The 72,089-nt window shown below is 40.2% G+C and overlaps 5 protein-coding genes across 16 annotated transcripts in view; 2 read left to right on the top strand and 3 right to left on the bottom strand.

Annotated features, from left to right (window-relative positions):
* The window catches only part of nSMase (neutral sphingomyelinase), a 22,593-nt gene extending 14,972 nt beyond the window's left edge, over positions 1–7,621 (bottom strand). Inside the window, exons 1-2 of one of the 2 annotated variants that reach the window (XM_070103810.1) lie at positions 7,416–7,621; positions 4,568–4,655 (exon numbers count right to left, since the gene is read on the bottom strand). In XM_070103810.1, the coding sequence (XP_069959911.1) occupies positions 4,568–4,641 (74 nt within the window). In that variant the 5' untranslated portion in view covers positions 4,642–4,655; positions 7,416–7,621. The remainder of the gene's footprint in view (positions 1–4,567; positions 4,656–7,415) is intronic. The other variant, XM_070103808.1, reaches the window with a different exon arrangement.
* Positions 7,622–14,181: 6,560 nt separating this feature from the next.
* LOC128698653 (mannose-P-dolichol utilization defect 1 protein homolog) lies at positions 14,182–24,637 on the top strand. The gene is made up of 4 exons (XM_070103807.1): positions 14,182–14,340; positions 15,142–15,340; positions 15,884–16,088; positions 21,218–24,637. Exons 1-4 carry the CDS (start codon positions 14,253–14,255, stop codon positions 21,443–21,445), a joined length of 720 nt encoding a protein of 239 aa, XP_069959908.1. The 5' UTR covers positions 14,182–14,252; the 3' UTR covers positions 21,446–24,637.
* Positions 24,638–26,704: 2,067 nt separating this feature from the next.
* PIG-Z (phosphatidylinositol glycan anchor biosynthesis class Z) lies at positions 26,705–37,875 on the bottom strand. Of its 3 annotated transcripts, none has more exons than XM_053790844.2 (3): positions 37,768–37,875; positions 35,956–36,074; positions 26,705–34,818 (listed from the first exon to the last, which is right to left on the bottom strand). In XM_053790844.2, the coding sequence occupies exons 1-3, from the start codon at positions 37,842–37,844 to the stop codon at positions 32,894–32,896; spliced, it is 2,121 nt and encodes a 706-aa protein (XP_053646819.2). In that variant the 5' UTR covers positions 37,845–37,875; the 3' UTR covers positions 26,705–32,893. The 3 variants fall into 3 exon arrangements, with proteins under 3 accessions (XP_053646819.2, XP_069959906.1, XP_069959907.1); XM_070103805.1 differs by having other exon boundaries at positions 37,679–37,814; XM_070103806.1 differs by lacking the exon at positions 37,768–37,875 and having other exon boundaries at positions 35,966–36,073.
* Positions 37,876–39,699: 1,824 nt separating this feature from the next.
* On the bottom strand, positions 39,700–61,059 carry LOC128698566 (queuine tRNA-ribosyltransferase accessory subunit 2). Of its 9 annotated transcripts, none has more exons than XM_053790849.2 (12): positions 60,800–61,023; positions 60,297–60,362; positions 59,748–59,923; positions 58,679–58,801; positions 57,551–57,669; positions 55,567–55,723; positions 54,129–54,332; positions 48,537–48,700; positions 46,673–46,858; positions 45,067–45,192; positions 43,934–44,048; positions 42,381–43,800 (listed from the first exon to the last, which is right to left on the bottom strand). In XM_053790849.2, the coding sequence occupies exons 3-12, from the start codon at positions 59,889–59,891 to the stop codon at positions 43,756–43,758; spliced, it is 1,383 nt and encodes a 460-aa protein (XP_053646824.1). In that variant the 5' UTR covers positions 59,892–59,923; positions 60,297–60,362; positions 60,800–61,023; the 3' UTR covers positions 42,381–43,755. The 9 variants fall into 9 exon arrangements, with proteins under 9 accessions (XP_053646830.1, XP_053646824.1, XP_053646827.1 ...); XM_053790852.2 differs by having other exon boundaries at positions 60,939–61,014; XM_053790855.2 differs by lacking the exons at positions 42,381–43,800; positions 60,297–60,362 and adding an exon at positions 39,700–39,818 and having other exon boundaries at positions 60,800–61,022.
* A 5,553-nt stretch (positions 61,060–66,612) lies between these two features.
* LOC128698562 (serine protease filzig-like) overlaps positions 66,613–72,089 on the top strand; it is a 59,874-nt gene continuing 54,397 nt past the window's right edge. Inside the window, exon 1 of the mRNA XM_053790843.2 lies at positions 66,613–67,183. Coding sequence (XP_053646818.2) covers positions 67,145–67,183 — 39 coding nt within the window. The 5' untranslated portion in view covers positions 66,613–67,144. The remainder of the gene's footprint in view (positions 67,184–72,089) is intronic.

Raw genomic sequence — 72,089 nt, 5'->3', positions numbered from 1 at the left:
GCATATGCTGCAATAAGATCACAATAAACAGGTGACAGCTCTAGGCCTTTCGTGTTACAATCAATATATCAGGAGCTTATAATGTTGCAGAAATGAGTAGAAAATCCAGGAAGATTCATTCAGGGAAACGACTCTCTTTAGATTCTGGAAAGTCGTTCCCAAAAAACAAATCTGCCTGGAGTTCCTACTATATTTCTGCATCACTGCAAGCTCCTGATGATCTGTTGATTGCAAAACAAAAGGCCTAGAGCTATCATTCAACTCCTCCTGTGGTTATTTTGTACATATTACTAAATGTTAAAAGAAGGTAAACTTTATAATTTTCTTTTTATCGGCTCACTCTGCCTTGGTGGGAGACAGTTGGTATATTAAAAAAAAAAAATATACACATATACATACTTTATGTAACTGCTGAAGAAAGTATCTGAAAGCTTTTGCTGTTTGGAAGTTGGCACATGTGCTCGATTATTTTCATGGAGAAATGCCAAATCCATGGTTTAGCGACTAAGAATGAAAGGTAATCAGCTATAAGCAGAGGAAGTGGAGGGTAGCTCCAATTTCCTGACTCAAGAGCCCTTCACTAGCATCATGGCACTCCTTGAAGGGTAAACATTCTTAAGAAAATATTCCCGCTTCATTTCACAATGGTGGGGGAAAGAGGGAGTTACACATATAACCCGCACATAAAAGAGAGAAGCTTACGACGACGTTTCGGTCCAAGTCGGACCGAAACGTCGTCGTAAGCTTCTCTCTTTTATGTGCGGGTTATTTGTGTATCGTTCCAGTCACGGTATTGTGCCTTTTTGTTATTTAAAGAGGGAGTTTTCCGCTGGGTATTTGAGATGGCAAATTATTAAAATAAATCCATCCCAACCGCTTGGTGGACGTTGCACTGACTCGCCTTCGAGTTGGGCACTCGCGACTGGCAGCTCATCTATATTGCCTTCGGATGACGGACTCTCCGTACTGCCCATGGTGTCCCTCACAGCCTGAGACGGTGGAACACTTCCTGCTGTGGTGCCCATGTTATCACTCTGCACGAACTACTCTCCATGCGACCTTGTGCACACTTGGGGAGGGGTTTCGCCCTCTGGACCGTCAGGAGATATTGGCCTGTACCTGCTCCTTCCTGCTGGCTTCAGGGCATATCAGAGACATATGATACATAGTTATTAGTCAAGACATTCTTCCACTTTGGTCGATATTCCCTCTCCTAGCACTGGACGGCCGGGCTCGATACGGCGTATGCTGTCAGTGGCCCTGAAACCCAACAGAAGAAGAAGAAGAAGAATCTAATATAGGAAGGGTCTGGGATATTGGCAGTTTGGAGGGGTATGTTGTGTTTATCTGGAGTTTATCTGGAGAGAGTTCCGGGGGTCAACGCCCCCGCTTCTAAACTGTTGTATTCTGAGCACCTCTGCAAAAACAGTGATTATGTGTGTGTGAGGTGAAAGTGTTAAATGATGATGAAAGTATTTTCTTTTTGGGGATTTTCTTTCTTTTTGGGTCACCCTGCCTCGGTGGGAGACAGCCGACTTATTGGAAAAAAAACAATTATTATCTAGTAGTGCATCAGCACGGTCTCCAACCACCATGTGTAGATAACAGTTTTAACCCTTAAACGGTCCAAACGTATATATACATTAACTCGCGTAGCGCCCCAAATTTTTTGAGGAAAAAAGAAATCTTTTCTTTTAAAAGGAAAAAAGAGCATATGGTACCCAGGCATCCCCAATTATTTTAATATGGAACACAGTGAGTGTGCACACCCATTCTCTCATGTCTAGGTGACTCAGGCTTATTGTGGCAATGTTGAATGAATGAAAAAGAAAACATATATATACGTTTGGAGCGCTACGCGCGTGAACGTATATATACGTTTGGACCGTTTAAGGGTTAAAGTGTTCTGGCTGAATGAGAAAATTACTAACACACAAAGAAACTAATAAGTATGTGCCTTTGTTCTAACCTCTAAAACCTTTGACCTATGACATACTAATCAAAGTGAGATCTTTTAATAGCAAACCCTCGGCTTAATGTATTTCCATAAGACACCTGCTGTCCATGTTCACTCATTAGTAAAATAGGTACCCGAGTGTTAGTTGACTAGTGTGGGTCACATCCTGGGACAAAATTGACCTAATCTGCCCGAAATGCCCTGCATAACAAGGGACTTTCCATATATGTAGAAGTATGTCATTGATGTCAGCTAGGCCTGTATACTTTGTACATGTACTTGTAGAGATAAAGATATTATTATAATGGGGTGAGCATGGATGGCCAATGATGGATGACTGTGGTGGCTCAAGGTTGCTTTACCGTGGCTGTAACATTAACCCAAGAGAGATATGCTTCTAGAAACAGCTTTCATCTGTTATACCCACACACAATGTACCCAGTGAGGACAAATATTAAAATATACATTCTAATCAGAATTTATTGTTAAAAACTGCAAAACATGTGAAGCATGTGTGAGGCTTATCACAGTTCTATTTCATGACCCACACCTGTGAACACCACATTAAGGTTAATGAACAATTCTCTAAATAATAGACTTGGTCTGCTCTTTACAAATTAACTAACATTCATATCATCCCATACTTCTAAAGGCTTTTAATACAAGGGTTTACTTTTTTATAAAACAAACACATCACTGGGGCACATAAGCACACACACTGCCCGACCTTTCCTCAGTACCATGATTTCTTGATACAGGCAGGCCCTGTTTTACAGTGCTTCACTTTACAGCGTTTGGGTAATGCTGTGGTTTTCAATTATACCCATTCTTCATTTATTCAGACTTCCTACAATACATTATATATATTCACCACTAGGAATTTTTATTGACCTAAGAAAAGCTTTTGACACAGTAGACCACGACATCCTACTCCACAAACTTGATCATTACGGTATAAGAGGCCATGCGCTTGCTTATTTCAAATCTTACATTACTAATAGGTATCAGTATGTCACCATTAAAGACACAGCATCAGCAACACGGCCACTTGATACTGGAGTTCCGCAGGGAAGTGTCCTTGGTCCCCTGCTCTTCCTCATATACATCAATGACCTTCCAAACGTATCCCAACACCTGAAACCCATTCTTTTTGCTGACGACACGACTTATGTCATCTCTCACCCTAATCTTGCCACCCTCAACACCACTGTGAATGAGGAGCTGATCAAAATATCGACTTGGATGACAGCCAATAAACTTACGCTTAACACTGACAAAACCTACTATATTATGTTTGGTAGCAGAGCAGGAGATGCACAAATTAACATTAAGATTGACAACACTCTAATTACCAGAAATAATGGGGGCAAATTCCTAGGCTTATACCTTGACAACAACCTGAATTTCAGCACCCATATCCAGCATATAACCAAAAAAGTATCTAAAACGGTTGGGATCCTCTCCAAGATACGTTACTACGTGCCGCAAAGTGCCCTTCTCACACTATACCACTCACTTATTTATCCATACCTCACCTATGCTATTTGTGCTTGGGGATCAACTGCAGCAACACACCTAAAGCCAATAATAACCCAACAAAAAGCTGCAGTAAGAATAATCACTAAATCCCATCCCTGGCAACACACCCCCCCACTCTTCATAGACCTAAACTTACTCCCTGTTCAGTACATCCACACTTACTACTGTGCAATCTACATCTACAGGGCCTTAAACTCTAATATCAACCTTGACCTAAAATGCTTTCTTGATAGTTGTGACAGAACCCACAGGCATAACACCAGACACAAACATCTCTACGACATTCCCCGTGTCCGACTAAACCTTTACAAAAATTCAATGTATGTCAAAGGCCCTAAAATCTGGAATACCCTACCTGAGAACTCTAGAACTGCAGACACATTCATCACCTTCAAAACTACCATTAGAAAACATCTTATCTCCCTGATACACCCTGTCTACTAACTATACGAATACCACCTGGTGGTTCACACTTACACTCACTGACTCATTTGACCATAAACAGAAATATTAATCTCAATCTTAAAATAATGAATCCTGTGATACTCCAATACTGAAACTATGTACTGTGCCAAAACAATAGCATTTACATTGCTAAACTCACAAACTAGTATTTAGTCACTTAGCCATAATACCAACTTACCTCATAATTTGTAATATTTTACAATTAAGAATAAAACTAAATCTGCCCGAAATGCCTAGCCATGCTAAGCGTTCTAGTGGTACACTCTGTAATCATTATTTTACTACATGTAAACCACACAATAACCAAATTTCTGTAAACTCAGCATTGTAATCCTTATAGAGAATAAACTTACTATAAGCTAAGAACGAAAACATTTTAAAGTAAGTAATGTGTGTACTATATATGCATTTTTTATGCCTAGTTCTATTGTTCACTTAATAAAAGATAGTGTAAATATGTTATCAGACTTTTATACACATTTGACAGTGAAAGAAAGGTTACGTTTCACATTACAGCGATTTTTGATAACAACAGTAGCTCGGAACCTAACCTGCTATGGAAGCGGGGCCTGCCTGTACAATGAAAATATTTGAATGACAACTCACCAAACATTTAAGGTCAAAACCTTGATATCCACTGCCATCGTGTTATCCTTTTGAGCATGTTCTGGCACAGTCATCTGTTCCTCTCACTCTGGAAACATTTATTTTATTAATAAATTGCGCTAATTTGGTTATCATATAACTGCGAGACTTTTAAGTTTGTGCAAAGCAATCAATAAATAAAAAAATAGATATGGAAAGATTTCTAGAAAAATCCAATGTTACGATACTATTGAAAGATCATCGAGTCACTGTATAAGAATTCCAAAATTCCTGCTTATAGAAAAAGCTATACTTTCAAAATTTTCCCTGACCTGCAATGCCTTACTTTAAGGCATAGAATGTTGAGCTCTAGCTCCTGTATACCAGACAAGCAACCCTAAATTATTATTAGCCAAGACTAAATAAAATGTTTTTCAAGAATTATATTCATGTTAGACTAACATGTGTGTTATTTTTTGGCATAACAGTTGCAGCACTGTTTGTCCCACATGGGTTTAGCACTTAATTATAATATTAATAAGAACTCTATTTGAGGGAGTTATCCTAGGTAATATACACTAAGTATGATAATTGTACTTATGTGTACCTGTGCCTAAATAAACCTACTTCATAAACACACTTAACCTCAGGTTAGGTCTAACTGGTCTGTTAGGCAGTTATATGTGTGTGTGTGTGTGTGTGTGGTGTGTGTGTGACTCAACAATCAATATTTGCACCAATAACTCATTACAGTTGTGACCAGGTGTGGAAGTGTGAATTGCTCATTACACTATAATTTGTTCATGATTGTAGCCATGTATAAACGTAAGTAACCATTCTACAGAATTCATTACCTTTGTAACTTGTGAGCTCATTACCTTTGTACCTAGTTCAGCTATCAAAACTTTGGGGGCCCAGTCCCTGGACCCATTACGTACCTCTGTAATCTGTTTACCTGGAGTTTACCTGGTGAGAGTTCCGGGGGACAACGCCCCAGCGGCCCGGTCTGTGACCAGGCCTCCTGGTGGATCAGAGCCTGATCAACCAGGCTGTTGCTGCTGGCTGCAAGGAAATACCTTTGTAACTTGTCATGATTGTGACCAGACCTACCTGGAGTTCATTACCTTTGTAAATTGTGAGTTCATTACCTTTGTAAATTGTGAGTTCATTACCTTTGTAAATTGTGAGTTCATTACCTCTGTAACTTGCTCAGCTATCAAAACTTTGGAGTCCAGTCCCTGGACCAATTATGTACCTCTGTAATCTTTTGACTACCACCCACAGGATGGGTATGGGGTGCATAATAAACATATTAAACTAACTAACTTGTGAGACAAGAGCCAACTCTTATTTCCACTGGTACTATCATCCATTTATAAAAACAATTGGTTATCAATGGATGTGTGTCCTTACACGTATTGTCCTATTCGCCTAGCAGCAAGTAGGTACCTGAGTGTTAGTTGACTCATGTGGGTTGCATCCTGGGGGACAAGATTAAGAACCCCAGTGGAAATAAGACAGTCAGTCCCTCCATGATACACTACCCGTCTTGGGTTATCCAGTAACACTTTAGGTATTACTGAATAAGAACCCCAATGGGAATAAATCACTGTCCGACCTTTTTGGGTTATCCTGGATTCTCTACACATATACTGCTACCCTGGGGGAGGTGCTGGAGGCCAAGGACGACCCTGGGGAAGTGCTGGAGGTTAAGGACAACCCTGGGGAGGTGCTGGAGGTTAAGGACAACCCTGGGGGAGGTGCTGGAGGTTAAAGACAACCCTGGGGTAGGTACTGGAGGTTAAGGACAACCCTGGAGGAGGTACTGGAGGTTAAGGACAACCCTGGGGGAGGTGCTGGAGGTTAAGGACAACCCTGGGGGAGGTGCTGGAGGTTAAGGACAACCCTGGAGGTACTGGAGGTTAAGGACAACCCTGGGGGAGGTGCTGGAGGTTAAGGACAACCCTGGGGGAGGTGCTGGAGGTTAAGGACAACCCTGGGAGAGGTACTAGAGGTTAAGGACAACCCTGGGGGAGGTGCTGGAGGTTAAGGACAACCCTGGGGGAGGTGCTGGAGGTTAAGGACAACCCTGGGAGAGGTACTGGAGGTTAAGGACAACCCTGGGAGAGGTACTGGAGGTTAAGGACAACCCTGGGGGAGGTGCTGGAGGTTAAGGACAACCCTGGGGGAGGTGCTGGAGGTTAAGGACAACCCTGGGAGAGGTACTGGAGGTTAAGGACAACCCTGGGAGAGGTACTGGAGGTTAAGGACAACCCTGGGGGAGGTGCTGGAGGTTAAGGACAACCCTGGGGGAAGTGCTGGAGGTTAAGGACAACCCTGGGGGAGGTGCTGGAGGTTAAGGACAACCCTGGGGGAGGTGCTGGAGGTTAAGGACAACCCTGGGGGAGGTACTGGAGGTTAAGGACAACCCTGGGAGAGGTACTGGAGGTTAAGGACAACCCTGGGAGAGGTACTGGAGGTTAAGGACAACCCTGGGGGAGGTACTGGAGGTTAAGGACAACCTTGGGGGAGGTGCTGGAGGTTAAGGACAACCCTGGGGGAGGTGCTGGAGGTTAAAGACAACCCTGGGGGAGGTACTGGAGGTTAAATACAACCCTGGGGGAGGTGCTGGAGGTTAAGGACGTCCCTGGGGGAGGGGCTGGAGGTTAAATACAACCCTGGGGGAGGTGCTGGAGGTTAAGGACGTCCCTGGGGGAGGGGCTGGAGGTTAAGGACGACCCTGGGGGAGGTGCTGGAGGTTAAAGACAACCCTGGGGAAGGTGCTGGAGGTTAAGGACGACCCTGGGGGAGGTGCTGGAGGTTAAGGACGACCCTGGGAGAGCTCTCAGGTGGAACCTCAAGTGACTACCTCAGTGTAATTACATGTGTGCAGCTGATGGTTGTAGAGCAGCTGGTGCTTCCTGGCCAGCTGGATAAGTGTAGCTGGTGTTCCCTAGCCAGCTGGAGTGTAGCTGGTGTTCCCTGGCCAGCTGGAGTGTAGCCGGTGCTCCCTGGCCAGCTGGACAGCGTAGCTGGTGCTCCCTGGCCAGCTAGAAGAGTGTAGCTGGTGTTCCCTGGCCAGCTAGACGAGTGTAGTTGGTGCTTCCTAGCCAGCTAGATGAGCGTAGCTGGTGCTCCCTAGCCAGCTGGACAGCGTAGCTGGTGCTCCCTGGCCAGCTAGATGAGTGTAGCTGGTGTTCCCTGGCCAGCTAGATGAGTGTAGCTGGTGTTCCCTGGCCAGCTAGATGAGTGTAGCTGGTGCTCCCTGACCAGCTAGATGAGTGTAGCTGGTGCTCCCTAGCCAGCTGGATGACACCTGCTGCCATCAGCCTCCTCCCACCACTCAGGATATCACATATCCTCCCTCTCCTGTCCAATGTACCTGTTTGCTTCCAATTTCCCCAGGCTCTGAGTGACCTCTTAAGGGTTTAGAGCTCTCCACCATTAACGTAGTAATAAAAATAACGAGAATAATAATAATAATCCATCATCTTCTATGATGGTCTTCACACAGAGAGAATGGTATTGGGTGATGCTGTGTCTGCTGGACTCTGCAAATATCTTTTTTTTAGGTTCATTTGCAATTTTGAGTTATTGCAATTGTCTTATATGGTGTAATGGGTGTGTAAATTACTTAGGGTAACCCTTAAAAAGAAGTTAAAGTGATTTCAATGGAAATAAGTCACTTTGTCTGACTTTTTGGGGTACCCGGGGTAATTTACACTATGATAATTGTAGTTATGTGACTAAATAAGCTTATTTACGATAATTTTACCTATGTGTACCTAGTAAGTAAGTTTTTAGGTACAGGTACACATAAGTACAATTATTATACATAGTGTAAATTACCCAGGATAACCCAAAAAAGTCAGTGACTTATTTCCATTGGGGTCCTTTGTAAGACCCCAAATCCTTATTGAATTCAAGTACATCAAGGTATCTGCCTTGATGTTCCTCCTGAAGGGCTCTTTTTCAGAGGAATTGGAGCTACCCTTCCTTTCCTCAGACCAAACCTAGGTACCTCCAATGCCCCAGGTGCTGTTTGAATAGTCACCCAAAATTAGATAATGAGGACCATGCTGGGCCTGGGTCTATAATATTTAGATCAGAATGAATTACGAAAGGTGCGTTACATTGGGTAATTTACACATATGTTATTATGTAAAACAGCTACTGGGGGGTTGAATGATAGCTCTAGGCCTTTCGTGTTGTTATCAACACATCATCAGGAGCTTGCAATGTTGCTGAAAGAGGAGGAAGTACAAGCAAATACGTTCAGAGGAAGTGTCTTTGCTCCATCAAAGAAGAGGGATACCATTAAGGTCATTATCTTCTTGGGATACCATGAGGACCATTAGCTTCTAGGGATATCATAAGGGCCATTATCATCTATGGACATTATGAGGAAGCCATAACTAGGGATACCATAAGGGTCATTATCATCTATGGATACCATGAGGGGCCATATCTAGGGATACCATACTAACAAAACACCACTACCAGTGTATAATCCTGAACCATCATCAGGACCATGTAACAACAAGGTCACCCAGACAGGAATCCCTTGGATTAATATCCCAATATCAGTACGTGATGGAGTATCCCCCAGACCGGTATCATGTTGATCACCTGGGCAGGAATCCCCCAGAGAGAGCTACTGCTGCCTCAGCCATTACAGTGATATTCATTTAGGGGTAATTAACAAGGGGACGGACGGTGGATCGAGCCTCCAACACTCTCTAGTACTCATAATTTGCCCTTATGGGGGAGCTCTAAACCAGTAGGGGCAGTGCACCATTTCCCCCCTCCCCCCGGGAAAGGAGGTAATCAAATCTAAATGGAAAAAATATACATACCTGGAGTTTACCTGGAAAGAGTTCCGGGGGTCAACGCCCCCGCGGCCCGGTCTGTGACCAGGCCTCCTGGTGGACCAGAGCCTGATCGACCAGGCTGTTACTGCTGGCTGCACGCAAACCAACGTACGAGCCACAGCCCGGCTGGTCAGGAACCGACTTTAGGTGCTTGTCCAGTGCCTGCTTGAAGACTGCCAGGGGTCTGTTGGTAATCCCCCTTATGTATGCTGGGAGGCAGTTGAACAGTCTCGGGCCCCTGACACTTATTGTATGGTCTCTTAACGTGCTAGTGACACCCCTGCTTTTCATTGGGGGGATGTTGCATCGTCTGCCAAGTCTTTTGCTTTCGTAGTGAGTGGTTTTCGTGTGCAAGTTCGGTACTAGTCCCTCTAGGATTTTCCAGCTGTATATAATCATGTATCTCTCCCGCCTGCATTCCAGGGAATACAGGTTTAGGAACCTCAAGCATACCCAAACAAAAACAGTGGCACACAGCTGTTATTGTAGCGCTCTTAAGTGGTGATATCCAAATTAATCCAGGACCTCAAACTATTGTGCAGAGGCAAAACAGACAGATAAATGACGGCGATAATGACGGTCTAGTAGCTAGGAATGATAACCTTAACTCCATATGTAATGCATACATAGGTCAATGTGAGACAATACAGCCATTATTATCTCAAACACTACCAAACAGGTGCATACACTGTATTAAAGTAAGCATTAAAAACAGAAAAGGCACCTTATGTAAAATGTGTAAGGGGTGGGTGCATGATGGATGTATGTACAATTATAGCAACGGTGCCAGAATTCATTTTGTGTGTAACAAATGCACTTTGGCACAGTTACCCTTTAGCAGTGATGACATTAGTAAGTAAGTAAGTAAGTTTATTCAGGTATACACAAATACAGTTACATAGAATTATCATACATAGCAGCATATGTGTAGAGAACCTGGGATAACACAAAAAAGTCAGAGTGACTTATTTCCAAATGACCCATTGCCATATATTGATGATTATGATTGTTTTATGAAAACAGGCCTTCACTTTATTCATGTCAATGCAAGATCACTTCTTCCTAAATTGGCAGAGATTAGGATTCTAGCTAACAAAATTAGGGCGGCAGTTATAACCATCTCTGAATCTTGGTTGGATGATACGGTGACTGACGACGAGGTCAAAATAGAAGGTTACAATATAAAACGCTTAGATAGGAACAGAAAGGGTGGTGGAGTATGTGCCTACATTAGAAATGACTTAGCTTACAACCCAAGACCTGATTTAAATAACAATAAACTGGAGATTCTATGGTTTGAAGTGCTGCTTCCTAAGACCAAACCCATCTTAGTAGGAACTAGTTACCGCCCTCCTACCCAGGACCAGTTCTTAGAAGACCTTAGAAGACTGGGAGCGCTTGAGGTTCCTAAACCTGTATTCCCTGGAACGCAGGAGGGAGAGATATATGATTATATACACCTGGAAAATCCTAGAGGGACTAGTACCGAACTTGCACACGAAAATCACTCACTACGAAAGCAAAAGACTTGGCAGACGATGCACCATCCCCCCAATGAAAAGCAGGGGTGTCACTAGCACGTTAAGAGACCATACAATAAGTGTCAGGGGCCCGAGACTGTTCAACTGCCTCCCAGCACACATAAGGGGGATTACCAACAGACCCCTGGCAGTCTTCAAGCTGGCACTGGACAAGCACCTAAAGTCAGTTCCTGATCAGCCGGGCTGTGGCTCGTACGTTGGCTTGCGTGCAGCCAGCAGCAACAGCCTGATTGATCAGGCTCTGATCCACCAGGAGGCCTGGTCACAGACCGGGCCGCGGGGGCGTTGACCCCCGGAACTCTCTCCAGGTAAACTCCAGTCTTGTCCGGAGTTGAAAACAATTGCGTGACAATAATACTGGGCGACTTCAATATCTGTTTTCAGCAGCAAAATAACGGGCTATGCAAAAGGTATAAGCAAATTCTAGGATTAAATAGTTACACTCAACTAATTAATACTCCAACCCGGATCACACAGTTCTCAGCCACCCTAATTGACCACATACTTTGTAACCTCTCTGAGAACATTAGTCAGTCAGGCGTCATTACCACAGGTCTTAGTGATCATTTCATCATTTACTGCACCAGGAAAATCACTAGGGATAGGATAGGCCTACACAGGACAATAAAAATGAGGTCAACTAGAAACTTCAGTAAAGAAACACTGGTAAATAGGCTACACAATTGTGACTGGACAGAGATAACAAGTTGCACGGACGTAAACGATGCCTGGGAAAAATTCAAAACAATGTTCACTACCATCCTTGATAATATTGCACCAGTTAAAGAGGTTAGGATTAAACGAAGAACTGAACCCTGGATGACTACTGAGATATTAGATAATATGAAATTCAGAGACCAGCTGCTAAAAAGATTTAAAGCAAACAGACAGGATAATGCAGCACTAAATGAATTCCAAAGGGTGAGGAACAGAGTACAGAGACTTATAAAAGGAGCAAAGGCAAAGCACTACTGCTCAAAAATTGAAGAGTACAAGCATAACCCCAGAAAGCTCTGGCAACAACTAAAACAGTTGGGGTATAGCCATAAGCCAGTAGATAGGTCTAACATAGTACTCACTATCGATAATGAGGTATGCCACGAAACATCTAAGGTGGCAAATTGATTTAATTCATACTACACATCTGTTGCATCAACACTAGTAAGTAAACTACCAGCTGCATCAAATACCTTTAACACAGACTCTGATAAGTTTCAAACATACTATACCAATAAAGGGGCAACCCCAAACAGTTGTCAACTAGTAAGTGTATCTCATGACTTTATTTAAAAAGAACTAAGCAGGTTAAACCCAACTAAGAGCACAGGCCCTGATAACATCCCGTCTAAGTTCCTAAAACATGGTGCTTCTGAACTGTCAATCCCTATTGCTCACATAATAAATCTATCAATCACCACTAATACCGTACCGGAGGGGTTCAAGGAGGCCAGAGTTACTCCTATCTTCAAGAAAAATAGTAGGTCTGATGTAAGCAACTATAGGCTTGTTAGTATACTCAGTATAATATCTAAAATTCTAGAAAGGGCGGTGTATTCTCAAGTAGTTAAGTACCTTAATGACAACAGGAGGCCTGGTCACAGACCGGGCCGCGGGGGCGTTGACCCCCGGAACTCTCTCCAGGTAAACTCCAGGTAATAGCTATCAATCGGGCTTTAGAAGATCCTACTCAACCGACACCTCCCTTATTAATCTGATGGATTACCTGAGAACTGAAATGTCAAAGAGGAACCTCATAGGTATGGTAACCTTAGACCTGCAAAAGGCCTTCGATACTGTCAACCACAATATATTATGTATTAAACTTCAAGCTATAGGTATAGGTTCTGTAGACTGGTTTAAGTCCTACCTTAGCAACAGGAGACAAATAGTCAAAATCAACAAAACAGAATCAGAACCCCTGCCGATAACATGTGGAGTTCCCCAAGGTAGTATTCTGGGTCCCTTATTATTCTTATGTTATGTCAATGATATGCCTATCAGTGTCAAGTGCAAACTCCTACTGTATGCAGATGACAGTGCTCTGTTAGTGTCAGGTAAAGACCCACAAGATATTGCTAATGTTTTAACACTGGAACTGGAGTCCTGCAGCAAATGGTTAGTAGATAACAAACTATCATTACACCTAGGGAAAACTGAAGCCATTCTCTTTGGCACGAAACATAAACTGAGAAGGGTAAATAATTTTAATGTTCAATGTAATGGGGAGCCCATCACTTTGGTTTCATCAGTAAAATATTTGGGAATCCCCTTTGATCCATGCATGTCAGGAGAATTGATAGGGAACAGTGTAGTAAAGAAAGCGAATGCCAGACTGAAGTTCCTGTATAGACAAGCACAGTGTCTACCTACTGAGGCTCGCAGGACCCTATGTCTAGCCCTTATACAATGCCATATGGATTACGCTTGCTCTTCATGGTACTCTGCCTTGACAAAAAAACTGAAAGATAGACTGCAAATCACCCAGAACAAAATCGTAAGATTCATCCTGGGGCTGGGACCAAGAGAACATGTAGGCCAGGATGAATTACAGCAGTTGGATATGCTGAATGTTGAAGACAGAGTAAAACAACTGAAGCTAAATCATGTTTATAAAATTGCTCACAAACAGTGTCCAGAATATCTTGCTGTCAATTTTGTCAAGGTTGGGAACCAAAGCAATCATAGTACTAGGGGGAGAGAGCACAACTTTGTAGTACCCACAGTCAGTGGCCAGGCTTCAAACACCTTTTATTGTACAGCAATAAAGGAATGGAACAGACTACCCACAAATGTCAAGGCCAGTCATAGCTTGAACCAGTTCAAGAAGACTGCCAAAAAGTGTCTGATGAATGAAGCAACAGAAAGGGAGGGGAATGATTTTCTATTTTTTAGCTAAAATACGTGTAAATTTTACCTTATCCCTAGTAATGACCCTCGTATTGTAGATAGTCTTAATGACCCTCGTGTAGTAGATAGTCTTTTTAGTATGATAATAAGATGTTATCTTCATTATAGAATAATAAGAAAATATTATAACCTTTATATTATAATAATAAGGTAAAAGGACCCCAATGGAAATAAGTCACTCTGTCTGACTTTTTTGGGTTATCCCAGGTTCTCTACACATATGCTGCCATGTATGATAATTCTATGTAACTGTATTGTGTATACCTGAATAAATTTACTTACTTACTTACTTACTAATCATCATCACACGTCTGGCAGGTGTGGGTGGGTTAATTGTTCGTACGTCTGGCAGGGTGGTGTTGGTGCCGGCAACCTCAGAGATAAACAATGGCAGCCATCTTCAAGCAGCTGTGTCTCTTGGTCCTCACTCACGACTGTTTTGACCAATTCTTCGTCGAATTTAACTTCCTCCATGGTTGGTACCTGGTGTTAAATACCACCTCTGTTGTACCTGGATGATCGGCTTGTTGAAATATCTGGTTGTTGAGGTGTTATGAAGGAGTTTTTAACCCCGGTGGGTTATCCCATCAGGTGGACTCCCGTCTTATCTTATCTTAACCTCCGGAATATTATTTGTTTTTTTTCCGGTTTCGTTATTAATAGATTGTATTTTGTGTCAGCTCCCTCAAGGGGGATTTCCTTGATGGTTAAGGGGGTTAAATATTCTGTGTCAGCTCCCTCAAGGGGGGATTTCTTTGATGATGGTTAATTAAGGGGTTAATTGTATTTTGTGTCATCTAATAAACCATCATTCTCCTTACTACCTCTGGCAGCGGCATTTTCTTGACTATAAAGCAAATTTGAATTTTCTGTCATTCTTCGCATATATCTCTGTCATCTGTACGTTCTGGATATACTTAAAAGGACCTCAGTGGAAATAATTATTTATTATTATTATAATCAAGGGGAAGCGCTAAACCCGGAGGATTATACAGCGCCTGGGGGGGGATGTGGAAGGCATTCAGGCTTAATTCGGGGAACTGGAGCACAGATCCAATTCCCTAAATCAAGAGCCCCTCACTAACATCAAGGAACCTTCCTTGAGGGGTTAGTGGAAATAAGTCACTTCGACTTTTTTTGTGGGTTATCCTAGATTTCTACACATATGTTGCTATGTATGATAATCTATGTAACTGTATTTCTGTATACCTGAATAAACTTTTGTTTCAATTTCATTGAAATTCTCCCCCAGATTTTAACATATTCTGTCTTCCAGTCCCGTGCTTAAAAGCTGCCATCAGCAAGTGTCTAGGCCTCGCCATCGTTGGAGGGGCGTTTCTGGTGAAAGTGCCACAGATCGTCAAGATCATAGCAGCGAAGAGTGGCGAAGGGATCAGCATCACTGGCACTGTTCTTGAACTTACTGCAATACTCGTTAATGTAGCTTATAACTTCGTTAATGGATACCCTTTCAGGTGAGGGCTTTAATATACTGTACGTACTGTAGTAATTTTTAATTCAAAAGACAATACTCTTAAATCGTTGTAGACTGAAATTATGTGCATGCAATATATGTAGTTAAGTACAATTAAAGTTACTGTATCTTATATTGAAAAGTTAAAATTAAGTTATTGGTTAGCTAATTAATCCTTATGCTATTGTACTTTTAGATATAACTTAATTATTTTGGGTTCAACTGTATACTCTCAGAGAAGAATAAGTAGCAATACGATTGCTTTAACAATTTATTAGTAACTAACAATTTGGAGAGGAAATTTGCGACAATGTTTCTGCCTGTTTTGGGTCAGTGATGGCTTGACAGTGATTCTAAACACTTTGGTCTATTGTGGACTAATCATAGCTTAACAGTGACTCATGATGGAGTGAAAGATTAAGTTTTCTTTCTGAATTGTAGGATAATATTGAAATGTAAACTCGTAAAAGTTTCCAAATTCACATTTGTTGTTCTTATTTGTTTTAGACGCTTTTGTTAATTTTACGTTTACATGTCTATGCAGTTCCTATGGAGATGGAGTCTTCCTACTGATACAGACTGCTATAATTGGAGCTCTGGTGTACCACTATGGAGGATCAACAGGAAGTGCCATAGCCTTCTTTGCTACTGTAACAATTTTGACTGGTCTATTGTCATCTGGTTTTGTTGCATTGAAAATTCTATGGATTCTGCAAGCATGCAATATTCCTGTTGTATTTGCAGGAAAGGTGAGATTTCGTCTAGTACATACTGTACAGGATTGATTTTATTGTTTATGTTTAGAATATCCTTTTTAAATTTGTGCATTAACTCCTGTCAAATCTTTATACAGAATGCAAATACAGTGGACCCCCAGTTAACGATATTTTTTCATTCCAGAAGTATGTTCAGGTGCCAGTACTGACCGAATTTGTTCCCATAAGGAATATTGTGAAGTAGATTAGTCCATTCCAGACCCCCAAACATACACATACAAACGCACTTACATAAATACACTTGCATAATTGGTCGCATTGGGAGGTGATCGTTAAGCGGGGGTCCACTGTATATAGTTACTATATAATTATGAGATAATGAGGCTCATGATAGGGTATGTAGGAGAGAGGAAGATTATTTTCCAGTAAAGTAGGCCTTGGACAAGGATGTGTGATTTCACCATGTGTTTAACATATTTTTAGATGGGGATATAGAGAAGTGAATGCTAGGGTGTAGGGGAGAGGTATCGGACTGAAATATACAGAATCTAATACAACAAGGGAATTGTCACAGTTGCTTTTTGCTGGTGACACTCTTCTTCAGTCAGATTCCAAAGAGAAGTTGCAAAGGTTGGTGGAGGGTATGTAAAAGAAGGAAATTAAGAGTGAACATAGGAAAGAGCAAAGTGATGAGGGGTAACAATCTAAATAATGAAAGCTTGGATATGAGATTGGTAGGAGGGAGTATGGAGGAAGCGAATACATTCAGATATTTGGGAGTGGACCAGTAAGTATTGTTGAGAGAGCAAGTGTCATCCCAGCACCTGCAGATGTTCCCACTGAAAAATGTGTTATACATTGCTAAATATGAAGCAATTATATGTAAAATCTTTTTGGGTTTAGCTCTTAAATTGATTATAATAGTGACAATATTTTTGTCTTTGGGTCACCCTACCTTGGCCAGACACGGCTGGTGTGTACAAAGAAGATAACATTGACTCAGACTATAATCCTGTTACTGTCTTTATTATTGCTCATTATACATCATTGCTGTAAACTAGACTAAGTTAGATCATGTATTTGTAGAAATAAAGATTATCATTATTATTATTTTTTTAACAAACTGGCCATATCCCACCAAGGCAGGGTGACCTAAAAAGAAAGAAGTTTTTCTTTTTAACCCTTAAACGGTCCAAACAGATCGACGTTAAAATTCGTATTGCTACAAAAGTAGATCTACTTTTTTTTACATATTTTCAAATATAACAAAAAAAATGTAGATAAAAGTTTTTTTTACACGTTTTCAAATGTAAAACAAAAAAGAAGATCGACATTTTTTTTTACATACTTTCAGATGTTGGAAAAACGTATATATACGTTTGGACCATTTAAGGGTTAAATTTATTTGCATCTTACAACATGCATGGTTTACAGAGGAAGAATTCTTTTCCACTTCCCCATGGAGAATTACTATCATTATTATTATGTTCATTCTAGGATAGCTCTTTAAAGTTTTTTTATTTTTTTTATTATCACACCGGCCGATTCCCACCAAGGCAGGGTGGCCCGAAAAAGAAAAACTTTCACCATCATTCACTCCATCACTGTCTTGCCAGAAGGGTGCTTTACACTACAGTTTTTAAACTGCAACATTAACACCCCTCCTTCAGAGTGCAGGCACTGTACTTCCCATCTCCAGGACTCAAGTCCGGCCTGCCGGTTTCCCTGAATCCCTTCATAAATGTTACTTTGCTCACACTCCAACAGCACGTCAAGTATTAAAAACCATTTGTCTCCATTCACTCCTATCAGACACGCTCACGCATGCCTGCTGGAAGTCCAAGCCCCTCGCACACAAAACCTCCTTTACCCCCTCCCTCCAACCCTTCCTAGGCCGACCCCTACCCCGCCTTCCTTCCACTACAGACTGATACACTCTTGAAGTCATTCTGTTTCGCTCCATTCTCTCTACATGTCCGAACCACCTCAACAACCCTTCCTCAGCCCTCTGGACAACAGTTTTGGTAATCCCGCACCTCCTCCTAACTTCCAAACTACGAATTCTCTGCATTATATTCACACCACACATTGCCCTCAGACATGACATCTCCACTGCCTCCAGCCTTCTCCTCGCTGCAACATTCATCACCCACGCTTCACACCCATATAAGAGCGTTGGTAAAACTATACTCTCATACATTCCCCTCTTTGCCTCCAAGGACAAAGTTCTTTGCCTCCACAGACTCCTAAGTGCACCACTCACTCTTTTTCCCTCATCAATTCTATGATTCACCTCATCTTTCATAGACCCATCCGCTGACACATCCACTCCCAAATATCTGAATACGTTCACCTCCTCCATACTCTCTCCCTCCAATCTGATATTCAATCTTTCATCACCTAATCTTTTTGTTATCCTCATAACCTTACTCTTTCCTGTATTCACCTTTAATTTTCTTCTTTTGCACACCCTACCAAATTCATCCACCAATCTCTGCAACTTCTCTTCAGAATCTCCCAAGAGCACAGTGTCATCAGCAAAGAGCAGCTGTGACAACTCCCACTTTGTGTGTGATTCTTTATCTTTTAACTCCACACCTCTTGCCAAGACCCTCGCATTTACTTCTCTTACAACCCCATCTATAAATATATTAAACAACCACGGTGACATCACACATCCTTGTCTAAGGCCTACTTTTACTGGGAAAAAATTTCCCTCTTTCCTACATACTCTAACTTGAGCCTCACTATCCTCGTAAAAACTCTTCACTGCTTTCAGTAACCTACCTCCTACACCATACACTTGCAACATCTGCCACATTGCCCCCCTATCCACCCTGTCATACGCCTTTTCCAAATCCATAAATGCCACAAAGACCTCTTTAGCCTTATCTAAATACTGTTCACTTATATGTTTCACTGTAAACACCTGGTCCACACACCCCCTACCTTTCCTAAAGCCTCCTTGTTCATCTGCTATCCTATTCTCCGTCTTACTCTTAATTCTTTCAATTATAACTCTACCATACACTTTACCAGGTACACTCAACAGACTTATCCCCCTATAATTTTTGCACTCTCTTTTATCCCCTTTGCCTTTATACAAAGGAACTATGCATGCTCTCTGCCAATCCCTAGGTACCTTACCCTCTTCCATACATTTATTAAATAATTGCACCAACCACTCCAAAACTATATCCCCACCTGCTTTTAACATTTCTATCTTTATCCCATCAATCCCGGCTGCCTTACCCCCTTTCATTTTACCTACTGCCTCACGAACTTCCCCCACACTCACAACTGGCTCTTCCTCACTCCTACAAGATGTTATTCCTCCTTGCCCTATACACGAAATCACAGCTTCCCTATCTTCATCAACATTTAACAATTCCTCAAAATATTCCTTCCATCTTCCCAATACCTCTAACTCTCCATTTAATAACTCTCCTCTCCTATCTTTAACTGACAAATCCATTTGTTCTCTAGGCTTTCTTAACTTGTTAATCTCACTCCAAAACTTTTTCTTATTTTCAACAAAATTTGTTGATAACATCTCACCCACTCTCTCATTTGCTCTCTTTTTACATTGCTTCACCACTCTCTTAACTTCTCTCTTTTTCTCCATATACTCTTCCCTCCTTGCATCACTTCTACTTTGTAAAAACTTCTCATATGCTAACTTTTTCTCCCTTACTACTCTCTTTACATCATCATTCCACCAATCGCTCCTCTTCCCTCCTGCACCGACTTTCCTGTAACCACAAACTTCTGCTGAACACTCTAACACTACATTTTTAAACCTACCCCATACCTCTTCGACCCCATTGCCTATGCTCTCATTAGCCCATCTATCCTCCAATAGCTGTTTATATCTTACCCTAACTGCCTCCTCTTTTAGTTTATAAACCTTCACCTCTCTCTTCCCTGATGCTTCTATTCTCCTTGTATCCCATCTACCTTTTACTCTCAGTGTAGCTACAACTAGAAAGTGATCTGATATATCTGTGGCCCCTCTATAAACATGTACATCCTGAAGTCTACTCAACAGTCTTTTATCCACCAATACATAATCCAACAAACTACTGTCATTTCGCCCTACATCATATCGTGTATACTTATTTATCCTCTTTTTCTTAAAATATGTATTACCTATAACTAAACCCCTTTCTATACAAAGTTCAATCAAAGGGCTCCCATTATCATTTACACCTGGCACCCCAAACTTACCTACCCACCCTCTCTAAAAGTTTCTCCTACTTTAGCATTCAAGTCCCCTACCACAATTACTCTCTCACTTGGTTCAAAGGCTCCTATACATTCACTTAACCTCTCCCAAAATCTCTCTCTCTCCTCTGCATTCCTCTCTTCTCCAGGTGCATACACGCTTATTATGACCCACTTCTCGCATCCAACCTTTACTTTAATCCACATAATTCTTGAATTTACACATTCATATTCTCTTTTCTCCTTCCATAACTGATCATTTAACATTACTGCTACCCCTTCCTTTGCTCTAACTCTCTCAGATACTCCAGATTTAATCCCATTTATTTCCCCCCACTGAAACTCTCCTACCCCCTTCAGCTTTGTTTCGCTTAGGGCCAGGACATCCAACTTCTTTTCATTCATAACATCAGCAATCATCTGTTTCTTGTCATCCGCACTACATCCACGCACATTTAAGCAACCCAGTTTTATAAAGTTTTTCTTCTTCTCTTTTTTAGTAATTGTATACAGGAGAAGGGGTTACTAGCCCATTGCTCCCGGCATTTTAGTCGCCTCATACGACACGCATGGCTTACGGAGGAAAGATTCTTTTCCACTTCCCCATGGACAATAGAAGAAATAAAAAAGAACAAGAGCTATTTAGAAAAAGGAGAAAAACCTAGATGTATGTATATATATATATATGCATGTGCGTGTCTGTGAAGTGTGACCAAAGTGTAAGTAGGAGTAGCAAGATATCCCTGTTATCTTAGCGTGTTTATGAGACAGAAAAAGAAACCAGCAATCCTACCATCCTGCAAAACAGTTACAGGTTTTTGTTTCACAGTCATCTGGCAGGACGGTAGTACTTCCCTGGGTGGTTGCTGTCTACCAACCTACTACCTATAAAGTTTTATTGTGCAGAATTATGCTAATGAAGATTTATCTACTTTCAGATGATACAGGCCCTTGCCAACTACAGGAACAGCAGTACAGGACAACTGTCAGCAATCACTGTAGCAATGCTCTTCTTAGGCTCCATGGCCCGTATCTTCACCTCGATTCAGGAAACTGGTGACCAAATCATCATTCTCACATACTGTGTTGCAACCTTTGCCAATGGTGTCATCATGGCACAGCTGCTGTACTACTGGAATGTGCCAGTTAAAACAAAGAAAGCATAATACAGTATTTTAATAGGATTTATTCAGTAGTAACATACTCTAGTGTAGGTTTTATCTTAAAGAACAAAAAGGCACAATACTGTGACTGAAACAATACACAAATAAATCTTATGACGACGTTTCGGTCTTACATGGACCATTTACAAGTCGGACCGAAACTCTCGTAAGTCTCTCCTGTGTGTGGGTTATTTGTGCATTGGTTTTATCCCTTGTATAGTCTGATCCATGACTTTTTGCCAACCAATCCTTAATTTGCCTTATGTCTTGTGTATAAGTCAACTCTAGTGTTTGAGAGACAGAACAACATTCTTTTTTTACTTGTTCCCTTTTGCTGTGTAGTGTCAAATAACCTACATGAATTTAGCACTTTAAACGAATAAAAGTAAAATACTCTCCATGGCTTCCTCTCTTATAAGCTGCAGTAATTTGTGCTAACAGTATCTACACTCAGACTGTTAGAGAGAAGAATCAGTCTCCTACCAAGCAGTACTGCAGAGGAAAATCAGTCTCCTACCAAGCAGTACTGCAGAGGAAAATCAGTCTCCTACCAAGCAGTACTGCAGAGGAGAATCAGTCTCCTACCAAGCAGTACTGCAGAGGAGAATCAGTCTCCTACCTGGCAGTGCTGCAGAGGAAAATCAGTCTCCTACCAAGCAGTACTGCAGAGGAGAATCAGTCTCCTACCAAGCAGTACTGCAGAGGAGAATCAGTCTCCTATCTAGCAGTGATCAACTAACATAGTACTGCTAATAAGTAACATAGGGGGGGAGGGCCTCATGACAACTTATAGTATTTTGAAGTGTAAAATCAAATTTATTTTTATATTTTTGGTGGAATGTGGGTGTTCAATGTGGTTTTTACCTTTGATGCTTCTAAACAAATTAGTATGGTAGTCCCAACAAGCATGAATTTTGACCCAAAAATACTCAAGTATACCTGGGGGGGTTTTCCAGGTGGTCCATGGTTAGGCCTCGTGGTGGATTAGGGCCTGATCAGTCAGGCTGTTACTGCTGGCCGTACTCGAACCAACGTGTGAACTAAATAAATCGCTCTACTACCATTCTACCTGAAGCACTGGTCTTAAAATCTGAACTTAAACCCATTTTGAGTATATACAGTAAAATTATTTTAGGATAAATTAATATTGTTATTGTTATCGGTGGGAGACGGCCGACTTGTTGAAAAAAAATATATATATATATATATATTTACCTGGGGAACCATCTATGCCATCCCTTTAGCTCAACTCTTGACTAGAGCATAAAAGTTAATACCTAATGCATGCTAAACTCAAAAAGTTATAAACTTTCCCATTGTCAAGTGAGGTTGTGATATAATAGAAGCATTCCAAGTACAATTTACACAGTTGCTGAAATGCATCCAGATTCCATTGTTTTATAACTTTTAGGGTATTTTTAAATGTTCTACAGTTTGAAAAAATACTTAGCAGTATGCCACCAGCAGAAATTTATTATTGTATAAAGAACAATGAGGCACAATACCAGGACTGAAACAATACACAAATAAATTGCACAAATGAGAAAGAAACTTGGGGCAACTTTTCAGTCCAACTTGGATCATTTAGAGTGATTAGTTAATTGTCCAAGCTGGTCCGAAAGATCGTCATAAGTTTATTCCTTGAGTGTGCAGGTGGGAGACGGCCGACTTGTTGAAAAAAAAAAAAAAAAAAAAAAAAAAAACTGAGTCCCCTCAAAAAAAATTAGTTTGTTAGCTATCAGCTTGTGGCCCATTCTGAGTTGGGGGTTCCATTTTTTTTTTTTTTTTTTTTTTTTTTAAGTAAATTTCGTAGCAATGCTAAATCCTTTGACATTTCCTGAGATTATGAAGGTGAATTTTAAGTTTGGGAATAAGCCTAAAAATGTAAAAAAAAAAAATTCAAGAAATACTGTACTTAGACATATGCATTTTTTAGATATAAGTGAACAGTATTATTGTATATTGCCTACTCTCAGGTGTACTTTTTGTAGACTTCCAGATGCCCAAATTTCACGCACACTGAAATATGAACATACGTATATCCTTTTATCACCAGGGTATTGTTAGCTACTGTAACACTGGCTATAATTCTGTAAAAAAAATTCTAATCTGCTGTTCAGTAGTAAAACAAATATATAATTTAAATCAAAATCTTGTTACCATTTTTACAAATAGAAACAGTTGAATAATTTTGTATAAAGTTATAAAATATAAAAATAATTCATGAGAAGGTGTGACTTTTGGTCACCAGTCTGTTGGTGGTGACTGAGAACTCGTGGACACTGTTGACTGCTGGAATATTGATTGTTTTAGTAATGTCTCGTATGTAAAGACTACTTGCACACCAGAGGTTTGATGCATTTTATGAATGTAATAATAATGATAAGCTCACACCCATGCAACTGTTATCTTTGTCATGTAGCAGTGTGACTGGCACTTGTTTGACCTGACAGTTATCTTTGTCATGTAGCAGTGTGACTGGCACTTGTTTGACCTGACAGTTATCTTTGTCATGTAGCAGTGTGACTGGCACTTGTTTGACCTGACAGTTATCTTTGTCATGTAGCAGTGTGACTGGCACTTGTTTGACCTGACAGTTATCTTTGTCATGTAGCAGTGTGACTGGCACTTGTTTGACCTGACAGTTATCTTTGTCATGTAGCAGTGTGACTGGCACTTGTTTGACCTGACAGTTATCTTTGTCATGTAGCAGTGTGACTGGCACTTGTTTGACCTGACAGTTATCTTTGTCATGTAGAAGTGTGACTGGCACTTGTATTACTGCAGTATTACTTGTAGTACTGCAAGATTGGTAAATATATTTCAGTACAGTACTGTATGCTTTTCATTAGCAGAATATATGCATTATTTATTCTGTAATACTGTATTTATTCATCTTTATTTTTAAAGGTGCTAATAATTTTTTGTGCACCAATGAGTCTTGTAAGAGACATTTATCTCGTAATTTTTAGACATAAGGTGTTATCATTTTCTAGTCTGTACTATGACATTGAGAGACATATTTTATACTATGTATCTTTCATTTAATATTGATTTATATTAGCAACATTTCTTTAAAAAAATATTTTTATATACTGTAGTGTATTTTTTATTGTTTAAGGGAAAGACAAAGGTGTAATTGTTTGTGTATATATTGTTAATTATGGTAAAATTTAATGAAAAAAGTTTACTGACGGTTGCATGTGATTTTCCTGCTTATAAAGCATGTTGATTAGTCATGACTGAAGACTTTACAGTAGCATAGTATAGTCAAGTGTTGTGATTCAAAGTTGCCATCAGAATCAGTGTTGAATATCATGTAGCAGCTTTTGACACAACTTAGAATTATTAAGACAAAGACATATTATTATTATGCACAATTGGCAAAAGAGAGGAGAGGCATATCAGTGTATTAATGTGGTCCAATTCTCCTCAGGGTGTCTTGATGTCAGTGAGGGGCTCCTGATCCAAGGACCTAGATTTATCCTCCTCTTCCTTAGATTTACCAGAATTTGTCTCATTCTCCTGGCACTACATGACTCCTAGAGACTTAGGTCTTCCCTCTAAGTAAAATAAAACAATAGTCAAAGTCCTGGCCATAAGATATGGTCACTCTCTCCAGAGCATCTTATGTTCCTTGCTGATGGCCCCACTTTTGACACAGATCTCCCCTCAAGGAAGGTTCCTTGATGTTGGTGAGGGGCTCTTGATTTAGGGAATTGGATCTGCTCCAGTTCCCCGAATTAAGCCTGAATGCCTTCCACATCCCCCCCCCCCAGGTGCTGTATAATCCTCCAGGTTTAGCACTTCCCCCCTTGATTATAATAATAATTGACACAGATTCTCTCTTTGACTTTTTGTCAGCAAAAGATTTATTACACAAACTTTGATTATACTTCCTGTAGCACTCCTCACCATCCTTACTAACTCAGCCTGTCATACTCTCCCTTCGTTAGTCTGATCAAGCATGTTAAGCCTTTAGTACACCCTACCCTGCAGTACTGTATGACCCTTAAGGGTTTAGCACTTAGTTATGATTATTAAAATAATGTATGTATAGGGCACTGGGCAAGAATAAGGATGGTCTGATAGCAATTTAGGCATCAAGGCAAAGACAACAGGTAGGACTGTGATTAATATTATTGGAGGGTAGCCCCTCTAAAAGGAGGTCCCTTGACGCTGGTGAGGGGGCTCTCGATCTAGGGAATTGGATCTGTACTCCAGTTCCCTGAATTAAGCCTGAATACCTTCTACATTTCCCCCTCCCCTAGGCACTGTATAATCCTATGGGTTTAGCACTTCCCCCTTAATTATAATATCGGAGGGTACTTTGTATGGGACACAAGACAAAAGTGTGAACAGTTACAGCTGTAAGTCTGTATGACCCTTGTGGGTTTAGCACTTGGCTTTTATTGTAATAATACAGCAGTAAGTACCTTCCAGGGAAGTGCCTCAGTACTGGTGAAAGTATCTTGATTTGTGGAATTGTAATTACCCTCTTGTTTCCTCATAGCAAACCTCATTATCTTCTAGTCCTCTGCTGTTGCATGACCTTTGTGAGTTTAGGACTTTACCATAATTGTAACAATACAGAAACAAGTGGTCAGGTTGCAATATGACTAAATGTCAGTTGTTGCACAACTTCCAGAAATAAACAACTGTCACCCACATTACTAGTCTCAGGAGAGGCACCAGGATTACAATAAACTATTTCATCTCGAGCTCCCCATTGCACCCACAAGGGAAGGCACTAAATGTACTAATGACCCCAGTGGTAATGACGAGTTCTGTATTGTATGTATAGTATAAGTAACCATAACAGGGGCTAGTGGTAGCCATAGCACTGACAGTGGGTACTCTAATGCCTGCTTAGTCTTAGTCAAGCCCGACAGTCTACTGATTCCTATACTGAACCCCACTTTTTTTTTTATTTCATTCACCTTGGTACCAAATGACATGCATGGATTTTTTAAAAGTTTGTGAGTTTAGCACTTAGTAATGATTGTAATAATAAATAGGCAGCAGCAGCACCTGGGTCTTGATCAACTTCCACTTACATCATATACTTACCCTTCAAGGGAGGTTCCCTGATGCTGGTGAGGGGCTCTTGATCTAGGGAATTGTATTTGTGCTCCAGTTCCCTGAATTGAGCCTGAATACCTTCCATCATCCCCCACATGCGCTGTATAATCCTACGGGTTTAGCGTTCCCCCATAATTATATACTGTATACTTACATCAAATGGAATAAATAATAAATAACTGCAGCAATGAATTGTATTTTCAAGATAAATTTATCACACGTTCTTATCACCAAACAATTTATGGAAGGAGAACTCCACAGTGGACTAGCATTCTTGGATCATCCCAAGGTGAAAAAAGTCTAATGATTCACAACAGTGAGCAGTAAACCATCTTGCTTTTGTATATATGCTAGGCAAATAACTATGAATAATGATGGTAATATTACATAGACTATGAATAAGGATGGTAATACAGTGGACCCCCGGTTAACGATATTTTTTCATTCCAGAAGTATGTTCAGGTGCCAGTACTGACCGAATTTGTTCCCATAAGGAATATTGTGAAGTAGATTAGTCCATTTTAGACCCCCAAACATACACGTACAAACGCACTTACATAAATACACTTACATAATTGGTCGCATTGGGAGGTGATTGTTAAGCGGGGGTCCACTGTATTACACAAACTATGAATAATAATAATGACAGTATCACATAAACTATGAATAATAACAAAGACAGTATTATATAAACTATGAATAATAATGATGGCAATATTACAGACTAAGAATAATAATGATAGTAATATATATACTATAAATAATAACATTACATAAAATGAGATTATAAATTCACATGCTGGCAATACTTATTCAACCCTTCAAGTGAGGTCTTGATGTGAGGAACTGGAGTAATCCTCCCTTTCCTCAGATCAACTCTTCCAGGAAGGTGAAGCCTCCCTTGATTACATTCATAAATGTCAACCTATTTCTAACTTTCATGGAATAAGACATTTGAAAAAATATTAAAATATAAAAATAAAGTACAGTGGAACCCCAGGGTTTGAACTTAATTGGTTCCTAGGTGGTGTTGGAACTGCAAAAATTTCGAAGTGGGAAACAGTATTTGCCAGGCTTTAATTATCTTCACACTGGAGGATGTTGAATTGACTCTTACAAAAGTCTCTGAGAGTTAGGTCAATGCCAGAAGTCACATAAAAGCACTTTTGAAACAGGACTTTACAGGAAAGTCTCCTCAAGGCTCCTTGATGCTGGTGAGGCGTTCTTTATCAAGGAAAGTGGATCTGTGCTCCAGTTCTCTGAATTAAGCCTGAATACCTTCCATCCCCCCCTCTCATAGGCACTGTATAATCCTACAGGTTCAGCACTTCCCCTTGACTATAATAATAATAATTTACAGGAAAGTTATTTACAACTGAACTTCAGACTCCAGACAAACATTATTTTTTTCTGAACAAAATTGTTTAGACTCCAGTTTGTTTGAGGTCCAGTAGTTCAAACACTTAGGTTCCACTGTAATTATAATACTGTACTGTATTACATTAAGATAAAAATAAAAACTGTAATTAAAAGAAGACTAGGAAATTCTGTCAGTAATATGTACACTTTATTATATTAGTAAGTATCTCGGGTAACTGGTAATGGTACATTAGCCAATCATCCAGAGCAGTACGTGTCTCGGCCACTCTGACCGCACCTGAAATTGTTCTTTACTGATTGGTCTGCACTCAAGCCTGTCTGTTTGATGTGATGTGGGGCGCCCCAAAAAAGCGCAAGCACACACACACATTATTAAACTCGTTAGAGAGTAATGGGTACTTAATACACTTGTATAGCAATAACCATTCATTAAATTTGTTTCTGATCAGCAAAATTCTATACAGGCAGACCTCACTTTACAGCGTTTCGCCAATACATCAGTTTTCAATTATAGCCATCCTTCATTTATTCAGACTTCCTACAAAATATTCACCATCCACTATAAGCTAAGGATGAAAATATTTTAAGGTAAGTAATGTGTGTACTGTATATGCATTTCTGATACCTATCTCTATTGCTCACTTAATATATGATAGTGTACACGTTATCAGGTTTTTATATGCATTTGAAAGTGAAAAAAGGCTATGTTTCACTTTACACCAATTTTTACTTTACTGTATACATGGTTTCCTCAAAACTGGATGATATTAGTACACATGGAAAGTCCCTGGTTATGCAGAGCATCTTCAGATAATTAAATCCTAGTAAGAGTTTTCAATGCAAGACTATGGAAGCACAAAATACAGTAATAAAAGAAAAACAATAACAATGAATGAGAGGTCTTACTTAAAAGTAAAATGCAGATAAGAGAGCAAATGTCTTTATGGTGAAATGTCAAAATGTCACCACAAGGTCCACAAGGGTCAGCAGTGGCCAAGATAATGTTTCTACTCTATAAAAACAATTTGCCAGGAATAAAAACTCACAAAATAGTAATAGCATGATTGCAAACAAATCACAGACTAAGTGGGTCTTTACCCCATGACAAGCGAGTCCACTGGTCGTCAGTTTTAGGGCTCACCTGCCATGGCTTCCAGCCTTACTTGTTCTATGATTTGGAATGAAAACTGTGAACATGTCTGCAGATGCAAAACAATTTTTGCAAATGCAAAAATCCTATACTATAAATAAAAGTAGTTACAAGAAGACTTGAATAAACTGAGCCAATGGATAATGGAAGCTAATGTAATTAAGTGGTACTTAGAGTCTTCAACTCAATTATTAAGTCATTGAGGTCTAAAGCTTAATTAGCAAGTGGTTATAATAATAATACATGATACAACTTATGCAGGCTTAGCTGACATAGTGACATACTATAAAGAAAGCAAATATTCAGAAACTCTTAATTAATTAGTAAGTGGTCTGAAGTGAAGTTTGTTCCTCTAAACGTACACTGACACTTTTATAAACACTCCCATCAATGTTTTTCTAAAAGTATTTGCTGTCTTGACAGATACTGAAGTACTTGTGCAATCAATGAGAGAGAGAGTAAGTTGGAAAGGCAATGAGTAAATCTTCATAACTGGTAGGAGGGAATCGTCACTAACACTACATATAAAAATTAAAATGCACAATAAATGGAATGCAGCAATTTTGTATTTATAAAAATATAAGTTTATATTAATTACTCCTTTAATTATAACTTCTAATATCTCCTGCTTTAAGTATTACTGTGACTACCCTTGCCATGATTCCACCATAGTCTTTACATGCAACTGAAAATATCTGTGCAATATACAAAACTCCATACAGAACTGGATTTTCTCATTGATTTATTCTTAAATAGAGTAGAACCTCCATATCCACTGATTCGGTATCCATGGTTTCAGTTATCCACAGTTTACTGTCGCCCAAAAATACCCCTTAATTTTGCATAATAATGGCCCCAAAGCACAAAAGTAGAGAAGCTGGCAGTTCTTCGAAGCCTAAGAGAAGCCATTAAGTGCTTCCCATCAGTAAAAAAGTGATAATTCTCCACTTGTGCATAATTTATCAATTAAACTTTATAATAGGTATGTATAGGACTTATACAGTGGAACCCCGCATAGCGAACTTAATCCGTGCAAGAGGGCTGGTCGTTATGCGAAATGTTCGCTATGCGAATTAATTTTCCCCATAAGAAATAATGGAAATAAAATTAATCCGTGCAAGACACCCAAAAGTATGAAAAAAAAATTTTTTTACCACAAAAAAATGTTAATTTTAGTACACACAAACTGAAAAAGGCATGCACAATTACATGACACTTACTTTTATTGAAGATCTGGTGATGATTGATGGGATGGGAGGAGGGGAGAGAGAGTGTTAGTGTTTAGAAGGGGAATCCCCTTCCATTAACACTTGAGGAGGCAAGTCCTTTTCCGGGGTTACTTCCCTTCTTCTTTTAATGCCACTAGGACCAGCTTCAGAGTCACTGGACTTCTTTCTGTCCATAGAGCTCTGTACCTCCCGTTCCTTTACGATTTGTCTAAAATGGGCCATAACATTGTCATTGAAATAGTCACCAGCACGCCTTGCAACAGCTGTGTCAGGGTGATTTTCATCCATAAAGGTTTGCAGTTCAACCCACTGTGCACACATTTCCTTAATTTTTGAAGTAGGCACAATGGATTCCACAACTGGCATAGGCTTCTCAGGGTTAGCCCCAAACCCTTCAAAATCTTTCTTAATTTCCATACTAATTCTCACCCTTTTTACCACAGGGTTGGCACTAGAAGCTTTCTTGGGGCCCATGGTCACTTATTTTCAACAAACAGAACCGAAAACACTGTAATAATACGAAATATTCCGAGTGTATGCTTGAATGTTACCGCGGAGGCTAGCTGGTAAACAATGGGACAGGCGGCACATGTGAGGCTGGCTGAGGCCGCACATTGGACGCGTCTCGGACGAAGTTCGCTGAGCGGGTTTTTGTCTACTATGCGGGGCAAAATTTTAGCGATCAAAGCGTTCGCTATGCGGAATGTTCGCTATGCAAGGCGTTCGCTATGCGGGGGTCCACTGTATACAGTGGACCCCCGGTTAACGAACTTTTTTCATTCCAGAAGTATGTTCAGGTGCCAGTACTGACCGAATTTTTTCCCATAAGAAATATTGTGAAGTAGATTAGTCCATTTCAGACCCCCAAACATACACATACAAACGCACTTACATAAATACACTTACATAATTGGTCGCATTTGGAGGTGATCGTTATGCGGGGGTCCACTGTATAGGGTTTGCTACTATCCGTAGTTTCAGTATCCACAGCAGGTCCTTGGAATGTATCCCGTGAATAATGGGGTCCTACTCTAATTAAAATACTGAAACATCAAAAGGTCACTGTATATAATAATACTAATTTTATTTCAGCATGATACAATGTTTGTACCAAGATGGTCACATTTAATTGTACATGCAGAAAGTCCATAGTTATGCAGAGCATTTCAGGCAAACTTATAAATATATAAGTATAAATATAAGTATAAATGGAAATAAGTCACTCTGTCTGACTTTTTTGGGTTATCCTAGGTTCTCTACACATATGCTGCTATGTATGATAATTCTATGTAACTGTATTTGAGTATACCTGAATAAACTTACTTACTCACTTACTTACTAACTCTTACCTCTATTACTTACCCCACTACTTACTTATACACTGCAACCTTTAAATTGACTGGTTACATTCTTAGGCATTCCAGCAAATCCAGAATCCTGTACCACAAAAGTCTTTTTCGTATTTGAGGCAGGAAATAGGGTGTCTGCACTCTGAGCGATGGTTGGGATGCTGCAGTTCAGAGGGTCATCTGAATCGTAATGTACTCTCACCCATGGCAAGGTTGCCAGTGCAAGAGTAGTGAATGTTGTTTCCTTCTTTAGGTTGCCCTACCTTCCTGGGGAAACAGCTGATGTGATAAAAGAAGAATCAGAACTTCAGATCTATTCATTAACAAGGCACATCCTATCCAAAGAACATTTGTTTCATATGCCTGCTACATACAACTATTTCTTGAAAGGCAATTTACATTTTTAAAGCCATTTAACAATTTTTTCAAATACAGGGAAAAATCTCTGACATTCCACTACAGTGTACATATAACACTTTTCCTAGTACTCTAAATACACATGCTATATCATAGATATCAGGATTAGCCATTTCAAATGTCTGAAATGAGGAGCTCATGATTTAACATATGTACTGTACTGTAATGACATTTGTATTATAATCATTAATTTGACATCTTTTATGAGGTGAGGATAAACCAGCTAATACATGCTAAAAAAACTATCAGAATTTTAATACTGGGACACTGTGCAGTGTACACCACACCCGATTTCACTTAGATCATCCGAACAGAGCAACATCAATGATAGTGCAGTATTATACAGTACAACACATACTCAGAATTATTCATTCCCTCATGATGAATATTAAGAAGAATAAACACTGTGATGACCGTGATGGATGGGTGGGGCAGTGGGCCACCAGCAGCAACAGCCTGGTTGACCAAGCAAACACAAGATGAGTCTGGCCCATGGCCAGGCTCTGGGAGTAGAAAAACTCTCGAAACTCATCAAAGGTATATCAAAGGTATGATTAGCTTTGCATCATGTACTAGCAAACAAGTAATTTTAACTCTAAACAGAAGCCTATCTTAATTATCTGAGAAAGATATTCAGCAAAAGATATGTAAGTGTTAGTTGATTCAATTAGCAGCTAAATGAGCATTGATAATCGATAAAATAAGTCAATCAACAAACTTATACCAACCTGGCACCAAAATTCATACAGTACTTGAATAATACAGGTATTATTTCTCTATTTTTTTGTACTGTGCCTAAAAAATACCCAGTAAAAAGAATTGTTTTTAATTAAAATATATACTGTTAAAGCTCATTACGTCTGTTTTGGTCAACTTCAAAAGGTTCAGATAAGTTGATACCTAAAGCCTCTTCATTCACATCAGAATGCTCTTCGTTTTCAAAAGAGGTTTCCTCATCTGATTCAAAAGAAACCATGTTTGCATCATTAGTGTCTTTGTAAACTTGAGACAAGTTCTCTAGTGAGGTATCTTTCTCGAATCTCCTCATGCGATTCCCAAAGTCAACTCCAATGATATCAATGCTGAACTGGTCCAGACGACGCACAAACTGACAGACATGCCCACACGAGCTAGTAAAATCAACGTCATCCATGTTCAGATCCGGAGGATCTTCCAGAGTGAAGTGACCTCGAACACGCTGTATCCGATGAAGTGTTACATTTTCTGGAGTACTGTCATAGAGCTTTTCAGAGAGACTTGCTGGGAGGCATATAAGAAGATCTGCATCTCTGGTAGAGTTCTGAAGGGCTTCCTTATATATCTGAGCTGATATGTTGTGCAAATCTTCAACTGGTTTAGAACCCCCAACATCGTAAGTAAACACAGACTTAGCAATGCGGTACCTGCGGCCTTCTTCCGTTACAGCAATGACATTTATTCTTCTCATAAGGAGGAAAGTGGGAGGAGTATACATATGTGAGAATATAATATGCACATTGGTGTGAGGCGGTCGATGAATTATATGGTCATGAACTCTTATCATGGTTTTTGTTACTCCTCCCTGATGAAGAAAACCAAAGAAAATTACACATAAAATATTCCAAATATGCCACATGAGGAAACAGAAATGTTTGAAGGCCTTAATTTTTCTGCCAGACAAAAGAACATCATCTGAGTGAAGAAGAACAAGAGGAAGTAATGTAGGTAAGAGGAATCTTGGTTCTTGGTGAGGTATTGCTGATAACACAAGAACAGGAAGAATGAAGGAGCTTAACAGCATGGTAGCCATGCTGAATATCTTTGGCTTTTTGGTAAAATTATTTGTAATGAAACTTGCAGAGTACTTGGAAACCGACCACAGACCTAAAAGACCCAGAATGCCGTGAAGAATCGGTAAGTTTACTGCAAGGTGAAGGTAGTATGGATGAATGCCATGGGAAGCTAAATTATTTTCTTGAGAGTTATACAGCAAAAAGTTGATGGGGGTTACTATGAAAGATCTACCTGTTACATTCCAATACACGAGTTCGGTGAAGGTTAGAGAACCATAATAGAAAGAGTCAGCCAACACACACGCTATGAACGTCACCACAACACCAGGAAGGAGACTTAGGCACCGAAGATTAAAATAAGAGAAATCCACTTCTTTTGTTACCACGCCTCTCTGTAGCCAGAATGCAACAGGAATAAAAGAATATACTACAAAAGTGGGCCTTACAAAAGCACCATATGTTATAACCACTGATATAACAGCACTATCAACATAATTGTAGGGAGGTAATTTACTCTTCATACGAACTAATTTCACTTTATCCTTGAGGCTCTCTGCAGTTTCATAGAGGTCCTGTAAGATGGTCTGCTTTCGTATAATTTTAGTGCTATCGACCATAGACTCACACACACGCCACAGCAGCACTGACATGAGGATAAGTTCCATCGTGTTTGAAAATGTTCTTGTTGCATAAACTAGCATAATATATGAACTAGCAAATACTTCAACACAACTCCAAGGTTTGAGGTAACACATTCGAGCAATTCTGTAAATGCTGTAGTCGGCGATAAAAGATAAAAATGTCATAAAGATCCGTGGAGCAATGAGTAAGTTATATGGGGTCTGCAGATCATATCCCAGGAAGTAAGTGAAAAATGGTGCAGAGTATTTCATAAAAAAGTAAGGTAAGGATACCAGGGCAGAGAAAGTGACTGATCTGATGGGATCCTCTGTGCTGAATTCCCATGGTTTCTTGGCATCTATGTTCAATACGTCACCTGAAAAAAATACAAAACACATTATAATTCCAAAAGTACTGCAATGAAGAAGATTTAAAGTTTGGAAGTTTTTTATTTTTTTATTAATACATCGGTCATTTCCCACAAGTTGCAGGGTGGCCCAAAAAAGAAAAGCTTTCATCATCATTCACTCCATCACTGTCTTGCCAGAGGTATGCTTACACTACAGTTATAAAACTGCAACATAAACACCCCTCCTTCAGAGTGCAGACACTGTATTAATAATACTGTATCATAATGTAATATTATTATTATTTCAGCATGAAACAATGTACAGAGATGGGTGACTTTCAGTCATGCATGTAGAAAACCCATAGTTATACAGAGCATTTTGGGCAGACTTAAGCTGGAACAATTCATAACTAATCCATAAACTGGAAATAATTATTTAAATCACATTTTGGTCCATCATGTCTCATTATCAAATCACAAATGAAATGGTGGGATAGTTATCTAAGGCAAACCAAAACCTACACTATGTATTTATCTCCAAATTGTAGATTACATAGTTGTGAAAGTAGCACTTGATGAATGACAAAGTTTGTAGGAATTATTACACGTAACCACTAATTAAGCCATTTGTGAAAACACTTCACCACAAGTGCTTTCTTCAGGAGTGAGAAAGACACTCATGCAAAACACTTCCTTCAGTGTCATTAACCTACAATTTGTTGCTGTCACCGTACTACTTCCCCCCTTACAGAAATTAATATTATTAATGCAAACTTAAAACTGTATTATTGTTCACTTAGCTACCTCACTTTTGTACATTAAGAAAAAGTTCCTACTTAATAACCTATGTCTAGTTAGGTAGTCTGTCTGAAGTGCACAGCATGCTAGTGGCTTTCTTTATGCTTAACAATATTTTATTACGTGTAAATTACATTTTGTATACTGCAGAAAGAAATAAAGTTGTACTGTACTGTATAATATTAATGAAGCAATGGAAACAAATGGTATACAATAACAGTATAATGGAAAAACAGACACAAATGCAGCGGTCAATAAAGGATTGCATTATACTGCATTTGTGTCTATTTCTCCTTCAATGAAACATTAAATTACAAGCCATATGACACTTCAGCAGAGAAGCGAGAGCGATGTAGGGATACATACGTGCCATCACCTGGACAGACTGATGAAACTCGTCTGGGTGGATGTATCCTGTCTGTACGGTTGCCAGGTAGAGTCGAGCCATCGCCAACAGCCACCAGAATATTGAGCTATCCTTCACCCTGGATAAAAAAGGCCAGAATGAAACGGGTGCTCCTCAACTTACGGTGAGGTTATGTTCTGATGGACCCATCATAAGTTGAAAATTTTGTAAGTTGAAAATATAGTAAGTTGAACATGAATACGACATGATAAATAAGTAAATGAATAACTGAAGTGTAATGAATACTTGTCAATTCTCAGTAATAACCCACATGGAGACAGAAACACAGGAGGTTGATTGATCTGGGATCCTCTGAAGAGGATCCCAGAAGGGGATCAAAATATACAGATCAATCAACTTCTTGTGTTTGTTTCCATGTGTGCTATTATTGAGTAAACAATTAAATAGACACCTGCTGTCCCTGTTCACCTAGCAATAAGTAGGTACTTGGGTGCTCATCAACAGGTATGGGTTGCATCCTGGGGGAGTAGATGCAGAACCCCAATGGAAATAAGTCATTCTGGTGATGGTGGTGGGTAGGTTATTGTGGGTTGCTAACCCACCTGATTAATAATACCCAACAAAATAGTTTTCCTTGTTGCATCCTGGGGGGAGAGAATTAGGAAACTCAATGGCAATAAGCCAGTGTGATGATGATGAGAGTGGCTCACTGGGTTATCCTGGGTTACTAACCCTCCAGGTTAATCCAACAAAATCATTTCCTTCTTCATGCCATCCTGAGGGAGAGGATTAAAGACCCAAATGGAAATAAGACAGTGATGATGATGGCAGTGGATTTATTGGGTTATCCTGGGTTACTAACTCTCTGGGTTAACAACACGAACACGATAATAGTCCCCTGGAATGGGACTAACCCCCATGGTAAGCCACTGGAAAAGTTACCTGCCTTAACCACTTCTGTTAATAACTATCTACATGCTGCAATAATCGTGAATGAGTTATAAATGATGCAAAATAACCACTGAGGGAGTTGAATGATAGCCTTAGGCCTTTCGTGCTGCAATCAGCACATCATCAGGAGCTTGCAATGTTGCATAATACAGCAAGAAATCCAGGCAGCCTCGTCCAGGGAAACGACAGCAACATTGTAAGCTCCTGATGATGTGAGGAAATGGTATGGTGATACCGACAAGATGTGGAAAAAGACACTTATGTATAGTTCAGGGGAAACGTTTCGCCACGAGTGGCGAAACGTTTCCTTTAATAAATGTCCTTGTACATAAGTGCATCCTGATGATGTGTTGGCACATGAAAGGCCTAGAGCTATCATTCAACTTCCCCTGTGGTCATTTTGCATGTATTATTATTATTATTATAATCAGGGGGAAGTGCTAAACCTGTAGGATTATACAGCTATTTTGCATGTAATTACATGCATAATGTTCAAAAAGACGCGTGAGCAAAGACCAGAGACACATTACAAAACGTTTCGGTCCTGGGACCTTCAGCAGTGATTAAGGTCCCAGGACCTAAAATTTTTCTAATAGGTTCATATATTTGCTCATTTTAAAAATAAATCTGTCATTATCATTTAGTAAGGTTAATATGCATTACATCCAAAAAGACACATGAACAAAGACCAGAACACATTTATTACAAAACGTTTCGGTCCTGGGACCTTGATCAACCATCAAGGTCCGACCTGAAAAAGTTTTCAAGTACCTCCAAATCTCTCCTCATATATCTTTTTTTTAAGAACCAATTTGTCGCTGTCAGTTAGTGAGGCTAATAATTAATGTGTTAAGACTGACTTGGAGGGCTTGAGGAACCTCCTGGAGGAGTAGCTGGCGAAGGAAGCTCTGGTCCTCGACCTGTTCTTGTACTCCATTATGACACCATCAGCAGCCGACAAGTATTTGTTATTGTTTACTTTCAACAGCTGATTTGCGCGCCATCTGTTGCCTGTTATCAGAGGGTGGGTGATGGGTGGGGTGGTGGGTAGGGTGATGGGTGGGTGGTGGGGAGGGTGATGGGTGGTGGGTAGGATGATGGGTGGTGGGTAGGATGATGGATGGGTTATGGGTTATAGGGTGATGGGTGGGTAGGGTGATGGGTGGTGGGTAGGATGATGGGTGGTGGGTAGGATGATGGGTGGGTTATGGGTGGTGGGTAGGGTGATGGGTAGGATGAAGGGTAGGTGATAGGTAGGATGATGGGTGGGTGATAGGTAGGATGATGGGTGGTGGGTAGGATGATGGATGGGTTATGGGTAGGTGATGGGTGGGTGGTGGGTAGGATGATGGATGGGTGGTGGGTAGGATGATGAGTGGGTGATGGGTAGGATGATGGGTGGGTGATAGGTAGGATGGGTGGTGGGTAGGATGATGGATGGGTTATGGGTAGGTGATAGGTGGGTGGTGGGTAGGATGATGGGTGGGTGATGGGTAGGTGATGGGTGGGGTGATGGGTGGTGGGTAGGATGATGGGTGGGTGATGGGTGGTGGGTAGGATGATGAGTGGGTGATGGGTAGGATGATGGGTGGTGGGTAGGGTGATGGGTGGGTAGGATGATGGGTGGGTTATGGGTAGGATGAGTGGGTGATGGGTAGGATGGGTGGTGGGTAGGATGGGTGGGTGATAGGTGGTGGGTAGGATGGGTGGGTGAGGGGTAGGATGATGGGTAGGATGATGGGTGGGTGATGGGTAGGATGGGTGGGGTGATGGGTGGGTGGGTGATGGGTAGGATGTGTGGGGTGATGGGTGGTTGAGGTGATCGGTATTATGCCTTGTTCTTCATATGTTGGGTTAGTGATGGGTGGGGTGATTATTACTCTAAAGGAGCGCTAAACCCATAGGGATTATACAGCACCTGTGGATTATTATTATTATAATCATGGGGAAGGGCTAAACCCATAGGATTATACAGTACCTGGGGGGTTTGTGGAAGGTATTCAGGCTTAATTCAGGGAACTGGAGCACAGATCCAATTCCCTAGATTAAGAGCCCCTCACCAGCATCAAGGAACTTCCTTTGAGGGGAGGCCTCGCTGACAGTGCTTCACTTTACAGCATTCCGCTAATACATCAGTTTTCAGTTAAACCCATTCTTCATTTATTCAGACTTCCTATAATAAATACATTCACCACTCACTATAAGCTAGGGATGAAAATATTTTCAGGTAAGTAACGTGTGTACTGTATATGCATTTTTTATGCCTAGCTCTGTTGCTCACTTAATAAATGACAGTGTAAACATGTCATCAGGCTTTTATATGCATTGAAAAGTGAAAAAAGGCTATGGTTCACATTACAGTAGTAGCCCAGAACCTAACCTGCTGTAAAAGGGGGGACTTCCTGTATACAGCTAGGTCTTGATTAGTGTGAATAACAAAACCCATGTAGTGAACATGTTATTAAAATTATAAGTAATTTTTGCACATGATTTGAAAAGTTTGGGGAAAACTAGCATTAATTAATTTTGCACTGTTTGAGCTTGCACTAATCGATACATGGGTGTAGTTATTCATTCATCCATTGCCTCACAAGAAGTGTGCTAACATCAAAGTTGAGATGACCCTCCCAACTGCACTATCCTCACCCCTCCTTCAGAGTGCAGGCACTGTACTTCCCACCTCCAAGACTTAAAACTCTTGGTAACACGGGGATAATGTGCATTTTGAAAAAAACATATATTTTGGAAATCAACTGAGGTAAAATTAAAACAGTTGTATTACTTCAAATTTATTTAAGACAACCCATTCAATATCAACTGTATCCGTACCGGCAGCCTCCGGTGACTCTCAGAATGAAGGATGCATCGAGGGCTAGCAAGCACAGACCACTGTTTAGCTGAGGGTAATATCCTGCAAGACAAAGGAGAGTGGACTGGCAAGACGGGGCAGTACCAAGGGAAGGCTGAAGTCCTCCCATAATTTCCATCAATTCCCTCTAAACTCCTACATTGGTAATAACAAAAATACATAATCTCCATGGGGAGGTGCAAAAGAATCCTTCCTCCGTAAGCCATGCATATCATAAGAAGCGCCTAGTAATCCCTTCTCCTGTATAGCTTACATATAAAAGGAAAATCTTTTGCTTTTCAATTTAGGTCACCCTGCCTCAGTGGGAGATAGCCAGTGCATTGAAAAAAAAAAAAAATAATTAAATCACAGACTGGGTGGTGCTTGAACTCATGACAGATGAATCCTAAAACTCTGTGACTTGTCTGTAATCATATTATAGTCTCTCCTCACTTAGCAACATATTCGTTTACTGACGACTTGGACTTACAATGGGCTCTCTGACCAGTATGCATACCTAAATAATGTATATTAGAGCTGATTTCCTCTATTCTGTTGATTACAATATACAGTACACTACTGTATAAACATTTAAAAATATACTAAAAACGATATAAATAGCGCAAAGTGACATTAAAACAATATCAAAGATGGTTGACACAAACCTACCACCATTATAGTATGCTCCTTGCTCAGTGACAAATTTGTTTACCAACGTGGTTTTTAGGAACGGTACTCTATCGTTACGTGAGGAGAGGCCGTATTACAATTTCCTGAGTCATAACTTAATAATAATAAACACTAAACTGATACACAAGTAATCCACACTTAGGAGACTGCAACTTATGACAGTTTCAGGCCAACCTGGACCATTAAAGTCACACAGTCATTCAGTGATATACTGTATAGTATTAGTTTTATTGTTTGCCATATTCCACAGTTGAAAATTAGCAGTGAGGGTTTATTTTATCACAGTTTTATCTCTTAAATGTTGCCATTATACAATACAGGAGGGCCCCACTTATACAGCAGGTTAGGTTCCAAGCTATGTAGCCCGGAACCTAACTTACTGTATAAGTGGGGCTGAGGATGATAGGCTGTGGATAGTTTCTGATAAATTCATAGCCTAGTTAAAGCTTCTCTGAATGATTTTGCTGTAAAATTAGTGCCCTGGACAGACTGGGAAATGCAAAAGTGGGAAATAAACTTAATGAGGGGCTTTAAGAATGGCAATATCCTGCTACTGTCTCCACAAAAGATTATTCCCACAGTCTTCATGACCTGAAAGTCTTGACCACATGAAAGCTTTTCATATTTTACAACTTTCTTCCCATGTTGGTAATTTATTATACTGTACAGTATAAACATTTAGTTTCTAGTTTTATTAAGGTTTAGAATGACATACAGCATCTATACATGTACTGTATATACAACACTTACAAAAATCTGACCAATTATTTTAGGAAAAATATAGTACAGTAGAGCCCCTGTATCCATGGATTTAGTTTCCATAGTTTCAGTTATGCATGGTTTACCATGGCCCAAAAATAACCCTTAATTTTGCTCAGTAATGGCCCCAAAGCATCAAAGTCTTGATGCTGGCAGTTCCTCAAAGTGTAAGAGAAACCATGAAGTGCTTCCCATCAGTGAAAATATGCTAATTCTAGACTTACTGTGTGTAATTTATCAATTAAACTTTATCAAAGATATATATGTAAATAAAAAATTACTTATATATAGGGTTGACAACTATCCGTGGTTATAGGTAGTAGGTTGGTAGACAGCAGCCGCCCAGGGAGGTACTACCGTCCTGCCAAGTGAGTGTAAAACAGAAACCTGTAATTGTTTTACATGATGGTAGGATTGCTGGTATCTTTTTTTTTGTCTCATAAACATGCAAGATTTCAGGTACATCTTGCTACTTCTACTTACACTTAGGTCACACTACACATACATGTACAAGCATATATATACATACCCCTCTTGGTTTTCTTTTATTTTCTTTCTAGTTCTTGTTCTTGTTTATTTCCCCTTATCTCCATGGGGAAGTGGAACAGAATTCTTCCTCCGTAAGCCATGCGTGTTGTAAGAGGCGACTAAAATGCCGGGAGTAAGGGCCTAGTAACCCCTTCTCCTGTATAAATTACTAAATTTAAAAAGAGAAACTTTCGTTTTTCTTTTTGGGCCGCCCTGCCTTGGTGGGATACGGCCGGTTTGTGGAAAAAAAAAAAAAAAAAAACTATCAGTGGTTTCGGGTATCCGTGGTAAATCTTGGAACCTATCCCCTGTGGATATGGGGGGACTACTCTATGTACAGTGGAACCTCAAAAATCGAACTGCTCCTAACACAACCAATTATGTAAGTGTATTTTTGTAAGTGCTTTTATAAGTGTATTTTTGAGGGTCTGAAATGGACTAATCTAATTTACATTATTCCTGATGGGAATAAATTCATTCGGTAAAGGCACTCGAACAGCCTTCTGGACCGAAGAAAGTTTGATATTTGAGGTTCCACTGTATTTCATTTTATATACTGTAGACCATACATATACAGTGCACACAGCTGAAAAACCAATCAATATATAGGAACATAAACCTGTAATTTAGGATATCCAAATACACAAATTCTTTGTACAGTATAAATGTATTTGACAAATACAATTCAATCTTCAGAGACACAATGTAATGTGTAGTGATGTTGCTACACTGATTCCTTCAGTATAAAGATAAACATTCAAATGTTCAACTCTTAGTGCATTTATATTCTCTAACATCGTTCAAAAAAATTAACAAGGAATAGTATAAAATCCTGCATTGCATGTCAGTCGACATATATTCTTTAAAGAATATGAAATTGCAAATCATTACTGAGGAAACCCCTCAAAATATGTAGATATTTGTTGCCCCTTCCTTGCAAACAATATCCAAGAGTTGTTAGATAAAAGGACACAAGTGCAAGTAATGTGATGTTATATTGTGGCAACCTTTCACTCTCCAGGAGCTTTGTCAAGCTGTAATGGCTTGACAAAGCTCCTGTAGAGCGAAAGGTTGCCACAATAAAACGTCACATTAGCTGCATCTGTGTCCACTTGCCTAACATTTTGTCAGTACTATTACCATTATTGCTATCCAAGAGTTCACTAACTCATCTCTTCTTTTTTTTACTAAAATTATATAAGGCAAAAAGCAAAGTGATACCATTTGCTCATTTTTGAAAACTTGACTTAAATTTTAGAGATACAAAATTTCAAAGTCAGGACACTCAAATACATATAACCTTTAAAAAAAAAAAAGAGATATTTGTTAAAATATCTCAGCTAAAATTAATTGATCAGGACTGGTCAGGCATTGTTAAGTAGTCTGTGTCACTCTCTAGCCATTTTAAGCTGAAATAAGGTCCGGAAGCAGCCCATCTCCCTAAAAGCATAAATATTATTAAATTTGTACTAATTTTGGTTTAAATCATCAGTACAACTGAAAATTAAGAGAAGTTAATGCATTTTATGAAATCAATTTTTCCTGATTAAAACACGTGATATACAAATCACCCGAACATAGGAAAGAGAAGCTTATGACAAAGTTCTGATCTGGTTATTTGTGCGTACGTATATTATTCCAGTCACCTTTTTGTTTTTGAAAACATGTGATACAGTAGCCTATATGTTTACAAGTCACTAGTAAGCCAGAGAGAACAACCATTATATTTGCACACATTATGCAGTAATGGTTCATTAAAAGCCATATTCTACACACTCAGCTGAGTGAATTTTCTGATAAAAATGCTACACTGTACGTGACAAGCAGTGAATTCTTTGCAATACTGCTGTGGCTTTTCACATTATTTAACATTATTTGCTACTACACAGTCTATTCAGAAAACCTGACCTACAATAGAACAGTAAATTTACTTAGTCGCTTAAAATAAAGAAATTCAGTACACAAATAACCCGAAGAAAGAAACTGATGACGACATTTCGGTCCGACCTGCACCATTAACTAGTCACACACAATTGGTCCCATGGGAGTCCAATATGAGGCTTTGTACCTATATCCTCATGTTTAAGGATGTAAAAAAAATTTTTGTTTAAAGTGACAAGTGTAAAATATTTATAGCACACGATAAATAGTACCAAAAGAATCATTTTAAGCCTTACAGTACGATGAAATAAGAGCTATACCTCATTGGACTCAAAGACTGAGGTAGTTATCAGTGTCTGGAGGTCCTCTAAACGGTCAGTCTTGATTGCTTCTCTTATACTAGAGAAGAAGTCCATCCAGTGATGTAGGTTGTGCCTAGGGACAAATTATAATTACATTAACTACAAAGGTCAAATTATAAATACATTAGCTGCAAAGGTCAAATTATAAATATATTAGCTACAAAGGCCAAATTATAAATACATTAGGTACAAAGGCCAAATTATAAATACATTAGCTACAAAGGTCAAATTATAAATACATTAGCCGCAAGTTTCTAAGACAATTTATAAACACATTATGCATCTGAGAAAGATACTATGTTTGTAGAAAAACCTTCATTACCATCTTTTGCCCATGAAAACCTTTATGAAGTATGATTGTAATGTCTTAATATACGTTAGTAATAATGGTAGAACTTTTTTTTTTTTCAACAAGTCGGCTGTCTCCCACCGAGGCAGGGTGACCCAAAAAGAAAGAAAATCCCCCCCAAAAATACTGTCATCATCATTCAACACTTTCACCACACTCACACATAATCACTGTTTTTGCAGAGGTGCTCAGAACACAACAGTTTAGAAGCATATACGTATAGATACACAACATAGTAGAATTACTAAATTATTAAGAAAAACTTTTGCTTTTCTTTTTTAGGTCACCCTGCCTCGGTGGGATGTGGCCAGTGTCTTGAAAAATAAATGGTAGAGTTACTGATAAAATTTTAGGCAAAAGGACACAGACACAACTAATGCGATGTTTTTTTGTGGCAAAGTTTTGCTCTCCACCATAGCGGTTTTACAAAGCTCCTGGAGAGTGAAATGCTGCCAAACATAATAAAAGTTACTCTGCAAACATATGATAGTGTGGTTCTCACTACCTGTCAGCTTATGGCATTATTAAACTCCTGTAGCTGGGTTAGTAGCGCTCCCAGCTCATATACTGAGGTTCGTGGTTTGATCCCCAGTACAGGTGGAAACATTGGGTCGTGTTTCCTTAAGATGCCTTCTGTCCCTGTTCGCCTAGTAGTGAGTAGGTACCTGGGTGCTAGCCGACACACCTGAGGTACTCACGTGTGATGAGAGACAAACACAGAAGATACAACAAACTCACGTACATCATCAGCAAGACCGGTGCAAGCAATTCATTTGCGATGGTCAGGTGATGGACATACGCACGGGTGAAATTCTTGCAGGTATAGCATTCACATCCTTCTAACAACGGCTTCATCAGTGACACATTGCTGAAGATACATAACTTTGATAATAATAATGGGGAGACAGCAAAAACAAACATTAAAAAAAATATTTGCCTAAATTTACAGATATAAACAAACTTTTTATTTTTAATTTTAAAACTTAATGAAACATTATCATACACAGAAAAAACTGAGAAAACTTAGGAACAGGATGGGAAAGAGTACTGTGCCTTGTGGAACAGTTTTCTTCCCTGTGGCAGCCTCTGACTTAACTCTGTTTACCATTACTCTGTGTTCTGTTGGTTAGACAGTCGAAGATCCATCTGCCCACTTTTAGAGTTACTCCTTTAGCAAGTATTTTGTGCACTTTTTTATTGCATATTTTGATGTTTTAGACTCATTTGATGTGGTTTTTCATATATTTGAACTTTTTGTATAATTCTTAACTTTAAGTAGCTAAATATTGTGAAAATATTAATAGTGAAGAACAGGTAGATGAAATTATTTAGGGATGGGATTATACCAAATGTTTGACCAACACACATCAAAATTAGCATCAAAATTAGCTAATACCCATACTTTGGCACATCCCTAATTTTATTTATTTAATTAATAAAAAAGTTCTAAGCCCAATGGTATCAAACAGCATTGAAATTTGGATGAATAAGGAAATATCCTTACCAGTTTAACCAAAAAAATACTGAACTTTTCATCAAATATTTGTTTGCTAGACAATATTTACTCCTAACACAATACACAATACAAAGTTAACTTAACACAATACACAGTTAACCTAACATAATTCACAGTTACCCTAATGAACCTAAGATAGTACAAAGTTAACCTAACACAATTAACCTAACAAAATACACAGTTACCCTAACACAATACATGCAATCTTTTCACTACATAAAGGTAACAATGCTTCAATAGGGAGCGACTGACAGAAGCATGTTCACAGCAACAATGCGTCGGATATAGAGCAGTAAACACGTGATGAAGGAATCACACACGTGGACAAACAGGAAATAGCAGAGCTAACACATGTCCAGATAAACGAAAGCTAATGTCTTCCACGAGCCTAAACACATAATTCAGTCAATGATCCTTTTTTTTTTTTTTTTTGACAGCAGCCATTGTCTGCCTAGAAAGTGACCCATCCATCAATGCTCATGCTCTTCCACTTAAATAAACAAGTCAAATATAGATATAGAAACTTTCTATCATTTCTGTTTGTCCTGGACAATAATAATAGTGTGTGTTGATAATTTCAGTAGACGAACCAAGATGTCGTCCTTCTAATCAACGCATCTCTAACTTGCAGGTTAGTTGCGAATTATTGCAGCCACGGTATTAAGACTTTTTCTTCCAAGATCTCAACTCTTCATTGCTATTACAACAAATAATTTTTATTTATTTTTTTATTAACACATTGGCTGTTTCCCACCGAGGCAGGGTTTCCCCCAAAAAAGAAGAAACGCTTTCATCATTATCCACTCAATCACTCCACAAAATTTGACCCCACCTTTTATTCTTCATGTTTATTTCATATGGAGATGATAACTCCTCGTCTTCAGACTCCCTAATCTTGTTATCTTGTCTTGGAACCTCTTCTTCCGCCTTTGCCTTTGGACTGTCTTCAGATACCTTTAATTTTTTATTCTGATGTTCTAAACAGCTGCCTTTGGAATATGCTCCATCGTTTTGTCTTCTGAAAAATACAAAATAAGGTCTTTATCTGCCTAAATATAGTACATTATCTCAATTGCACAGTACATTATTATTATATTCATGGGGAAAATCTAAATTAATAGGGATCATGCACACCACATCTGGAGGGTGGGAGGTGGTAATAATAATAAATAATAATAATAATGATAATAATAATAAACTCCATGGGGAAGTGGAACAGAATTCTTCCTCCGTAAGCCGTGCGTGTCGTAAGAGGTGACTAAAATGCCAGGAGCAAGGTGCTAGTAACCCCTTCTCCTGTATATATTACTAAATTTAAAATGAGAAACTTTCTTTTTACATCCCCCTGCCTTGGTGGGATGTGGCCAGTTCACTGAAAAAAAAAAAAAAAAAAAAAAAATTTTTTTTCTTCTTGTTTTGGGTGACCCTGCCTTGGTAGGAGATGGATGATGTGTTAAAGAACAATAATTATATAAATGTATCTCTTTTCTGTAATATACAAGTAATGTAGTTTACATGTAATAAAATATTGTTAGACACACATGAAAGCCACTAACATTTCAGGCAGACAAGTATACTAATCCTTCAAGACTACTAAAGAACTAGACATGAGTTATTAAATAGGAGTTTTTAAATGGACAGCAACAAGAGGTAGCTAAATGTATAATAGCGAAATTTTAAGTATGTATTAACACTTCGAACTGATTCAGTGTTCTTCCGTTAAGTGGAATTTCTTTAACGGTTTCATATTGATGGTGAAGATACAGGAAGTTAGTTTCAGTAGATATATAATGGAACAAGATGAGTAAAGTAACTAATTTTCTATGGGAGTTTGATCTAGCTCCAGTCAAGGCTCTTAAAAAATAAAAAAAAAAAAAAACCAGTACAGCATATGTGTGACTACTCTTATGACTATGTTACTGTATTATGGTATCTAACACCTTGTTTTCTTTTTCTCAACACGTTGGCCATCTCCCACAGAGGCAGGTGACCCAAAAACAAAACACTTTCACCATCATTCAAACATAATCACTGTCTTTGCAGAGGCACCCTGATATGACAATTTAGATATCACTCCAAATGGCCAATATCCCTAACACCTTCTTCTGTATAAATTACTAAATGTAAACAGAAGAAAAGTTTCTTCTTTTTTTGAGTCATTCTGCCTCGATTGAAGACAGCCAGTGTTGAATAATAACACAAAAATATAATTATGGTATTCGCATTTTTTTACTCACTTTCCTCTGCCTCTGACTTGTTATATTTATTAAATCCTTATCCTGCATTAAAATAATTACTCTACTTTTCCAAATTCTTATCCCGCATTAAAGGTTTCCTCTATAGAGTTTTAAATACATTGGCCACCCCCTAGTAAAGCAGGGTGACCCCAATAAAGAAGAAATACATTCAGCATAATTTGTCCGATTGCTGTCTTACCGGAATCGTGCTAACATCACAATTCAGACGGCCCTCCAAATTGTAACATGCTCACCCATCCTCCAGAGTGCAGGCACTGTACTTCCCACCTCCAGAACTACAACATCCCCACCCATCCTCCAGAGTGCAGGCACTGTACTTCCCACCTCCAGAACTACAACATCCCCACCCATCCTCCAGAGTGCAGGCACTGTACTTCCCACCTCCAGAACTACAACATCCCCACCCCTCCTCCAGAATGCAGGCACTGTACAACTAACCTATTTAATCTAAAGGGGAATGTAAGAGCTCCTCTTCTTTCCGTTACAAGGAAAGGGAATGTAGAATCAAAGATATCCACTCCAAGGTGTGCCAACTGGAGTACAGTTAAGGGATTCCACATCCCCGCTGTTTGACGGGGAAGCTCTGCAGCCAGGGGTTCCTGCTTGCAGTGGAAGCAAATATTAAAAACACAACAAAAACATTTTTTTTTTTTTTTTAGAAAAATACTGAGTATCTTTCAATATCGTTATTTGTTTCTAAGTAGCAATATTAATAATAATAATAGTAATGATAATACAGTGGAACCTCAAATATCGAACTTTCTTCGGTCCAGAAGGCTGTTTGAGTGCCTTTACCGAATGAATTTATTCCCATCAGGAATAATGTAAATTAGATTACTAGTCCATTTCAGACCCTCAAAAATACACTTATAAAAGCACTTACAAAAATACACTTACATAATTGGTTGTGTTGGGAGCAGTTCGATTTTTGAGGTTCCACTGTATGTACTGTAATAATAATAATAATAATAATAATAATGAATATACAAATGCTATTAAACCATATGAAGATTCAGGCTATTATTAAAGAAATTCATGAAAGATAGTAAACTCGTTTTTCTTCTTTGGGTTACCTTTCCTTTGTGGGAAATGGTCAATGTTTTACAGAGACATCATAAATCAAGTCTTAAGATAATCTCACAACAAAGGATTGAACAAAATTAATATTTACCATGTGAGAAATGCCACATTATGCAGAAACATACAGCAATGACTTACATAAAAATTAATCATGTTAACATCCTTTAGAAGTGCTAAATTTTGTTTAACTCGATGGCCGTCTACCGCCAAGGCAGGGTGACCCAAAAAAAAAGAAAAATCACTTACCATCATTCAATCAACTGCTGTCTTTCCAGAGGTGTGCTGATATCACACTCAAATTGCTCTCTGACTGCAACATCCCCACCCCTCTCCTTAAGAGTGCAGGGGGGCCCCTCCCTTACACCACTTTGCTTTACACCATTTCACTAATACAGCAATTTTCAATTATACCCATTCTTTATTTATTTATACTTCCTACAATAAATATATTCACCACTCACTAGAAGCAAAGGACAAAAATATTTTAAGGTAAGTAACCTGTGGAAGCATTACTAAAGTTAAAAAGAGAAACTTTTGCTTTTCTTTTTGTGCCACCCTGCCTCCGTGGGATATGGCCAGTTTGTTGAATGAAGTGGTAGTAGTAATGTGTGTACTGTATATGCATTTTTAAGGCCTAGCTCTATTGCTCACCTAATATATGATAATGTAAACATGTTGTGAGGCATTTATATGCATTTAAAAGTGAAAAAAGGCTGCCTGTACAGCAGGAGCCTGCCTGTACAGCAGGAGCCTGCCTGTACAGCAGTAGCCCGGAACCTAACCTGCTGTACAAGCGGAGCCTGCCTGTACAGCAGTAGCCCAGAACCTGACCTGCTGTACAAGCGGAGCTTGCCTGTACAGGCACTACTTTGTAACACATAATTTTACTCACACACATAAAGTGGGAGTTGTCACAGTTGCTCTTTGCTGATGACACTGCGCTCTTGGGAGATTCTGAAGAGAAGTTGCAGAGGTTGGTGGATGAATTTGGTAGGGTATGCAAAAGAAGAAGAAAAACTTTATAAAACTGGGATGCTTAAATGTGCGTGGATGTAGTGCGGATGACAAGAAACAGATGATTGCTGATGTTATGAATGAAAAGAAGTTGGATGTCCTGGCCCTAAGCAAAACAAACCTGAAGGGGGTAGGGAAGTTTCAGTGGGGGGAAATAAATGGGATTAAATCTGGAGTATCTGAGAGAGTTAGAGCAAAGGAAGGGGTAGCAGTAATGTTGAAGGATCAGTTATGGAAGGAGAAAAGAGAATATGAATGTGTAAATTCAAGAATTATGTGGATTAAAGTAAAGGTTGGATGCGAAAAGTGGGTCATAATAAGCATGCATGCACCTGGAGAAGAGAGGAATGTAGAGGAGAGAGAGAGATTTTGGGAGATGTTAAGTGAATGTATAGGAGCCTTTGAACCAAGTGAGAGAGTAATTGTGGTAGGGGACCTGAATGCTAAAGTAGGAGAAACTTTTAGAGAGGGTGTGGTAGGTAAGTTTGGGGTGCCAGGTGTAAATGATAATGGGAGCCCTTTGATTGAACTTTGTATAGAAAGAGGTTTAGTTATAGGTAATACATATTTTAAGAAAAAGAGGATAAATAAGTATACAAGATATGATGTAGGGCGAAATGACAGTAGTTTGCTGGATTATATATTGGTAGATAAAAGACTGTTGAGTAGACTTCAGGATGTACATGTTTATAGAGGGGCCACAGATATATCAGATGACTTTCTAGTTGTAGCTACACTGAGAGTAAAAGGTAGATGGGATACAAGGAGAATAGAAGCATCAGGGAAGAGAGAGGTGAAGGTTTATAAACTAAAAGAGGAGGCAGTTAGGGTAAGATATAAACAGCTATTGGAGGATAGATGGGCTAGTGAGAGCATAGGCAATGGGGTCGAAGAGGTATGGGGTAAGTTTAAAAATGTAATGTTAGAGTGTTCAGCAGAAGTTTGTGGTTACAGGAAAGTGGGTGTGGGAGGAAAGAGGAGCGATTGGTGGAATGATGATGTAAAGAGAGTAGTAAGGGAGAAAAAGTTAGCATATGAGAAGTTTTTACAAAGTAGAAGTGATGCAAGGAGGGAAGAGTATATGGAGAAAAAGAGAGAGGTTAAGAGAGTGGTGAAGCAATGTAAAAAGAGAGCAAATGAGAGAGTGGGTGAGATGTTATCAACAAATTTTGTTGAAAATAAGAAAAAGTTTTGGAGTGAGATTAACAAGTTAAGAAAGCCTAGAGAACAAATGGATTTGTCAGTTAAAAATAGGAGAGGAGAGTTATTAAATGGAGAGTTAGAGGTATTGGGAAGATGGAGGGAATATTTTGAGGAATTGTTAAATGTTGATGAAGATAGGGAAGCTGTGATTTCGTGTATAGGGCAAGGAGGAATAACATCTTGTAGGAGTGAGGAAGAGCCAGTTGTGAGTGTGAGGGAAGTTCGTGAGGCAGTAGGTAAAATGAAAGGGGGTAAGGCAGCCGGGATTGATGGGATAAAGATAGAAATGTTAAAAGCAGGTGGGGATATAGTTTTGGAGTGGTTGGTGCAATTATTTAATAAATGCATGGAAGAGGGTAAGGTACCTAGGGATTGGCAGAGAGCATGCATAGTTCCTTTGTATAAAGGCAAAGGGGACAAAAGATAGTGCAAAAATTATAGGGGGATAAGTCTGTTGAGTATACCTGGTAAAGTGTATGGTAGAGTTATTATTGGAAGAATTAAGAGTAAGACGGAGAATAGGATAGCAGATGAACAAGGAGGCTTTAGGAAAGGTAGGGGGTGTGTGGACCAGGTGTTTACAGTGAAACATATAAGTGAACAGTATTTAGATAAGGCTAAAGAGGTCTTTGTGGCATTTATGGATTTGGAAAAGGCGTATGACAGGGTGGATAGGGAGGCAATGTGGCAGATGTTGCAGGTGTATGGTATAGGAGGTAGGTTACTGAAAGCAGTGAAGAGTTTTTACGAGGATAGTGAAGCTCAAGTTAGAGTATGTAGGAAAGAGGGAAATTATTTCCCAGTAAAAGTAGGCCTTAGAAAAGGATGTGTGATGTCACCGTGGTTGTTTAATATATTTATAGAGTAGAAGTAGAAGTGATGCAAGGAGGGAAGAGTATATGGAGAAAAAGAGAGAAGTTAAGAGAGTGGTGAAGCAATGTAAAAAGAGAGCAAATGAGAGAGTGGGTGAGATGTTATCAACAAATTTTGTTGAAAATAAGAAAAAGTTTTGGAGTGAGATTAACAAGTTAAGAAAGCCTAGAGAACAAATGGATTTGTCAGTTAAAAATAGGAGAGGAGAGTTATTAAATGGAGAGTTAGAGGTATTGGGAAGATGGAAGGAATATTTTGAGGAATTGTTAAATGTTGATGAAGATAGGGAAGCTGTGATTTCGTGTATAGGGCAAGGAGGAATAACATCTTGTAGGAGTGAGGAAGAGCCAGTTGTGAGTGTGGGGGAAGTTCGTGAGGCAGTAGGTAAAATGAAAGGGGGTAAGGCAGCCGGGATTGATGGAATAAAGATAGAAATGTTAAAGGCTTGGACTTCCAGCAGGCATGCGTGAGCGTGTTTGATAGGAGTGAATGGAGACAAATGGTTTTTAATACTTGACGTGCTGTTGGAGTGTGAGCAAAGTAACATTTATGAAGGGATTCAGGGAAACCGGCAGGCCGGACTTGAGTCCTGGAGATGGGAAGTACAGTGCCTGCACTCTGAAGGAGGGGTGTTAATGTTGCAGTTTAAAAACTGTAGTGTAAAGCACCCTTCTGGCAAGACAGTGATGGAGTGAATGATGGTGAAAGTTTTTCTTTTTCGGGCCACCCTGCCTTGGTGGGAATCGGCCGGTGTGATAATAAAAAAAAAGATGGGGATGTAAGAGAAGTAAATGCGAGGGTCTTGGCAAGAGACGTGGAGTTAAAAGATAAAGAATCACACACAAAGTGGGAGTTGTCACAGTTGCTCTTTGCTGATGACACTGTGCTCTTGGAAAACTCTGAAGAGAAGTTGCAGAGATTGGTGGATGAATTTGGTAGGGTATGCAAAAGAAGAAAATTAAAAGTGAATACAGGAAAGAGTAAGGTTATGAGGATAACAAAAAGATTAGGTGATGAAAGATTGGATATCAGATTGGAGGGAGAGAGTATGGAGGTGAATGTATTCAGATTATTATTATAATCAAAAAGAAGCGCTAAGCCACAAGGGCTATACAGCGCTGCGAATGTATTCAGATATTTGGGAGTGGACGTGTCAGCGGATGGGTCTATGAAAGATGAGGTGAATCATAGAACTGATGAGGGGAAAAGGGTGAGCGGTGCACTTAGGAGTCTGTGGAGACAAAGAACTTTGTCCTTGGAGGCAAAGAGGGGAATGCATGAGAGTATAGTTTTACCAACGCTCTTATATGGGTGTGAAGCATGGGTGATGAATGTTGCAGCGAGGAGAAGGCTGGAGGCAGTGGAGATGTCATGTCTGAGGGCAATGTGTGGTGTGAATATAATGCAGAGAATTCGTAGTTTGGAAGTTAGGAGGAGGTGCGGGATTGCCAAAACTGTTGTCCAGAGGGCTGAGGAAGGGTTGTTGAGGTGGTTCAGACATGTAGAGAGAATGGAGCGAAACAGAATGACTTCAAGAGTGTATCAGTCTGTAGTGGAAGGAAGGTGGGGTAGGGGTCGGTCTAGGAAAGGTTGGAGGGAGGAGGTAAAGGAGGTTTTGTGTGTGAGGGGCTTGGACTTCCAGCGGGCATGCGTGAGCGTGTTTGATAGGAGTGAATGGAGATAAATGGTTTTTAATACTTGACGTGGGGTGTTAATGTTGCAGTTTAAAAACTGTAGTGTAAAGCACCCTTCTGGCAAGACAGTGATGAAGTGAATGATGGTGAAAGTTTTTCTTTTTCGGGCCACCCTGCCTTGGTGGGAATCGGCCAGTGTGCTAATAAAAAAAAAAAATTTACTCACCAAAGATGCCTTAACAATGTTAGAAACATTCACAGGTTGAAGGTCCTCCACTTCAGGTCCATTAGTGTGAAGACCAACAATTGTGTAACCTGATATAGCAGACTTATCCACTGTAGTGCTCATCAAAGATTTAGACCAGCCATTTCTAGCTTTCTCACTCCGACCGCCTAGCAGAGGCGCAAATAATGCTGATCCCTTTAGTTTCTGTGAAAAATTAAAAATTATTGATTTTAAACAAAAATTTTCATTATGAATAAATGAATTTATACTTCCTGTGTTAGTAAATTTATTTAGGTACAGGTACACACAAGTACAATTATCATACACAGTTTAACTTATGTGTAGATTATCATAATTCAACCTTAAAGAAACAATCGTCTGCTTGTTGCACTATTTGTAAAGCCTAAATTTGTTTGTGCATCTTCAATATCCTTATATATAAGCAAATAACAATTATTACCATTGTAGTCTTAAGTTAGCCTTAAGCTTGATAGAAATGCTCTGCAGAGCTATGAGCTTTCAACGTGCACTTAAGTGTCCCTCATTTCTACGTAAACAATTTATCATGTTGAAATAAAAATAGTATTTGTATGAGCGTGTTAGATAGGAGTGAATGGAGACGAATGATACTTGGGACCTGACGAGTCCTGGAAATGGGAAGTACAATGCCTGCACTTTAAAGGAGGGGTTTGGGATATTGGCAGTTTGGAGGGATATGTTGTGTATCTTTATACGTATATGCTTCTAAACTGTTGTATTCTGAGCACCTCTGCAAAAGCAGTGATAATGTGTGAGTGTGGTGAAAGTGTTGAATGATGATGAAAGTATTTTCTTTTTGGGGATTTTCTTTCTTTTTTTTGGGTCACCCTGCCTCGGTGGGAAACGACCGACTTGTTAAAAAAAAAAAAAAAAAAAAATTATATAAAGTCAAAGTGATTTATTTCCATTGAGATTCTTGAGTCTTGGAGTATGATTTTATACATTATAGGGAAAAATGTGTGAGGAACTTACATATTCAGGAGAGATAAGACAGGGTAAACTGAAGAGCAATGCTGCAAATACAATGAGCAGCAGTGAAGTTGTTGAAAGCTGTGAAGTGTATTGAACGAGATTATTGTTATTATTGTGTACTATGTTCATCCGCCGTGGGGAAGTGGAGAAGAATAGTTCCTCTGTAAGTCATGTGTGTCATAAGAGGTGACTAAAATGCCAGAAGCAAGGGGCTAGTAACCCCTTCTCCTGTATCAATTACAATATTTAAAAAGGAAAACTTTCATTTTTCCTTTTAGGTCACCCTGCCTTGATGGGATACGGGCAGCTTGTTGAAAAAAAAAAAAGAGGAAGTTTATATAAATAAACTCACCCTTCTGCTAACATATCCAAAAAATCTGAGCAAACATGATTAAGCTCTATAAGCAAGAAGACAACACATCAGTACCTGGGAAGCTTTGTGCAGTGTTATGCACTGCTTTAGGTATTCCATTGATGATGTTGTGGAATTTAATATTCTCTTCTTAGATGAACCTATCCCTGGATCAGCATCATTCAGGGCCTCATACCAGTCTGGCTGCATAGCCTCCATCAAGTCCATGTACCTATTGGAAAGACAGTGAGTGAGAGGGATTTGAGCGAGACTTGCACTTGAGTTAACAGCGTTATCAAAGCTTATTCCATGGGTAACACTGATAAGGGGTTTGTGAATATTTTTTAGTGGGTTTGGGTTTGACAAGGACTTGCCAAATATGGACCAGTAGACCTGCTGCAGTGTTCCTCCTTTCTTATGTTCTTATATCCACAATTACGACAAATTTTGATGAATAAGTATACACAAAATTTTTCTAATCTTCTTTCAACACCGGCCGTATCCCACTGAGACAGGGTGACCCAAAAAGAAAAAGAAAAGTTTCTCTTCTTAAATTTAGTAACATATACAGGAGAAGGGGTCACTAGTTATTTTCTAATAGTCTGTTTAAATAATGTTATTACACACTCAAACATTAACGAAATTCCTTTTTGTGGCGGCCTCCTGCCAAACTAGTGGTTAGATTGTTAACCTGCCGGCCTGCAGTACAACTGGGTACGTCATCAAACCCAATGTGGGGACTGCTGAGCCGGCCTTAGAAACAGTATTTACCAGACCACCTTACGGTATACATCTACTGGTAGTAGAAAGTATTCACCTGACCACCTTATGGTGTATATCTACTGGTCTTAGAAGCAGTATTCACCTGACCACCTTACAGTATACATCTACTGGCAGTAGAGAGTATCAACCAGACCATCTTACAGTATACATCTACTGGCCTTGTAGAGAGTATTCACCAAACTACCTCATGGAGTACATTTGAAAGTGATGTCTAAGGACTCACTGCTGACTTCAGTCAACTGCGGGTCTTCTGGCTGCAGTTACTTGTCACTCGGATTCCTGCGGACTTCAGTTACCTGAGGGCTTCGCTTAGTCTGCTGGCTTTAGTTATTGTGGGCCTCAGGATTTGGTTACCTGTGGGCCTCAGGATTTGGTTACCTGTGGGCCTTTGGTTGTAGTTTTACTGGCCAGTTTTGCGGACTTCGACCTGCAGGCCTTGGCGAACTTTGCTGGCCTCCTGCTGATCTAAGGGAGTGTAGTTTTGGCTGTCTTCTGAAGAGAAAGACGCTATGCGGGTGACACAGCCGAGAAAGAGTGTTATAACACAGTAGAGATGGTGTGTGTGACGCAGAGACAAGGGTGTCAAGTGGACACAGTAGAGATGGTGTGTGTGACGCAGAGACAAGGGTGTCATGTGGACATGGTAAAGGAGTGTCGTGTGACACAGAGATAAGTGTGTCGTGTGACACGGAGAGAAGGAACATCATAACAAGGACAAGGGTGTCGTGTGACACAGAGAGAAAGAGCGTCATAACACAGACAAGGGTGTCGTGTGACATGGTAGAGAAAGTGTTATAATACTGAGAAAGGAGTGTAGTATAACTCCATGTAACTAGTGTTGTACAACTGAGTGTGAAACAGTAGTGTCAAGAACGTTGTACCCCTGTGTGGTAGGGTCATGATTATTATTATTATTATAATCAAAAAGAAGCGCTAAGCCACAAGGACTATACAGCGGTAGGGTCATGAGTTGATTATAATTTATTTTTTAAGAATTATTAATATATATATATTTGTACAAAGATGTTAATTATAATTTATTATTGCAGCATGTATATACGTATATGTACCAAAGATAATAGGTTTTTATCAGATGTTAATATATTAAAGATTATTTATTGCAGAATACCTACAGACCAAAGATTGCTTTTATATGATAGTAAAAATGATAAATTGTTTTATGTTTATTCAGTATCCCAAACTCTCATATTACTGCACTAGTATAAGGCCAACTAGTGTTTTTGTAATATACTTTTAAATTAAGACAGCAACTTACTTGTCAGCCGTGATGATCTGTCTGCCACCATATGTCCACAGAGACACACCTTTTTTATGATTGTATCCTTGAGGTGTTGCTTTGGCTGCATCTTGAACACTTACGCACACACTGTGACCCTCAAGAAATAAAAAAAAAAAGGAAAATGATAAGCAGATTTTACTGAGATTATACTCTCACAATTTACGTATAACTACACCACGGTAAACCAGTGATTTTATGGACTTTGGTTATAAGGAACAAAATCCAATGAGTCAATTCAGAAATAATGAACAAAATCCCTCAGTTAAAGAACTATCCATTATTGTCATGACAAAATAATCTCATCTTTTTCCACCACAATCACCAGCCACCTGTTTCCCCTTATTAGTCCAATAAATCAAAATTTATCATTGATTGCTTCACATAATAAATACCTTTCTACTGTATTTTTATCATATTGTATTTTTATTATAATTGTATCAAAACTGTAACCAAATGAAATATAACTCTAACTTCTGTAACTTCTATGTATGAATAATATAAATAAATATTTTATTTATATATTATTTTATTTACATGCACAATAAGAATTCACATCTATCCCATAATTGAGAGAGGAAACCAAGAAAACATCTCTGTCTGTTCTAATGCAGGTCAGACTGTCTAAGTTTTCCTCTACAAATTGTAATGCGACTTTTATTCTTCATGTAGAGCAAGTTTCGGGTAAAATACACAAATAACCTGCACGTAGGAGAGAGAAGCTTCTTTCTCCTATGTGCGGGTTATTTGTTTATTGTTCCAGACATGGTACTGTGCCTTTTTGTTCTTCTTTTCAAGTGAATTATTCTTATAATCAAGGGGGAAGCACTAAACCCGCAGGATTATACAGCACCTGTGGGGGAGATGTGGAAGGTATTTGGGCTTAATTAAGGGAACTGGAGCACATCAGCATCAAGGAACCTCCCTTGAGGGGCTCTCAAGTAAAATATCACACTTAGGTCAATAAAATATTCCTGTGACCTTCAACCCCTAAAAATAATCAGATGTATTAATTTTTTATTAGCATTAAGCTTCCAGTCCCCGGGTATCATGACAAGATAACTTCAGTGGTAAAGAATTTGCCTCCACTCCATTTTAAACACTTACCTGAAGTGCAGAGAAGTGTGCAACTCCTTTCTTGTAATTCTGAAGCACCTGAACGTGGTCACAAAAATGCTGAGCCGGTACATGTAGTGGTGCATCCTTGTCCACCACAAGATGAAGAACATCCTGGAGAGTCGCACAACAGAATGTTTTATTTCATGGTAAAAGAGTGATCGACCCTCAGCTTAAAAGACTAACAGAGGGAGAGAGTGAGGGATGGAGGGATGGACAGTGGGAGGGAGGGACAGAGGGAGGGACAGAGGAATGGACAGAGGGAGGGAAGGATGGAGGAAGGGAGGGAGGGAGGGAGGGAAGGATGGAGGACGGGAGGGAGGGAGGGAGGGAGGGATGGACGGAGGGAGGGATGGACAGAGGGATGGACAGAGGGATGGACAGAGGAACAGACAGAGGGAGGGAGGGACGGAGGGATGGAGGGACGGTGGGAGGGAGGGATGGGCGGTCAGAGGGAGGCACTCACAGAGGGGAAGTAGTCATAGCATGTTGGTGCACAGTAATGACATTTTCAATGCTGTGATTGTAATAACAATAGATAAATTCTACAACCAATAGACTTTATCCGATATTACACTAGTGTACTGTATAATAAAGTGAAAGACAGACCATACAGCACCTGTGGAATGGTAGGGGTTGGGGGATAGTCAGATTTGATCCAAGAAATGGGAGGGTAGCTCTGACATCTTGGATCTAGAGCCCTTCATCAGGTAAAGTCTACAGTCTTAATTTTCAAATTTTTAATAATGAATGGTGTAAGTTTTATTATATATAAGTTTGACTAAAATGTGCATACTATGGCTTCTCAAATTAATGTATATTTTTGTACAATGACTTGCATAAAAAATATATATGATTACACTATTATTATTATTATTATTATTATTACATTATGAATTTTATGATTATTATTATTATTACACCATCATTAATTTTATTATAGTTTTTACTATTATTATTATTATTATTATAATAGCTTTGATATGACTTTCAAGGCCTGATTTAAGGTTTTAATTTCTGTGTTCATATACGAGTGGTCGCAGATTAAGGTTGCAGTGACCTGGGTAAGATGAGGAGCACTGCCTCCCACCGTTGAAACCAGCACCATGGGTGTTTCGTGAACGGCGCCAGGCTGACTCTGCAAGCCCGTCAGCCTCCCGATGCGACCGCCTCCCTTGCTGATGTACTCAATTGCAAACTTCATGGCCGAAATGCGTCTCCGCTCAATGCCGACTCCTGGAAAATTAACTTAGTCAGCTATGAACCTCATCTGCGGTGTAAGCTGTTGTACATGCGAGTGAACCGGTGCAACAGATGCACTTTTTCAACTATGTACGTATTTGCAAAAATAGCTTACAGAATCAGCTCTCATATATTATTATTATTATTATTATTATTATTATTTTTATTTTTATGAGTATGAATATTATTATCATATCTAAGCACTAAACCCACAAGGGTCATAAAACTGTCTTATAGACCTCCTCTACATAGTGCATTTTTTCATAAATGCGACTGAATAAGTACATTGAAAATTGAACAGCGTCTGGAAAAGCAATTGTATTACGCTCCGCCCAATTTTCCACGCACCTTTCAACTGTGTGTTTACCTGGAGTTTACCTGGAGAGAGTTCTGGGGGTCAACGCCCCCATGGCCCGGTCTGTGACCAGGCCTCCTGGTGTAGGAAAAACTGCATTGTATAGAGCAGCCTTATAAGAAAACTAACATAACTTTTATCATTATGATTATTATTATTAATACATTATCATTGTTATTATTACATTTTCATTATATTACAGTACTATTATTATTACATTACTGTTATTATTACAGTATTATTACATTTAGAAGCCCTAAACTCATGGGGTCATACAACACTTGGAGAATGGGAGGCAATCAACTTTGATCCGAGGAAGGGGAGGACACATCTAATTCCTTGGATCAAGAGTCCTCACTGGCATCAAGGCAATCCCTTGGAAGGTTAGAGGGGCCACACAGCGTTACTCTGTGATCTAGGGGAAAGAGCTAAACCCGTATGGGAAAGTGGGAAGCAATCAGGTTCGATCGAAGGGAGAGAAACGGATCAAAATCCTCGCATCAAGAGCCCCTCACCGGCATGGTGGAGGCTGGGCAGCGTCTAGGAAATGGTAGGTAATTCTAATTCTAATTCTAAGCAAGTGGAGTGTATGAGAAGATGTGGCTGCTCCAGCTCCTCGGATCACGAGCTCTTCAGTGGCATCAAGGCACTGACCGTGGAGGAAGAAATTACAATCTTAATGATCCTCGAGTAGCAGCGGCTGCCACTCTGTTATTGTTGGGTTGAAGGGTTGTCGAGGACCGTAACACGCATGACCGTACGTTTAAGGGCCAATACGGCTTCTGGCTGATGGTTTAAATATATAATAATATAATATCTTTATTTATACAAGTACATAAACAAGGTATACAGATCATTACTGACATCACTGACACACTGATATATAGAAAGCTACTTATTATGCAGAGCATTTAGGGTAAATTAGGTTCATCAGAGTGGTCCATCTTAATGTTGTCCACCTTAGTGTGGTCCAATTTAGTGTGGTCCACCTTTGTGTGGTCCATCTTAGTGTGGTCTACCTTAGTGTGATCTCGTGGCCTGGTGGCTAAAGCTCTCGCTTCACACGGCGAGATCCTGGGTTCGATTTCCTGAGAGGGTAGAAACATTGGACGTATTTCCTTACACCGGTTGTCTATGTTCAGTCATCAGTAAAATAGGTACCTGGGTGTTAGTGGACTGGTGTGGGGCGCATCCTGGGACAAAACTGACCTAATTTGCCCGAAATGCTCAGCATAACAAGCATCTTTCTATACAGTAGTATGTCACTGATGTCAGCTAGGGCCTGTGTGGAAAATACTGTATATATTTTCCAGAAATACGGTAGTTATATGTAAATAGATGGCCATACTGTATTTAATAAAAATTATGTTATAAAAAAAATGGGAAACTGCGCCTGGGCAGAAGACTCGCCATTGTTGTTTGAATTGAGTAACAAACATTAGTGAATATTGGGAAGAATTTTCGTGCTCTAGAGGTAAAATTGGGCTGACACCTCTCAAATAGGAGCCGAAATTGTTGGATGTGCATTCCTGCATAACTTGAGATATCAGACGACTGAACAAGACAGCTCCAGGAACCTCAGATAAGTTTGTTTACGTTTGTAACTCTGGCCAGTGTTATTTTCATAGATAGACAGTGAAGTTTTCTGAGTATGATACACCTTAATCTCCAGTCAAATTGGAGAGCGATATTAATATATTCTCCTTCTGTTATGTAAATTGTATATATATAATTGTTTATTAATTTTAATATACAGTCCACAAATTTATATATTTACCAGAATTCCTGGTGATGTATATTTCATTGGTAATTAATAGGTCTAGAGCAACTTGTGGATATGACAGTGGTAGGTATCGAAGGGGGACATTTTTTGTGACCTATGTGTCCCAAATTCCTACTTGTATATGTAACTCTGATAAATAATAATTATCTTTGTTATTTACTGATATGTACATTATGAGTTACATACAGATAAATGCAATTTTCCACAGCCTGTATACCTTGTACATGTACTTGTAGAAATAAAAATATTATTATTATCTTAGCTTGGTCCATCTTGGTGTGGTCCACCTAGTGTGGTTCATCTTAGTTTCGTCCATTTTAATATGGCCCACCTTAGTGTGGTCCATCTTAGTTTCGTCCATTTTAATATGGTCCACCTAGTGTGGTTCACCTTAGTGTGGCTAACCTTAGTGTGGTCCATTTTAGTGAGGCCCACCTTAGTGTGGTTTATCTTAATGTGGTCCACCTATTATGGTTCATCTTGGTAAGGTGTGCAGCCTGGGGAGGGTGATGGTAGGCAGGGTCCTAGAAAGTTGCCTCCCCGCTAAGGGGACGCACATCACCGGTATAACCAATTAGACCATTTTCCTTTGATTACGCCCAAGATGACATAATGGATCCGAAGTCGGAAGTCGGACTCTTTGTGTCTGCCGGTAAATGACTCTGTGTGCACTCACCTATTTGTGGTTGCAAGGGTCAACCAATGTTGTTGTTGTTGTTGTTCTTATTTTATAGGGCTACTACTGCTGATGCCGAATGAAACCAAAATGACGAGTATATTACGATTCCTTAGGGAAGAGCAGCGGAAGCATCACCAGCCACCTGGCAGCTGCAAGACCACATCTACATAGGTATACACATAAATAACCCGCACATAAGAGAGAGAAGCTTACGACATTTCGGTCCGACTTGGACCATTTACAAAGTCGCAATAACACAGGTGTAAAGTCGTCGTGGACGTGCAATTGCCATGGTGCTGGTTCAGTCTCCAGTAACCAATATACGTGTCTTGCATACGGTACTGCACAAGTTACTTTGTGTCAGTAGGTTACAACAAAATACCCAGAAAACTCCTCCTGGTTGAGATCACATCGCCGTCGCCTGGCCATTTATAAATCTGGTAAAATTATCATTTAATATCTTTATTTACTACCAGTACATGTACAAGGTATACAGACCATAGCTGACATCACTGACATACTACTATATAGAAAGCCGCTTGTTATGCTGAACATTTCGGGTAAATTAGGTTAGTTTTATCCCAGGATGCGACCCACACCAGTCCACTAATACCCAGGAAGCGACCTACACATGTCCACTAACACCCAGCCTGGTGGCTAAAGCTCCCGCTTCACACACGGAGGGCCCGGGTTCGATTCCCGGCGGGTGAAAACATTTCGACACGTTTCCTTACACCTGTTGTCCTGTTCACCTAGTAGCAAATAGGTACCTGGGTGTGGGTGGCATCCTGGGGGACAAGATGAAGGACCACAATGGAAATAAGTTAGACAGTCCTCGATGACGCACTGACTTTCTTGGGTTATCCTGGGTGGCTAACCCTCCGGGCTGTGGCTCGTACGTTGGTTTGCGTGCAGCCAGCAGTAACAGCCTGGTTGATCAGGCTCTGATCCACCAGGAGGCCTGGTCACAGACCGGGCCGCGGGGGCGTTGACCCCCGGAACTCTCTCCAGGTAAACTCCAGGTGTACCTGGGATTCGATCTCCGGACCTCAGTGTGTGAGGCGAGTGCGCTAACAATCGAGCTACGGGACACCTATTAATCTATCAGCCTATTAATATATCAACTAGTAATCTATTAATCTATCATCCTAGTCATCTAGCAACCTATTAATTTATCAATCTAGTAATCTATCAATCTATTAATCTATCAACCCAGTAATATATCAATCTATTAGTCTATCAATTTATTACTCTATCAGCCTATTACCCTATCAACCTATTAATCTGTCAGCCTAATAATCTGTCAACCTATTAATCTATCAGTATGTTAACGTATCGATCTATTAATCTCTCATTCTATCAGCCTATCAATCTATTAAGCAATTAATCTTATCACCCAATTAATCTATCTACCAGGTATTCTTTCAACCAATTAATCTATCGACCTACTAACCTATCAACTTATTAACCACTCAATCTATCAGCCTATGCCCATTTTACGGTATTATTTTTATACGCAATTTCCTTAAGTCAATTTATGAACGTTCCTCGTAACGCAAACTATTACCCTGATTTTTGTATTTTAAGGTTGACCCTGAGAGATTTGATGGGGACATAAGACTGCTAAATAACTGCATCCAGTGAATTTCTATGTCAGACATACCCTGATGAGTGAGGACTGCATCAGACATACCCTGATGGACTGCATCAGTGATGGACTGCATCAGACATACCCCTGATGGACTGCATCAGACATACCCTGATGGACTGCATCAGACATACCCTGATGGACTGCATCAGACATACCCTGATGGACTGCATCAGACATACCCTGATGGACTGCATCAGACATACCCTGATGGACTGCATCAGACATACCCTGATGGACTGCATCAGACATACCCTGATGGACTGCATCAGACATACCCTGATGGACTGCATCAGACATACCCTGATGGACTGCATCAGACATACCCTGATGGACTGCATCAGACATACCCTGATGGACTGCATCAGACATACCCTGATGGACTGCATCAGACATACCCTGATGGACTGCATCAGACATACCCTGATGGACTGCATCAGACATACCCTGATGGACTGCATCAGACATACCCTGATGGACTGCATCAGACATACCCTGATGGACTGCATCAGACATACCCTGATGGACTGCATCAGACATACCCTGATGGACTGCATCAGACATACCCTGATGGACTGCATCAGACATACCCTGATGGACTGCATCAGACATACCCTGATGGACTGCATCAGACATACCCTGATGGACTGCATCAGACATACCCTGATGGACTGCATCAGACATACCCTGATGGACTGCATCAGACATACCCTGATGGACTGCATCAGACATACCCTGATGGACTGCATCAGACATACCCTGATGGACTGCATCAGACATACCCTACGCCCGCTGCAGCCTGATACATGTATTTGAAGAGGTATGTATATCACTGGTGATTCCACGACTACTGGGTCTAGGGAAGTGTATACCGAGAAGTGTATTTCAGTGTATATATACCAATGGGCATCTCTTATTGTATATACACTATGAGGTATCTTTCAGCGTATATACACAATGAGGTATCTTTCAGTGTATATACACTGTGAGGTATCTTTCAGTGTATATACACTGTGAGGTATCTTCCAGTGTATATGCACTGTGAGGTATCTTCCAGTGTATATACACTGTGAGGTATCTTCCAGTGTATATACACTGTGAGGTATCTTCCAGTGTATATACACTGTGAGGTATCTTCCAGTGTATATACACTGTGAGGTATCTTCCAGTGTATATACACTGTGAGGTATCTTCCAGTGTATATACACTGTGAGGTATCTTCCAGTGTATATACACTGTGAGGTATCTTCCAGTGTACACACACTAAGAGGAATTTATCCTTGTAAATACACCGAGGAATATTGCAATATACCTTTACCAAGAATATGTATCATTTTTCACTGGTAAATATCTTAGGCAGAAAGTGCACTGACAGTCATAGTGGAAAGAGCTGACAGACATTTCAGTGGAGAAAGTTGTTTTTACTTATAAACGAGTAGAATATTTGATGATTTTTTTCTTTTGGGTGAGCCATTGATTACCTTTGAGATCAACCAGGAATATTTATTAAGAATAAGCTCCTTCAGTAGGAATACTTGGAAATATTCGCAGAAAGATATTCATTGGGGGTGTTTAATTATCTATGTGTCCCTATCAAAAGAAATTTCCAATTTACCTTTCACTTACTTGATTATTTCTGAATCAAGACGAAGGTATTTGAAGAAGTGTTCTTGCCCTAGATACGTCTCAGAGATTTACATGGGCAGAATTGTTAGCTATTTGCCACTCAAAATGTGTGTGAATACGTTTTCTTTACGCTAACTAGCATAATCGGCTGATCTGATTCCTGTATTTTTGTATTTTTTATTAAATAAGATCACTCCCTACTGCCAAGTTCAAGTCTCCCGCCAAGTTCAAGGTTCCCGCCAAGTGACGTCACGGTTGACCTACTTCTGAGCCTCGTCAAAGACCAATCAGGTGCCAGATTGCAGCTTAACACCCCATGCCATCTACCTCAACCCTCATTAATTTTCCCTTGATTTATATAGCCCTAATCAAAGATTATCGTCCATATTGCAAAATAAACCAGGAGTATAATGGCCCTAACAGCGAACGTGACGTCTTACGATGCAATGTACCAAAAGAGAGAATTATAAATAATTCTTAAATATGGATGATATGGAAGTGTGTGGCAAGGCTGTTGTAGCGGTATTTATGGGCGGAGCTTCGAGGAAGAGCAGCGCGGGAAAGTGTGTTCGTTACTTCCTCAGCTCTCTACACTGTGAAAGTCCATTACTGATATTCCCCTTTCCTTCCTCTTAAACCAAACCCTTATAGACAGAATCCCTTGGGGATGGAGAGCTTTAGAAAAGTAATGTTTGTGAGGTATATTTAGTGCTGTGGCAAGCTGGTTGACTTAGTAATTAATAAACGTGGTGTTAAGTCTGGTGTTGGTAGTAAGGTCAATAACACCAGCCAAGTGTATCCTGCAGTCAGTATCGCTTCGTCAGTGGGAGAGGAAGGTTGCTGCCGCTCCAGTGTGCCCTTTCTAAATTAAAAACACATACAAAATGACGTTACTTCGCAGCCTCTGACACACACATAACCTAGTTGAAAACTAAGTCAATCCAAGGTGCTCAGTAATATAAGAAATCGTACACGAAGTAGAGAAAGCCTAACATATGATTCAAGCTATTTCTGACCTATTTTTTTCTCTGGGATAGGCTGTGAGTCCCTCATGAAGAGGCTCAGACCACAACCTTGACACCATCACAGTGCTGACCTAATATTATACCAGGCTCCAGCCTCTTATGGTGATTCATGGTGCTGCAAGCCGGCCCTTGCTACCGGTAAGTTCATATATATATATATATATATATATATATATATATATATATATATATATATATATATATATATATATATATATATATATATATATATATATATATATATATATATATATATATATATATATCAGGAGCTGTGACTCGACCCCTGCAACCACACACAGGTGAGTACATACATAGTGAAGAGACGGGGACCAGGAGCTATGACTTGACCCCCTACAAATACAAATAGGTAAGTACACACACACACGCAGGTTTACGTGTTTAATTAATGTTTCTCGGTGGTTTAGCCCCCCCCTCAAGGAAGGTTCCTTGATGTTGGTGAGGGGCTCTTGATTTAGGGAATTGGATCTGTGCTCCAGTTCCCCGAATTAAGCCTGAATGCCTTCCACAAGGCGCTGTATAATCCTCCGGGTTTAGCGCTTCCCCTTGATTATAATAATAATAATCGGTGGTTTAGTTCAGTGTTTACGGGACGAAGTTATCACCAGCATGGAGCAGGCGATAAGAGTGAACCTGACTAGGTTCACTCTGAGGAGGGTGATGGAGGTTCCACAGCCCAGCTGCGAGAGTGAACCTGACTAAGTTCACTCTGAGGAGGGTGATGGAGGTTCCACAGTCCAGCTGCGAGAGTGAACCTGACTAGGTTCACTCTGGGGAGGGTGATGGAGGTTCCACAGCCCAGCTGCGAGAGTGAACCTGACTAGGTTCACTCTGAGGAGGGTGATGGAGGTTCCACAGCCCAGCTGCGAGAGTGAACCTGACTAGGTTCACTCTGAGGAGGGTGATGGAGGTTCCACAGCCCAGCTGCGAGAGTGAACCTGACTAGGTTCACTCTGGGGAGGGTGATGGAGGTTCCACAGCCCAGCTGCGAGAGTGAACCTGACTAGGTTCACTCTGGGGAGGGTGATGGAGGTTCCACAGCCCAGCTGCGAGAGTGAACCTGACTAGGTTCACTCTGGGGAGGGTGATGGAGGTTCCACAGCCCAGCTGCGAGAGTGAACCTGACTAGGTTCACTCTGGGGAGGGTGATGGAGGTTCCACAGCCCAGCTGCGAGAGTGAACCTGACTAGGTTCACTCTGAGGAGGGTGATGTAGGTTCCACAGCCCAGCTGCGAGAGTGAACCTGACTAGGTTCACTCTGAGGAGGGTGATGTAGGTTCCACAGCCCAGCTGGAGAGTGAACCTGACAAGGTTCACTCTGAGGAGGGTGATGTAGGTTCCACAGCCCAGCTGCGAGAGTGAACCTGACTAGGTTCACTCTGAGGAGGGTGATGGAGCTTCCACAGCCCAGCTGCGAGAGTGAACCTGACTAGGTTCACTCTGAGGAGGGTGATGGAGGTTCCACAGCCCAGCTGGAGAGTGAACCTGACTAGGTTCACTCTGAGGAGGGTGATGGAGGTTCCACATCCCAGCTGCGAGAGTGAACCTGACTAGGTTCACTCTGAGGAGGGTAATGTAGGTTCCACAGCCCAGCTGCGAGAGTGAACCTGACTAGGATCACTCTGGGGAGGGTGATGGAGGTTCCACAGCCCAGCTGGAGAGTGAACCTCACTAGATACATTTTCCAAGAGCCCTTCACCAACGTCAAAGCAGTCTTCTGGAAGGGATGCTATATCCGTGGACCAAATGGATTTAATGATTTACACGTTTTTATTTTGTTTGAGTAATTATCATGTTTATTTCTCTGCTTCCGGAACTATTACATTAGGGCGTTACCTTTCTGCATGGCAATACTGAAGTTCTGAATGAGGAAACTGCTTTCTCTAGGATCATTGATGTCCATAATACAGGTGGTAACATTGGGATGTGTTTTCTTAGGACATCTGTCCCTGTTCACTTAGCGGTAAGTAGGTACCTGAGTGTTAGTCGACTGGGGGGGGAGGGGTCGCATCCTGGGGACGAAATGAATTAATGCACCCGAAGTAATGCATAATAAGGGACTTTCTATGTAGTATGTCATTGATGTTAGCTATGGTCTGTATAAGTTGTACATGTACTCGTAGAAATAAAGATTTATTATTATTATTATTATTATTATTATTATTATTATTATTATTATTATTATTATTATTATTATGCCAGAAATGACAGGTGTGTCGTTATAAAAAAAAATACCCTGGTTTCAGCGTGTGTAGTAGACAGTAAAGATGTGACCTTGTGTGAGGTTCCTAGGTGCTGTGTGCCCCGCAACACCCGTGTCTGAGGTGTGCTAGATCACAGTCTCTCATTGTTGATGCAACCTAGAGAAAGTAATGGGAGTTTTTCAGCGCTTGTTGTCGATTTATGTGTATACATTCTTCAACCTATATTGTATGTATGTGTGTGTGTATATATATATATATATATATATATATATATATATATATATATATATATATATGGTACTGAGAGAAATTGACAGGGTGAATAGACATATTGTTCGAGAGATGAGAAGCAGGAAAACTAGGCCACAGCTGGAGGTTGAAATCTCAGATGAGTCGTTAGGGATGTTAGGAAGTGTTAGAGGTGGTGGGATCCATACATAGCTTAAATATGTGTATTTACAGGTGTTGAGTCCCTCAGTCTTGAAGAAGGCATCTTGAAGTGTTGAGTCCCTCAGTCTACAAGATCAGAGATTATTGTGACTGGCAGACTAAATACCTTAACATGATGCTCTTCAAGGCTGAGAGGGCTGGACACCTCTAACTCACCTCTCCATGTCCCCCCTTATACCAGTTTAAATATCGCTTCAGTATTCGACTGAAGAAGCCAACTGAACGAGCGAAACTTTCCGCCTGCTGGGTAGGCTTCTTCAGCTTTTTCAGTAGGCTATTCACCAACTTTTCTATATAGTTTATAAGAGCCATTTACAAGCATCTAGGCACCTACCTGATGTCCCCTTGAAGTTCATTAGGTTTAAAGCCTATCGACCTTTGCATGCATTGGGTAACTACTAAATGAGAATTTTTCGATCACTTACTAACGTTAAACTCTCTGACTTAATGTAGTCATTTGATTAAGGGATCACGTACTCGAGAAAAAGCTTTCTCCGGTGAAGCGTCAGTCAATCAGTCAGTCAGTCACAAGCTGACAGTGTCAGCACTGCTACCACCACTGCTCCTACCACCACTGCTGTTACCATCACTATTACTACCATCACCACTGTTACCACCACTACGGCTACCACCACTACTGTTGTTACTAGCACTACCGCTACCACCACTGCTGCTTACCACCGCTACTGCTACCACCACTGCTCCTACCACCACTGCTGTTACCACCACTGTGCTACCACTGCTGCTACCACCACCACTGCTGTTATCACCACTACTGCTACCACCACTACTATCACCACTAATGTTACCACCACCACTACTGCTACCACCATTACTGTTACCACCACCACTACTGCTGCTACCACCACTACTACCACCACTACTGCTACCACAACTACTACCACCACTACTACTACCACTACTTCTACCACCACCACCACTACTACTACCACCACTACAGCTACCACCACTACTGCTACAACCACTGCTGTTACCACCACTACTGCTACCACCACTACTGATACCACCACTACTGCTACCACCGCTACTGCTACCACCACTACTACCACCATTACTGTTACCACCACTACTGCTACCACCACCCCTACTGCTACCACCACTCCTACTGCTACCACCACTACTGTTGTTACTAGTACTACTGCTACCACCACTACTGCTACCACCACTACTGCTACCACTACTGTTATCACCACTACTGCTACCACCACTACTGCTACCACTACTACTACTACTACCACCACTACTGCTACCACTACTACTGTTACCACCACTACTGCTACCACCACTACTGCTACCACTACTACTACTACCACCACTACTGCTACCACCGCTACTGCTACCAACACCACTACTACCACCACTAATGCTACCACCACCCCTACTACCACCACTACTGTTGCTGCTAGTACTACTGCTACCACCACTACTGCGACCACCACTGCTGCTACCACCACTACTGCTACCACCACTACTGCTACCACCACTACTGCTACCACCACTACCACCACTACTGCTACCACCACTACTGTTACCACCACTACTGTTACCACCACTACTACATCCACTACTGCTACCACCACCACTACTGCTACCACCACTACTGCTACCACCACTACTGCTACCACCACTACTGCTACCACTACTACTGCTACCACCACTACTGCTACCACCACTACTGCTACCACCACTACTGCTACGACCACTACTACAACTACCACCGCTACTGCTACCACCACTACTGTAACTACCACAACTACCACCAACACTACTGCTTCCACCACTACTGCTACCACCACTACTGCTACCACCACTACTGCTACCACCACTACTGCTACCACCACTACTGCTACCACCACTACTGCTACCACCACTACTGCTACCACCACTACTGCTACCACCACTACTGCTACCACCACTACTGCTACCACCACTACTGCTACCACCACTACTGCTACCACCACTACCACCCACTACTACTACTACCACGCACTACTGCTACCACCACTACCACCCACTACTGCTACCACCACTACCACCCACTACTGCTACTACCACCCACTACTGCTACCACCACTACCACCCACTACTGCTACCACCACTACCACCCACTACTGCTACCACCACTACCACCCACTACTGCTACCACCACTACCACCCACTACTACTACTACCACGCACTACTGCTACCTACCACCTACTACGCTACCACCACTACTACTTGCTCCACTACTACTACCACCACTACTACTACCCTCACTACTGCTACCACCACTACTGCTACTACCACTACTGCTACTACCACTACTGCTACCACCACTACTGTTTCTACTACCACAACTACTGCTTCT

This window comes from Cherax quadricarinatus, chromosome 88, assembly GCF_038502225.1.
Source record: "Cherax quadricarinatus isolate ZL_2023a chromosome 88, ASM3850222v1, whole genome shotgun sequence".
Lineage (NCBI taxonomy): Eukaryota > Metazoa > Arthropoda > Malacostraca > Decapoda > Parastacidae > Cherax > Cherax quadricarinatus.
Note: the sequence above shows the minus strand (reverse complement) of the source record. Positions and strands in the feature narration are given on the sequence as shown.

Coding starts and splice junctions, on each gene's coding strand:
- LOC128698653 (XM_070103807.1), top strand. CDS start 14,253: ATGGCAGCCATCTTCAAGCAGCTGTGTCTCTTGGTCCTCACTCACGAC. Junction 14,341..15,141: donor CGAATTTAACTTCCTCCATG/GTTGGTACCTGG, acceptor TCTGTCTTCCAG/TCCCGTGCTTAAAAGCTGCC. Junction 15,341..15,883: donor GTTAATGGATACCCTTTCAG/GTGAGGGCTTTA, acceptor ATGTCTATGCAG/TTCCTATGGAGATGGAGTCT.
- PIG-Z (XM_053790844.2), bottom strand. CDS start 37,844: ATGGAGTACAAGAACAGGTCGAGGACCAGAGCTTCCTTCGCCAGCTAC. Junction 36,075..37,767: donor AGGTTCCTCAAGCCCTCCAA/GTCAGTCTTAAC, acceptor TTTTTTATCCAG/GGTGAAGGATAGCTCAATAT. Junction 34,819..35,955: donor GTCTGTCCAGGTGATGGCAC/GTATGTATCCCT, acceptor TATTTTTTTCAG/GTGACGTATTGAACATAGAT.
- LOC128698566 (XM_053790851.2), bottom strand. CDS start 59,891: ATGAAGTTTGCAATTGAGTACATCAGCAAGGGAGGCGGTCGCATCGGG. Junction 57,670..58,678: donor CACACTTCTCTGCACTTCAG/GTAAGTGTTTAA, acceptor TTATTTCTTGAG/GGTCACAGTGTGTGCGTAAG. Junction 46,859..48,536: donor TTCCCCTTTAGATTAAATAG/GTTAGTTGTACA, acceptor TGTATTTTTCAG/AAGACAAAACGATGGAGCAT.